This window comes from Salvia hispanica, chromosome 3, assembly GCF_023119035.1.
Source record: "Salvia hispanica cultivar TCC Black 2014 chromosome 3, UniMelb_Shisp_WGS_1.0, whole genome shotgun sequence".
Taxonomy (NCBI): Eukaryota; Viridiplantae; Streptophyta; class Magnoliopsida; order Lamiales; family Lamiaceae; genus Salvia; species Salvia hispanica.
This window is the reverse complement of record NC_062967.1, coordinates 50,133,075-50,195,248: the sequence shown is the minus strand read 5'-3', so window position 1 is coordinate 50,195,248 and position 62,174 is coordinate 50,133,075. Positions and strand designations below refer to the sequence as shown.

Below are 62,174 nucleotides of genomic sequence, written 5' to 3'. Positions count from 1 at the left end.
GATATACACAGAATGAAAGGGTAAGATTATACCTTTGTTGGAATGAATAAAACTCGTTAGCAACCAAGAGGAATTGAGATCACAGCTCTCTCGATTTCAAGCTGTAATATCATGGAATTGGCTACAAAATCAATATGATTATGCTAAGGTTTAATATTCATGAAATTGCGGAGAAAGATTACCTTATGGTGGAGGAAACAAAAAACAACGGCAGATAAAATGAAGCTGCATTGCGGAGGAATTTATAAAGAGAAGAATGGATTTTGGTTGGAGATTTTCAAGGGAGGTGGAGATATGGAAGAAACCGTTGGTTGATGGAATTGGAAGAATTATTTTGACCAAAAATTTTGACTGCAGAGTAGAATAATTAATTAATATTCTACTACTACGGAGTAGATAAAAGGCTAGAATAAGCAAGATAAAAGTGATATGCCCAAATATTTGATTTAGAGTATTAATTAAATCATGGTGTTTTCTTTAAAGTACTATGGTGTTATTCCAAGTACTTAGACGAACGCCTAATTTTCTCATCGCTGATTCTCACGTCAAACTCGCCGACTACTTTTACCACACGATTGCCCAACAACGATTCAAATCATTTAATATTTCCAAAAGCAACTAAATAAAACGATGACGATATTTTATTCAAAGATCTCATGCTCGATTCTCAACATAAAACTCCTCGTGAAAAGGTACCAAAAAGACGGGTGTTACAATGGATAAAATAAAATAAGACATACAAATAAAGAAAAATGTAATAGTACTATATACAAAAAAATAAAAAAAAAGCAATCTATTTGAAGGAATACATAGTTCACCAGTTTCAATTAAGTAAATCAACTCCAACATATTTAATTAAACTAATATATTATATATGAAATTATATATTACTATACATAACAATAATTAATGTTATGCAATATTGTTCTTTGTTTGATAATGATATTAATTTAGTCTCACTTTATATTATTATTTATTGGTGTTTCATAATTACTTGGTTTAGCCACATTTGAATTCAATATAAACATATTTCAAAATTTTGAGATGTAAAAAGAACAGATATGAGTAAATAAAAAACAACTCAATCTATAAAACACTTAAATATAATTACTTAATTCAAAAGATTAATTCAAAAAATGTAAAGTCCAATAAATTAAAATTTCAAATTAAAACTTAGCAGGAATATAATAATAGAGTACAACACTTAAACTAAAACTATAGTCAATTAATAAAAATGTACCCCTACTATAAATTGCATAATTTTATAGCATTATTTGAAATCAAAAGTATACTCCAAAAAGCCAACTAAATATATTAGATCAATAAGATAAGATAATATAATATATTCAAATACTTATGAACGGAGTACCATTTGAGGCGAGGTTTTTGCGATTTTTTTTAATGTTCATCAATCTTTCAATTCCGCTCCATAATTGGTAGTATACATTTTATCTTTCCTCTTGAGTTGGAGTAACACCAAAATATTTTTAAAAATGTATATTGTTCTTGGTTTGATATTGATATTAATTTAATTTTGTTTTTTATACTTATTATTTTGTAGTAGTATTTTATAATTATTATTTGGTTTAGCCAAATTTAATTTCAATACTTGATACCACAACTAAAATTCAACACGAATAAAGCTCAAATATCACACTTCCATAAACTAAAATACCAACACAAATAAAGCCCAAATAATACATTCTTAGACTAAAATCCCAACACAAATAAACCCAAATTATAGTACTCCATAAAGTAAAATTTCCTACAAACCCTAAATGAAGAAGCGGCGCCTCCCTCTCCCTCTCACCTAAATCGGCTCCCTCTCCCTCTCCCTCTCCCTCTCTCTCTTTCTCTCTCAATCGGCGGAATTGACTCGTGCATCGCCGCCACGCCGGCAAGCCCATCAGCCTGCATCGTCGTCGCGCCTTCCACTCTGCCTCACCGCTCCTCCGTCGCCCTTCCTCTGCCGGTCTCCTTGTCCGTACTCAGGCAGAAAATGACGTCCGGCGATGAGGGAATGGAGGGAGTTGTGCCTTAGGGTGTATTGTAGAACGGCAGCTGCTACTCGCCAATCGCCATCATCAAATGCCGTCGTCTCCTGATCAATACGTATCGAATTATCGATACATATCGTTTATACCGATGATGATGATGATGATAATGATGATGATGATGATGATGATGATGATGATGATAATAATAATAATAATAATAATAATAATAGTAATAATAATAATAATATAATTTATTTTTTTAAGATTAAAAGTTTAAATCATAAATATATCCATATAACTTATTTATATATATTTTTTATTATAAAGATGTAGACAATGTTTATTTTATTATGTTAAAATTATATTAATTTTGGTTTTATTTTTCAGTTTTGAAATTATATTTTTCGGTATACAAGTATTCGAAATGGTATAAAATTTCGGTATATCGTACGAAATATCGATATACCGTTCAGAACGGTATACCAAAGTTCGGTACGATGTACCGAAATTTTGAAACGTTAACGGTATAGTTTTTATCCATACCGAAATTTCGGTTTACCGAAATTCAGTATACCGAAACTTTTGAAACAATAACGATATGAAATTCTTTCATATCGATATTTTCGGTATGATAACGAAACAAAATTTTTGATACAGTATATCGTATCGACCCAGCCCTAACAACGCTAGTAGCATAATCTTGAATGAAAATCCAGTAATTCAGTGAATCAACTAATTGCCCCTCTAATTAAGCAATAACGGAAAATTTCTCTTTGAAAAGTAAAGTAATTGCATTCGAAGCTCAGATTGACTGTACACTAACCACACTAATTAAGGAAAAAAATTCGGTTATACTATGTTTTTGAAATAACTAGTATTAACACATGTGCATAGCACATGACAATTTTTTTTAAAATAATAATGATATATTAATTTAAAATAAAGAATATAGAGTAAATAAGTATAAACATATATTTACAAATAAGAACTAATTAAAATAAGTATTTGTAATATTATAAATAACAACAAAAAAAATATTTGTACGATTGTACTTCTCTCAGCTCACTCTCAATGAAACATTTCATAATTGTATACTATTTTAATATTTGATACTAGTGTAGTATAAAATAAAAGAAATAACAAAAGAGGAGATGTGTGGATGAAATAAAATAAGACATACAAATAAAGAAAAATGTAATAGTACTATATACAAAAGAATAAAAAAAAAAGCAATCTATTTGAAGGAATACATAGTTCACCAGTTTCAATTAAGTAAATCAACTCCAACATATTTAATTAAACTAATATATTATATATGAAATTATATATTACTATACATAACAATAATTAATGTTATGCAATATTGTTCTTTGTTTGATAATGATATTAATTTAGTCTCACTTTATATTATTATTTATTGGTGTTTCATAATTACTTGGTTTAGCCACATTTAAATTCAATATAAATATATTTCAAAATTTTGAGATGTAAAAAGAACAGAAATATGAGTAAATAAAAAACAACTCAATCTATACAGCACTTAAATATAATTACTTAATTCAAAAGATTAATTCAAAAAATGTAAAGTCCAATAAATTAAAATTTCAAATTAAAACTTAGCAGGAATATAATAATAGAGTACAACACTTAAACTAAAAATATAGTCAATTAATAAAAATGTACCCCTACTATAAATTGCATAATTTTATAGCATTATTTGAAATCAAAAGTATACACCAAAAAGCCAACTAAATATATTAGATCAATAAGATAAGATAATATAATATATTCAAATACTTATGAATGGAGTACCATTTGAGGCGAGGTTTTTGCGATTTTTTTTAATGTTCATCAATCTTTCAATTCCGCTTCATAATTGGTAGTATACATTTTATCTTTCCTCTTGAGTTGGAGTAACACCAAAATATTTTTAAAAATGTATATTGTTCTTGGTTTGATATTGATATTAATTTAATTTTGTTTTTTATAATTATTATTTTGTAGTAGTATTTTATAATTATTATTTGGTTTAGCTAAATTTAATTTCAATACTTGATACCACAACTGAAATTCAACACGAATAAAGCTCAAATATCACACTTCCATAAACTAAAATACCAACACAAATAAAGCCCAAATAATACATTCTTAGACTAAAATCCCAACACAAATAAACCCAAATTATAGTACTCCATAAAGTAAAATTTCCTACAAACCCTAAATGAAGAAGCGGCGCCTCCCTCTCCCTCTCCCTCTCCATCTCTCTCTTTCTCTCTCAATCGGCGGAATTGACTCGTGCATCGCCGCCACGCCGGCAAGCCCATCAGCCTGCATCGTCGTCGCGCCTTCCACTCTGCCTCACCGCTCCTCCGTCGCCCTTCCTCTGCCGGTCTCCTTGTCCGTACTCAGGCAGAAAATGACGTCCGGCGATGAGGGAATGGAGGGAGTTGTGCCTTAGGGTGTATTGTAGAACGGCAGCTGCTACTCGCCAATCGCCATCATCAAATGCCGTCGTCTCCTGTAGCAGGTCGTTGGTCCAGATTCGTGGGCAGTGTCGCACAGCCGCTTACTCGCAACCTTGCCGCTGATCAGATCTTTTCACCTTCTTCTTTTTCTTCTTCTCATCTTTCTCTCTAATTGCATTGAAGTTTATTGTTATATGTTTTTGTGTTTGGTATATATAGGGATTTTATTGTGTTGGTTTAGATAGAAATTTTGTTTTTGTTTAAAGATTGACTCGTACGCTTTGCAAGACTATAGCTTTTTATTTTTTGAAAATCGTCGCATAGCTGTTATTCACTCAATTTCTCTCTCTCTCTCTCTTGAAGACTTCTTGGAAACCGCTGAAAATAGTCTGCAGTCTCGATACATACAAAAAAAAATCAAAAAATAAATTCCAAATTAAATTCTAAATTGGGCTAACTGGATTTACCAAAACAGCCATCTCACATGCATATATTTTTCCCGCCAAAAAGGATATTACAGTAATTTCACCCAACTGTCACTTTAGATTAGTAAGATTAGTTTTATAATAAAATGTGGATGAGAATGAGTTAGTGGATGATAAAGCTCGTTTCATGCATTGGTTTAGGGTTAAAATTCTGTGCATTTGGGGCGCTAACGTGCGTTTATGAGTTCAGGTGCGTAGTAAATCTGCCGGACCCAGGAGTTGCTATTACCTGACCTGGCAGATGCAAAAGAGATGAAATTGAAGCAAAAATCAGAAGTCGTCGTTCGGACTTGGGAGAATCAAAAGTTGGCGACAAGAACATAATGGAGCGAGAGCAGATTATTTTAAAGAGTCTTACTCAAGGGTAAGAGCATCAAATCACCAGGGGATACCCTAGGGATCAGAACCTCGCATATATAAGGAGCTCATCCTTGAAGAACAGGACAGACCATGAACATCCACTTCTACGCTTTCCTAGCTCTAGTTCTAGTTCCATACTTCAAATTTTCATTTCGTGTTGCTGCGCACTTGGACATGGAGGATTCTGGCCACCGTGGTTCTCATTGTCATCGTTATTTTGCTGTGTAACACCGCCTTGTGAAGGCGAAGAAACAATTTTATTTGCTTTCGTTTAGTACTTTGTGGTTTTTAAGTTCGCAACTCTAGTTTCCGACTTTGATCTGCTGGATTCAGACTTATTTCTAGTTATTATGGAAGTTTATGTTTGCTTTTGGTTGGATGTCTCTGAGTTTATGTTTATCTCTTGTTTTTAGCTTTTGTTCTTGTTTGTTATTGGATGTTTGGAGCTGAAATACGTTGGTTTGTTGATGGAGGCTGGGGATTTGCATATGGAGATGTTTGGATTTGTTGAATCTTGGTGTTTTAGAGTTGAAGTTTCGCGTATTTGGTGCTTGATGTTTACGTTGTGCATGATTATGGCTATTTACTTTCTGTTTCTGCATCCTTTAGGTCCAGTAGCGTAGATCTGTTAGTTTAGGCTTTAATTTCTCGTTTTAAGTCTAGATCTAAAGTTTGCTCTGTTTTCATGGTGTTTAAAACTCTGTTTTACCTGCTATTCTCGTTTGATTCCCGAAGAAGATGAAGTTGTTTTCAGCATGTATGTCAGTACTTTTCAGCATGTACTTTGCTTTTTCTGCATGTTCCTAGACCACTGTCAGTACGATCTGCTTTGTCTCTTTTTCTTTTCTGCATGCTTTGCCAGACCCTGATAGTTTAAGGAAATTTGTCTTTGTTTTTCGCTTTATGTTTGTCTGTCCAAATTAGGAAAGTCTGTCTAGTTAAGTTTACTCCAATTGTCTTAGAACTTTAAAATATCTCAGTTTCTCTAAGTCATATATGTTCCGTACGCTCTCAGTTCTTAGACCCAGTAGGTAGAGTAAAGTTCTTCTGATCTATTAGATCCAATAGGTAGAGTAAAGTTTTGCTTATCTCTCAGACCCAGTAGTTTTAAGTTCTCGACCCACAAAATTGCGTGGCAGCAGCCAACCCCCTTTTCCCAAAACATCCTCAAATGCAGTTTCGTAGCACCTTCTTCCTCGTGGGATCGATCCTTTACTTCCCTGTGCTAAGTTGTAGTATAGTGGGTTGAGGTTTTTGAAGGAATAGAGTGCACCCAACGACCCCTTTCTGATAGTTTCATGATCTTCTAGCCTCTGAAGTCTAGTCGAATCCTCTGGACCTATTAGATCGAGTGACACATCACACAGCACCTGCACTGCACTCTAGAGGGCTGTCAGTGGAATATATGGTCCACTACTAAAAATGGTAAAAGTGAAAGGTGATAATTTTTTAGGGACGGACAAAAATAGAAATAAGTGACAGATTTTTAGGGACGGAGGGAGTAATAAATATATTTGCTTGAATAATCAAAGGATTTGACTTTGAATGCTAACATGTCTTATTTCAACTAGGTTGTGTTGTTATGTGATATTTTAATTTTTATCAGTATTTAATAAATATCTTCAAATTAATGTTTTAGATTGCATAATACTTCCCTCCATCCTTTGGAATGTCCGTGATTTAAATCCCCACTTGCTTTTTTTTTTCTATTTTAAATAAGGGATTCACTATTCACCTATTACACTTAAATTCTATTCTAAAACTAATATATAAAAATGTGATCCCATTTTTTTCACAAAATCAAACAATTTCTTAAAATCCATGTCGAGTAAAAAATGAGATTATAAATAGCAGACGGAGGGACTATAAAATAAATCTCTATAATGCGTTTAAAAAATATAAAAAGTAGTGTAAAAATAAGCCACGCATACATTGCATAAAGAAGCCATGGAAACACCATAAATCATACACTTATTTGAGTGTTACACATTTAGAAAAAGATGTAGATGCAAATCGAGTAATAATGTATCCACTACACAGATCTAGTAGTCTTTGTGTGGCCACGAACTCTATCAACAAATCTATCCTTATCAGGGAGATGTTGTTTAACATGTTTGTTATCACATAATTCATCTGCCCATTTGCACAAACTGGGCAATTCTTCATATGTGAAGAGATGGAGTCCAGCCACTTCATCAAAAAGTCGCATCCAATACGCTAAGAAAGAGCCAATTATATCGACATAGTCAATTTGGTCGCCTCCGAAAAATTTCGTGTCCTTTACTTCGCATTCAAGAATTTTAAGAGCTTCCCTTGCTTCTTTGATGGCCTTCTCTTGCTCTTCTCCTCGACACCATAAAGCTTTCCTCGTTGCCGGAACACACTACACATTTACAAAACGAACAATCACTTAACTACCATGTTTCTTGATTTTAAGTTTTATTAAGTGTGTGTGAGTTGGCCAAACGGCATAAAGGTTAATATCTTAAATTTAAATTCATTTGTTTGTCAAAAAAAAGTTTTATTGAAAACTAAAACTGCTCAAAACATGTCCCACAACCCTGTTAGGCAATTAATTATTAATTTTACTATTTTATTGTAAAATAAAAGAAACATGGAAATCTAGTTACTTTATTAGTCCACTATTAAATGTTCTATTTTTCCTTTTCATAAGTTCGCCAATAATATCTCATTTTATTTTTATTTTATTTAATAAGTGGACCATACATTATATTAACTTTTTCACTCACATTTTATCATAAAATAAATATATAAAAATAGACCTCATATTCTACTAATTTTTTCTACCCACTTTTTACTTCATAAAGTTAAACAATTCATTAAAATTCATACCAGTTAGATATGAGACATTACATGGACAGAAGGAGTACTAACAATCACTTAAAATTCTATATTAAAAAAAAAAAAAAATATTCCATAGTTGACCTCAATACTATACTAAGTATTCATATAATAAATGGAATTAAAATGAAAAAACGAAAAAATGAAAAAAAAAAGTGGGAGCTAATATAACCTTTTGATCGATGAAGTTGGCCCAAAATCGAGCTCGAGCTCTTTGGCAAGGATCTTTGGGAAGAATGTTTGGACCTTTCCAAACGTCATCTATGTACTCAAGAATCACAGCAGATTCAAGGATGGTTTTGCCGTCGTGTATAAGTATAGGCACTTTTTGATGAATTGGATTGTGGTGTAGAACAAGAGGCGGTTTGTTTATCAAATCTACTTCAATATATTCATACTCAACACCTTTAATTTTGAGGCTAATTTCAACTCTCTTCACAAATGGACTGAACCATGCCCCTATCAACTGCACTTTCGCCATCTCTCTTGCTCTCTCTCTCTCTCTCTGTCTATGGAATATATATGGATCATTCAAGAATATGATGCCAACTACGTAAATAATTGGGTTTCTCAAGTTTGACCAAATGGTTGGTCTAATTTGTTTTTGATATTGCAGAAAAAAAAATGTTTTTTTAAACCAATATAGTTGGTGTGGTGGCATTGTACGTCATAAGTATGAGGTCAAGGGTTGCCCATTTATACAAACTGAAACTAAGAAATAGTTACTCTGTTTTATGCTAATAGTGAAGGTATTTCTTTTTTGACACAAAATTTTAAAAAGTGTATAATATATCAAAATAAGAAAACATTAATAAAGTAGGAGATAGAAAAAGTAAAAAAATAAATGACTTTAGTACTCTTTCCGTCCCAAAGTAGATATCACACTTTTCTTATTAATTTGTCCCACAAAAGATGTCACATTTCCTTTTTTGGAAAAAATTTCCTCACACATTAATTATAAAATTATATTTTCTCTCACCACTTAACACATAAAACAACATCTCCTAAAATCTCATATCGTTTCCCAAGTGTGTCATCTTCTTTGGGATGGAGGGAGTGCTATATATATAACACCCAAAAAGAAAATGACTTTACTACTACTATGGAGAACTTAAGAAGTATTAATCCACCTCGAGACAATAATATTAAAAGAGAAAATGAGTGTATAAATTAGTACTCCCTCTGTCCCACAAAAGATGTCACACTTGTGGGACGGTACGAAAGTTTAGGAGGTTTTGTTTTGTGTGTTAGGTGGAAAAAGAAAATAGTAATATTTATATTAATGTGAGAGAGAATTTTTTCCATAAAAGGAAATGTGACATTTTTTGTAGGACAAACTAAAAAGAAAAGTGTGACATCTTTTAGAGCATCTCCAATGGTAGGCTAGCAACCGGCTAGCCGATTGACGTGGCTAGCCGGTCGGCTAGCCGAACCATTGGAGCAGGCTAGCCGAATTTCGGCGAAAAAACCGGCCAAGGCTAGCCGATCGCGTGTGGCTGGCCGATGCGCTGGCCGCCATTGTGGCGGTCCGATCGGCCAGCGACGATTTTTAATTTTTTTTTTTTAAAAAAAACCTATATAAACGCGATTTTAGTTTCATTTTCATTTGCACCGCTTGTTTTAACGAGTTTTTCTCTCTCTCTCTATCTTTCTGTACAAGAGCATCATCGAGCGATGAGTAACGCGGGTGGTAAGAGTGGTGGTAGTGGTGGGGATGCTTGAGGAGTACGAACGGAGGATGAACGAGGCTATGAATGCCTACATGAACCGCGAGATGGAGCGGGACATGCGTAGGGTGGAGCAGCAGGCGATACCTCGCCCTCCACGGGTTATCCACCGCCGAGCAGTGATTGATCGGGATCACGCCGCTGCACATCGGCGGCTGTACGACGACTACTTTTCGGAGAACCCGCGGTTTCCCGTACACATGTTCCGGCGGCGTTTTAGAATACGCAGGGGAGTTGTTTATGCGTATCGTTGGCGCATTAGAGCGTCGATATCTGTGTTTCCGCTTCAGGCACGATGCGGTTGGCAGACCCGGCCACACCCCTATTCAAAAGTGCACGACGGCAATCGGGCAGTTGGCCTACGGAGGCGCGGCAGACATGTGGGATGAGTACCTCCACATCGGTGAGTCGACAGCCCTGGAATGTCCGAAGTATTTCTGTGAGGGCGTGATGAACGTTTTCGGTGAGCAGTACCTTCGAAGCCCTACTCCGAAGATTGTCGAATTTGATGCGAGATGCACGAAGGGAGAAGTATGGGTTCCTCGGGATGTTAGGCAAAGCATAGATCGATATGCATTGGGAGTGGAAGAAGCTGTCCGATTTGCCTGGAAGGGGGCCTACACGACCGGCTACAAGTCAAAGAATCCCACGATGATCCTCGAGGCCGTAGCTGAATACCAGCTGTGGATCTGACACGCGTATTTTGGGGTAGCCGGGTCGAACAACGACCTCAACGTCCTGGAACTCGTCTCCCCTCTTCAACAAGAAGTGCCAGGGCGTCGGTCCAGCCGTCTCGTTTGTGGCCAACGGCAACCGGCATGATATGGGCTACTACTTGGCGGATAGGATATACCCTAGGTGGCATGTCTTTGTGAAGACGATCAGGCACGCAAGTGATGAAAGGAAGGCCTACTTTGCGGAACGACAAGAGTCGGCGCGCAAGGACGTGGTGCGCGCATTTGGTGTGCTCCAGTCTCGATGGGCGGCAATTAAGGGTCCAACGCGTTTGTGAGATGTCACATGCGTATCCCAAATAATGTACGCCTGCATTATCCTGCACAACATGATCGTCGAAGACGAAGGCGTACAACCGACTAGTTGGGCCAATGACGATGAAGCCGGTACAAGCCACGGAACGGCCACCCCTAGCGTACGACGTGGGGTACCTCTCGATGAAGCCGGCCGCCTCAAGGAATTTGCCGACATGCGCCAAGTGGATGCTCATATTCAACTCCAAAAGGATATAATTGAAGAGTTGTGGGCACGGAGGACTGCACGGCGATAGTTTTTTTCTTTATTATGTACCTTTTTTAATGTAATTTTTTTTATCTATGTACCTTTTTAAATGCAATTAATTAATTTTCCCGTATATGTCTCGTAAATTTAATTCCGTAATTTAATCGTAATTTTGATTCAATAAATGTAGTATATTTTGAATTATTTTTTTTGCGGCTGGCCTATGGCTGGCCTAAATCTGATGTGGCAGGTGGATTTTTAGTGCTGCTGACGTGGCAGGGAGAGAGAATTGCTGGCCTATGGCTAGCCTAATAGCATTGGAGATGCTCCTGTGGGACAAACTAAGAAGAAAATTATGTGACATTTTTTTGAAATGGAGGGAGTACTACTAATTTACTTTTTCAGAGAAACATTTTAGTCAGTTTATTTTTCTAGTCTATATGTATTCTATGTAGACGTTCTCATAGTGATTTACTTTTTCAGAGAAACATTTTAGTCAGTTTATTTTTCTAGTCTATATGTATTCTATGTAGACGTTCTCATAGTGTTAAATCATCTTAATTCTTACTCCGTTCCTTCTTAATTCGTTTGATAACTTACATAAGTATGGCGGCATTGTACGTCTAAATTATTTTATTATTGCTTGTAAGCACTAGCTCTGATAAATAAAAGAACAGTTGGGCGGAATCCGTTGACATTTAATTTTAGTAGATTGATAACTTACGTTTCATAATAATTCAAGTACGTTTGCATATTGAATAATCCGAGAGATTTGTTAGGCAATGTCAAGATATATTAAATAGTTGGACGGCCATTTATACTTTTGTGCGTTTTATTTAAATTCAAGTTATATATATACGCCTCAGGAATAGGATCAAATTCAAGTTATATATATACGCCTCAGGAATAGGATCAAATGAAAACTCTAAATATTATATAAATGTAAAACTATGATTTGGACCATTAAAAAATATCAACAGATCACAAAAAAACATCAACAGGAAAATGTCAACAGAATTTCAACGGTAGTCAATGATTGATGTTGTGTTGATATTGTGTTGATACTGTGTTGACATTAAAATCTTGAAATTTTACACTGTTTGATATTGTATTGAAACAGTGTTGAAGCTGTGTTGAAGAATTTTAAGTTTGTACAATATATAAGTTTACATTTTATTACTAATCATACGCCTCGTATATTTATAATCAAATATATTTTGAGGAAAATTTCCAACACCCTCACTTTCGCTATTTATCTCTATTTATATGGCTCTTCTAGAAAACTGGTTTCATTTAAGAATATGATGGTAACTATATAAATAACTTGGTTTATCGAGTTTGGCCAAATGGGTGATCTAAAATAGTTTTTGATCTTGGAGAATGCTACTTTCTAAATTTAGAAATAACTTTATTTTATCCCTTTCATATAATTATAATTTGTGGACGGTTATTTCATCAAAGCATAATCACCAGTACTGAAAGTCTGAAACTAACCACAGACTTGTTTATTTTGCTAATTTATTTCAAGAGAAAAAAAAATTAATTGCATGTGTTTAGTTCGCAAGTTACTACAATTTAATATGATGGATTCTCAAAACAACCTCAAGCCCGAGCATTTGTTCCTTAAAGAACGTGCACTTTAAGTTTGACACGGATTTTAATGCAATATTTATAAAGTAAGAAAGATAGAGAAAAATTAATTAAAGTATTATTAATAGGGAAGAGGTCTAATTTAATTAGAAAGAAAAAAAAATTTAAAATTGGAAAATGCATATTTTTATAGGATGGACTAAAAAGGAAAGAATGCATGTTCTTATGGGACGGGTTGAGCAGTAACACTGGAAATTCAACAACCTGTCAAAATATTATATATGCATCAAACATAATTGTATCCGATAAAAAAGTATTAATAAGACTATTTCACTCGCCTACATTTGGATAAATTATAGTGCATGAAAGAATTAATGAACCTACAAATGAGACGAGGATGGATCGGAAAGCACCCAATAAAATGCGAGATAATTCATCTTAATTGATATTATTAAGTATATGTCAGAAATAATGATATGATTTTTTACTTTCCATCTCTTATATATGTAAATAATTTATTGATGTATATTAAACTATTAATGGATAAACACTCTTCTCATACGACAATTAGTAATGATCGGGTTTTTCAACAGTCAAGAAATAGACTGATCATTTTTTAATGCTTATAAGTACTGTCATGAAATAGTAGAGGGAATCACCTTGTTTTTAAAATGTAGTGGTTAGATAGCTTACATTTTCATTATTACGCATTTAATTTAATATTTAATTGTCATTTAGACTATATAAAAGCGTGTATTGAATCAAGATGTATTTTTAAATGAGATAAATAGTATAAAGAAATATATATACTGCTCTAGTTAATTGACATATTGAATGTATTGCTATAAAAGTAAAGGCTGCAAGAACTGAAAAAAGTGCGAGCATTCATGTAACAAATAAATTGCCCAATACAATTTAATATTTGTATCAGTATTGCATAAATGATCAATAATAGTTTCAATAAACAATAAATAATAAAATAATAATTGCCCGTATAATTAGTACTTCCTCCGGCTAAAAAATAGAGCATAATTACCATTTTTTGTTGTCCACAAAATATAGAGCACAATCATTTATGGAAAGTTTCAACAAATAATAACCCTACACATCATTCCACTAACACTACTTCTCACTTATTTTCTCCTTCTCTCTTATTTTTTTCTTTTTTCTCTTACTTTACCAATTCTACATTAAAACTCGTGTCATACACAAATTGCTCTATTTTTTGTAGACGGATGGAGTATTAAGTACAGTTGCTCCATGCACTTCAAAACTTGAATCAATATTACAAAATGATACTTTAATAGTAGTAATTTGAATCGATATAAATAACATTCAACTGGTACGATTCTCATCTTCGATATTCAAGGGATTTGCTTTGAATTGTAACATGTCTCAGTTCAATTCCATTGTGCACAAAGTGAAGACAGCAAAAGAAAATAATAACTATTGGGTCTAAGGACTTCAATAATTGAATAGATGGATTGTTCAAGTAATGGTGAGATCTTTAAATTTCTTCAAATTACATATCATATAAAATATATACTTCCTTTGTCCTACTCTTAGTGGTGTATTTCTATTTCGGCACGGGATTATATATAGTGCTGTTTTATGAGAAAAGTAAAAAGAATAAAGTAAGATAAAAGGAAAAAGTAGAGAGAGTGATATTTCTATTTTCAATATGTGTCATTTAGAGTTGGACATTTCAAAAAGAAAAATAATTTATTTAGAGTGGCACGGAGAAGGTATTAAAAAAAACAGTAAAAAATAAGCCAAAAAAACATACATATTTCAGACATGTTGACATCGCAAAAGAGAGCCTTGGGCCGATAATAAAAATTTGTATGCAATTTTTTATTTAAAGTGAAAACATCTTAAATCAAACATTTATGCAACGATGTAGATTCACGTCGGTAAATATAACTCTATACAACATATCATGTAGTCTGTGTGGTCAAGAACTCTATAAACCAATCTTTTCTTACAAGGGAGATGCTCCTTAATATACTCCAAGTCTCCAACCATCTACTAAAATAATCTCATCAGTCTACGATGTAAGTTTTAATACATAAGTGGTAATGTTTGAAATAGAAATAAATAAAATGAGTAAATTAAGAAAGAAAAAGGTAAAATATATATAAAACCGGAAAGAGATATAAAAAAGTGAGTAAAAAATTGAGAGTAACTTTATATTTTAATATGAAACTAAATTTGATGAATTGACATAAACAAAAAGATAGTGACTATTTTATATTGACAAATAGAATATTTGTTATTCCCTCCGTCCCGTAATAGTGACTCCAATAAGAAGGTTGCGGAAGAGGCCGGGCGCGGCGGGGTGGGGATGAAAGGTGCGAGCCGTAGTTGCGGCGAGGATGGGGTGGTGGGGTCATGGGCGCGGTGACCGCCACGACGGTCTATTGCACGGAGCCGAGAGCCGCGGCGGCGCCTGAAGTATTTTTTATTTTTTATAATTTTCTCAATTTAATTCTATAAATACAATTTATTCTATAAGAAGTGAGTCCACATTCAGCTCTTAAACATGAAGAATTAAAGGATAAAGAGGGAAACATAAACTAGCCGTTAGAGTTAGTTATTCTGTTAGTGTATGAGCTGTCAATGCTCCAGTTGGCTCCAAATCTGTTAGGAGCAGTTACTACTTGTATGAGCTGCATATATAGCTCATTTTGCTTGTATTTAGTTAGTCAGTCAATCAATAAAGAGAATTCCTTTTCTCAAAGAAACAACTCTCTCTTCGTCAAGAGTAGTGTGTGTTCTCTGTGTGTGTGTTTTGTGTGAATTACAGAGAGATTACCAAAGGGTGTGTGAGCTTTGTGTGCTGAGTTAACAAGTGGCGCCATCCGGTGGGAAGTTATAGCTGGTTTGCAGAAGTTCAAACGGTTTCAGAGATGGCAGCAAGGCTAGATACCGAGAAATTCACAGGCAAAAATGATTACGGCCTGTGGAAGATGAAGATGAAGGCAGTTTTGATCTAGCAAGGTTTGGCAGCGGTTCTTGCTACTCTGAGTGAGAAAGGGAAATCTCCAGCACTTGATGAGAAATCCCAGGCCAAGCTTGATGAGATGCAGCTCAAGGACCACAGTGCAGTCATCTTGTGCTTGGGAGACAAAGTTCTGAGAGATGTGCAAGAAGATTCTAGAGAAATTGGATGAAGTCTATTTGGCTAAGTCTCTAGAAAATAGAATTTACCTGAAGAAGAGGCTCTACTTCTACATTTTTGCTACGACAGATCAATCACAGAGCAGATGGAGGAGTTCAACAAGATTATTGATGATCTTGGCTCTGTGGATGGAGACTATCTTGACACTCAATGCTCTGCCTAGTTCCTATGATCAATTGAGTGATGCCATCATCTATGGCAAAGACAAGCCTATCACTTACACACAGGTTTATTTAGTTCCTATGATGGCTAAAGAGCTTCAGATAAATACCAGCAAGGGGTCTGATCTACAAGCCCCAGAGGCTCTAAATGTTAAGAAATTCAAGAATCCTAAATTCAAGAAGAAGTATGAAGAAAATTCCAAGGCATCCATGTCCGATACCCCAAAGGAAACCAGATCATTCCACGGTTGCAAGAAGCCTGGGCATCTAAAGAAAGATTGCTTTGCATGGAAGAGGAAGCAAGCATCTGAGGGCAAAGAGCAAAACACCTTTGATTGTGTAGAGGGTGTAGATCCACCAGCCAGATTTTAAATGTGTTAGAAAATGGGGTAAGTCGGATATGGATCATGGATTCGGTGCAGTTTTCACATGTTCCCCAATAGGAGTTGGTTCCATGATCTCAAGGAGACAAATGGAATAGTTCTTCTTGGAAACAATCACATTTGCAAGATCAGAGGAGTTGGGAAGGTGAAGCTGAGGCTTCAAGATGGTTCCATCAAGATCTTGACAGAAGTGAGGTTCATTCCTTAAGTGAAGAAAGGATTTAATATCTTGATGAGTCAGTGAAAGATTCTGGTGCAATCAGGGAATCAATTAGTTATGGTGGCTAAAAGAAAGCATGCACTCTACTACCTAGCTGTTGAAGCTGTTGATGGAGAAAGGTACTCCATATCTACTGAAAATGTGAAGCTATGACACATGAGATTGGGCCATCCAGTTGAGGGAAGCATGAAGGTAAAAAAGGGTTTGATCCCTGGAGATGTCAGCAGCAAGTTAGATCCCTACGAGCAATGCATTCTTAGAAAGGCAAAGAAAGCACCCGACCCTACATGTATACATTCATCTACAACACCTCTTGACTACATACACAGTGATCTATGGGGTCCTTCTCCTATTAATTCTGTTGGTGGAGGAGGATTCTATTTGTCTATTACTGATGATTATACTAGAAAGTTGTGGGTCAATATTCAGAGATAAGTCAGAGACATTTTCAAAGTTTAAAATGTGGTGCAAAGAGGTGGAGATAGAGAAAGACAAGAGTGTGAAATGTTAGAGTTTGTATACTAGAAATCACGTTTCGAGTGATTGAATACTGTAAAACTCTTATTTTATTTTTCAAGGAATAAAACAAATTATTTTTGTCATAATGTTGTTATGTTTTACATTTAATGGATGTTAATTGCATGTTTAAATGTATAAGTTAACTTAACAAAGTCTAAGTCTTTGTTTTAGTAGACCGGTTGTGGGCGGCGTCCACTTTAAGGTAACATGGTCAGTCCTAAACAAAGAAAAAGAAGAATTTCACGATCTAGATGGGATTAGACTATCCATCGTGAAAGGTTGCAATGTCAGTCCGCATATTTCTAATCCTTACTGAAATAAGATGACATTGGTGTGGTAAAACACTGAACGGGTCTAACAGCAAGACTTGTCCTTGGGCTATCTACTGAAAGGCGAGGTCGTGATAAATATTTGTTTCTTAATCAATGTAGGTTAGCATTGAGCATACGGTATTGATTATGCATTACTTTGACTTATCAAATGTGCGGATTTTTCGTAACCCAATAATCCTGATATATTGGGTAGTGGTGATTAATATTTAGTGGTGCTAGGATTATGAAACGTGCGCGAGGTGAGTCTTGTTTGATAATGTCCTCAAGAGGAGCTCGAACAAGGTTTTATTATTCAGAAAACTGGCCAGTTGGAGTTTTATCGCTCTATGAATAATAATTAAGTATTTTTTGCTAAGTCCACTCTTGGAATTAATAAGATATTGATTAATTAAGTCCATAGCAGACATTAATTAATTAATGCACATTTTTATCTTAAGCGCGGGAAATGAAAGTTAAAAACGGAAACCCGGATTACTTATAATTACGGATTTGGATGGGGAGAGTTCAATATTACTTCTGTAGTGGCTGCTCGTAATATTCCAATTAAAGCTTATACTAAATTGTGGGTTCAATTTAATTAGTAAAAAGTAAATTGGATGAGTCCATACCCAAAACCTTCCATAGATCCGTGTCCTGGGCCCAAAAGGAACTTAATATAAATAGGAGAATAAAGGAGACAGAAAAATAACATAACTCATTATTACTTTTCTCAAGATTTTCGTCCCCCCCCCCCCACCCACCCCTATTGGAGTTGGGCGATTTTTTTCTTCTCCTCCGTGGAGTAGAATTTTGTCTTCTTTATTTAAGTCCTAGTATTCAGGTGAGATCAACCCACACGCGATATTGGAGTACGGTTCGGGAACCAGAGAGAAGATCCATGGTTTAGTATTCAAAGCGTCACGTGGAGAAGCTGCTAGCCATCATCAATTGTTTGGAGAATTAATTAGGTATTATTTCTGCTCCATAGAAAAGCATGTTTTAGGTTTCAATATTCTTAAAACATGATTAATTCAAGTTATGAGCATGATACATGAGAGAATTACGCGAATAGATTTTGTCTAAATAATCTGCTAATTAGATCTGATTATAATGTGATTTATTTGTTCGATTAATAATTATTAAATTATGATAACTCGACGCACGCTTCCTCTGCCAGTTACTTCTCGGAGACACCCAAATCCAATGAAGTATGCAGAGGATATAGAGATTAACAATACTGAGAAACAAGAAGACAGATTATTTCAATTTTTGGTAGCCCTAAGCAGCAAATACGAAGGCATCAAAAAGGAGATCCTCAGAACCGAACCACTTCCCTCCGTGGATGTCGCATACTCCATCCTCCGGCGAGAAGATGCCAGATCTAATGTCCTGTAGTCGGCAGATTCCATCAGCACTCAAGGAATCGGCGCTGGGCTAGCTGTGACTCAGCCATGGCCGAATCCGACAGCGCACCGGAACCCCACTCAATGTAGCTGTGGTGGAAATGGTGGAAATTGGAGCAGACGATTAGAGGAGGACAAATCGAAGCTAGTGGCTCTCACTGTGGAAAGAAAAAACACACACGCGAGACATGCTTCGAACTCCATGGATACCCGGAGTGGTGGCAGGAGAAGAAAGCTAAGAACCATTCTTCGTCGGGGCCGTTCAGAGGGGGTCGTGCGGCTGCAGCTATAGCCGGAGGAGAAGGAGCGCCCATCACTACCATTGGGAGCAACCAAGAGGCTGCTAACAACCGAAGCAGCAACCCGGGAACAGAAGGGACGGTGGTCGGAGTGGCATCAATCGCTAGAAGAAGAGGCGGTGAGAATTCGGAGAACATGGGGGAAATGGAGGTGGAGGTGCAGAATTTGGTGGAAGTAAAAATGTTAGTTGGATTTTTTTTACTGCGGAGCCACTGATACTATTACTTATGATATTTCTGATAGATCTTATATGCATAGGGCCCCGAAAAGTCACATTCAAACGGCCAGTGGAGAGTTTACCCCTGTGGAGGGAGCAGGAACTGTCAGAATTTCATCTGCTCTGACTTTATCTAACTGCTTATATGTTCCCTCCATGTCGCATAAACTGTTATCAATTAGTCATGTGACAAAAGAATTAAATTGTACTCTCCTAATGCAACCAAATTTTTGTCTACTGCAGGATATCAGGACAGGGGGAATTATTGGACGTGGCACTGAGAGGGATGGGCTGTATTATGTGGACGAGATAGCGGAACAAGGAACTGCTTTGCTAACTCAAGGGAATGCTGATAGAGAAGCCTGGCTCTGGCATCGCCGTTTAGGACATCCGTCTACGGGTTATCTAAAAATTCTTTTTCCTAAATTTAGTCAAGATTTGAGTTGTGAAACTTGTGTGTTGGCCAAAAGCCATAGACATTCTTATCAATCCAATAACACCTGTGTTGATTCCTTGTTTTCTCTTGTTCATTCTGATGTGTGGGGTCCCTCTCCAGTGATAGGGGGACAAGGGTTCAAATATTTCCTTCTCTTTATAGATGATTGTACTCGTATGACTTGGGTCTACTTTATGAAACACAAGAACGAAGTTTTTGAACATTTTACCCACTTTCACGCCCTTGTTCAAACCCAATTCCAGAAAAATATAAAAATCCTTCGATCTGACAATGGGGGAATTCGTCAACTCAAAATTGAAAACTTTCTGCCATGTTAAGGGACTGGTCCACCAAACTACTTGCCCATATACCCCAGAGCAAAATGGTGTGTCTGAAAGAAAAAACCATATTCTCCTAGAAAAGGCTCGAGCCATGCTTATTGAATCCAACAACCCTAGGCATTTCTGGCCTGAAGCTATTGCTGCATCCGTCTATCTGGCAAATCGGTTACCCTCCATCACCCTAAACCTCCAAACACCACTAGAGGTCCTCTCAAAATTAGCCCAAGTTCCACAACCCTTGACCCTTAATCCTCGAGTATTCGGATGCTCAGTTTTTGTCCATATAGCAAAACATGAGCGAACCAAACTCTCACCTTGTGCCATAAAATGTGTCTTCGTGGGGTATGGACATTCTCAAAAGGGGTATCGCTGCTTTGATCCTAAGTCCAATCTCATGTTCACCACCCTGAACTGTGATTTTCTCGAAATAGAGTATTTTTTTCCACCACCTTAGTAGTCAGGGGGAGAGTAAAAGTGACCCACTAAGCCGGTTGCCAACATCAAGCCCTCTAGCAGCACCGACATCACCAGAACAAGGACCAGAAATACAGCCATCGCCAATCAGTGTCCCCATCCAAGAAGTTCACCTACTGGTATCTGCTTTAAGTACTCCCGATAACTCTCCTAAGCATATCAATACTAGCATTGGTGATGATGATCCTATATTTGGTGAGACTGGCCCTGAGACAGATATCGAGCCCGACACCAAGTCGCAAAATGAAGCTGAAATTGTGGTTTACTGGAGGAACAGGTGGGTGAGGGAGTTGGAGGATATAAATTGCCACCAAGGCCAAAAAGAGGAGTCCCACCAAAGAGACATAGCCCAGAGATCATCGGCAGGAAATCTTAGTACCGTGGTGAACTTGGCCAAAGGCCACCTTTCAGAAATGGCTCACGCATTTGAGGCCATGCTATATGAGGAAGAGGAGATTGCTTGTATAGTTGAAGAAGCTTGGAGACACAAACACTGGCGCGAGGCAATGTTGAAGGAGATGGAAGCTCTAGAAAGAAACGGCACCTGGGAAAAGTGCAAAATACCCGATGGGAAGAAGGCAGTTGGGTGCAAGTGGGTGTTCACTATCAAACGGTGACCAGACGGGTCGATAGAAAGATACAAGGCACGACTGGTTGCAAAAGGATATACACAAACCTACGGAGTTGACTACAATGAGACGTTCTCCCCTGTAGCAAAGATGAACACCATTCGAGTCTTACTCTCAGTTGCTACAAATAGGAACTGGCCACTCCACCAATTTGACGTGACGAACGCATCCCTACATGGGGAACTGAAACGAGAAGTTTACATGGAAGCACCCCTAGGGTTATCTGAGGGATTTAAGGGGGGAGAAGGATGTCGGCTGAAGAAGACTCTCTATGGACTAAAGCAGTCACCAAGAGTCTGGTTTGGGAGATTCAAAGAAGCCATGAGCAAGTATGGTTTCAAGCAGAGCAATTCGGATCATACCATGTTCTTGAAAAGGAGGGACAACAAAATCACATGCCTGATCACATGATATGATCATCACAGGAGACGATACGGAGGAAATAGAGAGGTTGAAAGGAAGCTTGTTTCAGGAGTTCGAGATGAAAGACTTGGGAAACCTCAAATATTTTTTGGGGATAGAAGTGCAGCGTTCTGAGGGAGGAATCTTTTTGAGACAAAAGAAATATACCTTGGATATTTTGGTTGAAACGGATCTGATAGACACCAATCCTAGTGAATCATGGGTTGCAGATCTCTGAAGAGGCAGAATTATAAAATCAAGGTCAATACCGTGACCAGCGACTAGTGGGGAAGCTCATCTACCTCTCCCACACTATGCCTGATATCGCTTATGTCGTGGCAATAGTGAGTCAGTTTATGCATCGACCACAAAGAGACCATTATGAAGCTACATTGAGGATTGTGAGGTATCTGAAGGGAATAGCTGGGCATGGAATAATGTTCAGAAAGAACGAAAATCGAGGAGTATATGGGTTCACTGACGCTGATTGGGCAAGTAATCCAGTTGATCGAAAATCAACGGTTGGGTACTTCACATTCGTTGAAGGTAATCTGGTGACTTGGAGGAGTAAGAAACAAAAGGTAGTGGCACTATCAAGTGCAGAAGCTGAGTTCAGAGGGATAAGAAGTGGAATGATGGAAATCCTATGGCTAAGGACGCTGATGAGTGAAATATGGCTCACTCAAGACAAGAGTCAACTATATTGTGATAACAAGGCGACAGTCTGCATCTCTGAGAATCCAGTGCAGCATGATAGAACAAAGCATGTCGAAGTTGACAGACACTTCATCAAAGAAAAGCTAGAAAGTGGAGTTGTGGAGCTACCATTCGTCCGGTCAGAGGATCAGCTAGCCGATATCCTCACCAAAGCAGTCAATTCAAGAAGCCTCACAAACGTGTTTGGCAAGTTGAGTTTCGGAGATCCCACTACTCAACTTGAGGGGGAGTGTTATAAAAAGAAAAAGATATTAGATCAAAGAAATGTACTCCCTCCGTCCCATTAAATATGCAACATTTGAGAATCGGCACGAGTTTTTATGTAGTGTTGTTTTGTGAGTTAATGAAGAGAGAGTAAAATAAGAGAGATGAAAAAGTAGAGATAGAGATATTTCTATTTTAGGAAACGTTTCATTTTTAATGGGACAAACTAAAAAGGAAAACATTTCATTTCTAATGAGACGGAGGGAGTATTAGCTTGGAGGATAAGAAATGCATTAGCTTGGAGGCTAAGAAAACATTAGCTTGGTGGCCAAGAATACTTGGAGCAGAAGCTTTGTAATGCCCTATATAAGGGTGTCATATTATTGAAAAAAATAATCAAGGAATTATCAATCATACTCTTCTCTCTACAACTTCTCCATCCTAAACTATAAACCATGCCTATACACAATTCAATACAAACACCAATACAAATTTTATGACTTTTGGAGGAAATCTAACCAAATTTATGTGTTGGTAATCCACATGAGCCCGACATATCTCATTTTTGGGTATTTGAATTCATCTTAGATATTTGTATACCAGGTGATGTTTGGTTTCTTAGATTAAATAATATCAAGATATAATCTAAGATTGAGTAGTTGTGAGATTATTTTAGTCATATGAGTTAGCTAAGACTAATTATCCTATGATTATTCTTCTAGGATTGAGTTATCTCATGAACCAAACGCACTATATATTTAATTCGGCATACGGTTTTTCAAACCCAACTAGGGCTGGCTAAATATACCGAAATACCGCACTTATCATACCGAAAATATACTGCAAATACCGAATTTTGCGATATACCGCAAGTTGCGGTACGGTATGATACCTTACCGATAGATTTCGGTACGGTAAAGATATAGATTTTCCTATATCGCGGTATACCGCAATATACCGCATTTACGATATTTGTCAAAAATTCAAAATATATGTTGTATTTAAAATTTATATAAAAAATAGTTAATATGTTAAAATTCCTAACCCTACTTCCATATTTTAGTTCAGTCGCCCCCAACCCCAAACACACTCACGCAGAGATGCAAATCAAGTCCATTGTATAGATTTGATTGTGGTGTAGTTTTAATCTTTTGGACATTATTTAAATTGGTGAAATTTTATTTTAAATATTTGGCTATAATAGAATTTTTTTGGTATGAAACACAGGTATAACGATATGTCATACCTTATTTTGGTATACCGTATTCGGTATGTCATATCTTATTTCGGTATAACGTAAAAGTACGGTATACTGCATAGACGGTATGGTAACGGTATCGGAAATAATCATACCGAATTTTCGGTATACCGCAATGCTGTATACCGAAAAATTCGATAAAGTATAGGTATGACATTTTCTCATACCGCAATTTGCGGTACAGTATGCGGTATGACATTCTCGGTGCGGTATACCGTACCGTGCCACCCCTAAACCCAATGCCCTCTTAATTAACTGAATCGTCGGCATTCGAAAAGTAAAAGAGTTTACCACATATGGCATAACAATTCACAAATTTGATTAATAAAAATAAGTTTTTAACTCAAGGAGTGTGGTCGAGTGGCATGCCAAATGGCCAAGGGATCAATCCTTGTCTTTGGGTGCCAGCTGTCCCTCCCAGTGGGGTGCCGAAATCAGCGCAGGGATAATTACTGAGCCCGCCGGTAGATACTATTGGTAATTACCGAAAAAATATAAATAAAAATATGAGTTTAAATTCAAAATTAAGTTGAGTTTAAATTCAAAATTAAGTCGTATAATATGATCTGAGTAATGTGGTGTTTGAATTCTTTATTTAAAGAAACTCTCCATGAATCCAACGGGAATTTGAAAACTTGGTCCCAATCCTAAATATTTTGACCGCTCTACTAATTCGCATAATCTTGAATGAAAATCTAATAATTCAGTGAATCAATTAATTGCCTTTTACAAAATACGACTAATTACATTATTTATGAGTGTACGTAACGTGAGGCAATAACGGCAAATTTATCTTTCAAAATTAACGTAATCGCATTCGAAGCCCAGATTGACTGTACACTAACTACCCTAAATTGTTCCTTTGCACCCAAATAAGGAACAAAATCATACTTCGGTCATATACTTTTTCTGAATAATTCATTCAAAATTTGAAAGATTTTCCCTAATTAACCATGCCTTTCAATTCTTAATGCAATTCATTACAATAATAATTACAGAATTTTTCAAAAAAATATATACAAATTTCAACCAAATATTTTCGTATAAATAGGGTTAATCATTCTTGCAATTCCATCATCACAAACTCTTTCAATTGCGCTTACACAACACAAAAAACATGCCTTCATACCTCAAGTCCATGTCTACATTTCTTTCCTCTCTCCTGTTTTATTCTCTCTGCTCGAAATTGACATACTCAGCTGAACTCTCCGGCAACAACGACGACCTCACCTTCGACTTCTTCCACCGCGACTCGCGCCATTCGCCTTCGTATGACCCCTCCACCACGCGTTTCCAACGCCTCAGACACGCGGTCGACCGCTCCTTGTCAAGAAAATCCTCGTTGACGGCCTTGCATTCAGCTCATCGGGAGAGGCCATAGTCGCTCCGATCAGCCTCTCCGGCTACGAGTACCTGATGAAGATAAAAATCGGGAAGCCCCCCGTCGAGCTGCTAGCCATCGCCGACACGGGAAGCGACCTAACATGGACCCAATGCAAACCGTGCAAACAGTGCTACAACCAAACTCTCCCACTCTTCGATCCATCACACTCATCGTCTTACCGGCCGGTCTCGTGCCGGTCCCACCAATGCACCGCCTCCGGATCATCACCGTCATGCGGCCGCAAAAACACCTGCCAATACAAGGTCTTTTACGGAGACAATTCATACAGCTTCGGCAAGCTTGCAACGGAAACCCTAACCTTCGACGGAGGCGTCTCCTTCCGTAACTTCGCCTTCGGCTGCGGCAGCGAGAACGGCGGCACATTCAGCGAAACTAGTAAAGAAATCACCGGGTCCGGGATCATCGGCCTTGGCGGCGGCTCGATTTCCCTCATAAACCAGCTGAAAAAATCCATAGGCGGGAAGTTCTCTTACTGCTTGACATCGCAAGACTCCAACGCCACCAGCAAGATCAGCTTCGGCCGCAGCGCCGTCGTGGTTGGGCCTAAAGTCGTCTCCACGCCACTAGTAAAGAAATCACCAGACACATTCTACTACCTCACATTGGAAGGACTCAGCGTTGGGACTGAGAAGATGGCCAATGCTGAGTTGCTGCCCTCGTTGGAGTCCGAGTCCAGCGAGGGCAACATCATCATTGACTCAGGGACGACACTGTCGTTCGTCTCTGAGGAGATGTACAACTGGGTGGAGGCAACGCTCAAGAATGCAGTCAAGGGTGAGCGCGTGGAGGATCCACAACAGATTTTCGGGTTGTGCTATAAAAATGTGAGAGGGTTCAGTTCACCGGCAATCACAGTACATTTCAAGAATGCAGATGTGGTTTTGGCGCAAGACAGCATTTTTGTGGAGACAGAGAAAGGGATTGTTTGTTTGACGCTGTTTCCGTCGGAGGGTTTGGCTATTTTTGGGAATTTGCATCAGATGAATTATCGGGTTGGGTATGATCTTCAAAAGAGACAAGTCAACTTTCTGCCTACAGATTGCTCCAAGCAACAATGAAATGATTACTATGGTTTATCATTCTAAATCAAGAGATTTTTTTTGGGTTTTAATTTGTATTTATTTGTTTCATGGCTGTGGTTTTGTAATGTTCAGGCTAGAATATTATTGTGCATGTCCTGAAAGCTCCTTTAGTAATGAAAAAATGGGTATTTTTTTAATCAAGAAAAGTGACTTTTATTAGCCTAATTGGGCTATATAGTTTATATAGCAGTCATATACGTCTATTCTACAATAGATATCACACTTTGGTGATGCTAGGCTCGAATGCCTCTCCCTCCGTATTGGATACGAGTTCTATCTAAGCAGGGCTCTTAGGCCGTTTACCCGGGTTGACTCATGATCAAAAGTTTGATGTCGGAGAAATCATACTTGAGAAGGTGGAGCAACTTGACTCTTTTGTTGGTATGCAGAATGAGGGTCGTTGGGCCTATGCGTTCCGTGTGCTCGCCAAATATGGTTAACATTGTTATTCAGATGAGGCAGGGGAAATTGGTTTACAGTAGGCCTCTTATTTTAAATCGTACTCTGCTCTTTTGTGTAATTGCTTATTACTATGTGCTTAAGTTGTTTTGTTGGACAACATATAGTGTGCTGTGGATGTAAGATGCAAAAAATAGAAATAGAAATATAAAACTGAAAAAAGAGGCATAATTTTCACTACATAAGTCAAGTAGAATATATAATTCGTTCACATAATATAATTTATAAGATAAAATATTGTACCAAATAATACTATAAAAGAATATTTTTCAATAAATAGAGCATATAAAACAAAAAAAAAGTAATAACATTGAATAAAATAGAAAAAAATAGAATGTTCTATAGGCATATTTTGTATTAAAATAGAAAATGTAAAAATGAAGAAATAGAACATAAACTGAAAAACAAAAAAGAGAAAAGCAAAAATCATTGGATACAATATTAAGAAAGGGCGGCGGCAAATGAGTTCTGGACAACGTTTAAACAAACTGAGCTGAGACTATTAGTTTACTTGAAAAGAATACCATTGATAGTAATATTCCCTCCATCCCAAAAATAATAAGGATATTTGGAACGACACGAAAATTAATGTATAATTAGTAAAACAAAAGAGATGAGGAGAAGAGTAGTTAAAATAATATTAGTGGATATTAGGACCTATATTATTATTAGTATTTAATGGTGGGTTTTATTATATTGGTATAAGTTGCAAATAAATTAATATGCATAAGTAATGAGTTCGTGAGAACTTTATGAAAATGAGATATTTTTATGGGAGGGACGAAAAAGGAAAGCGTCTTATTTTTATGGGACGAGGGAATGTTAAGAATTGTTGAGGGTCCAGTTGAATATATTCTCTATGATATTTAAAATATTAGAATAACAAATCATGCAACCCTACTTATCTATACAAGCTCTTTCTATGTAATATTATAAGAATTGGAATTACAGATTTTTGACAAGCTGGCCCTTCTTCAATTGTTGATCGACTGTGTATGACTTAATTTCACTAATTTGTTGCTTTTATGTGGAAATGAAAATACGTTTGGATAAATAATTTTCTGCTATAACTGTGTAGTATTCGAAATATGATCATATGATTAATTGTTCTCTTACATCCCATTCTACATAATAACTGATTTCCTTTATCGTGATGATACAAAGTTGTTATCAGCTTGGACTAAAATGTAAGCTTTTTGCCAATTCCACAAGAACGTCATAGCTCTTGTCCAATGTTATTTATCAATTTCTAGATGTCCTTATTTGGGTTTTGAAAGTGTTTTACTTAATTTTCTCACAATTAAAAAGAAAAGAGAGAAACCTATGTTGTTTTCTTTGTCATATCTGTCACATGCCCAAAAACCCCAACTCAATCTTTTTCAAATGTTTAAAAGTAATTTTACTTATAATATAATTTATACTTCATCCAACAAAAATAGTCACAGATTTTAATGAAAATTTGATAAAGTAAAAATAGAAGGACAACAAATAGGTAAAGTAAGAGAGAAATGGAGAAAAAGTATTGTATAGTCTAAAAAGAGGAGAAGAAATGGATAAAGTACGAGAGATAAATTTTTCATTTGTAGAAATGAGACTATTTTTTGTGGATATCCAAAAATGGAAAAATGAGATTAATATTCGTGGGCAGAGGGATATATTTCGTATTATACACATAAATTTAATTATGACATTAATCATACAAATTGAATTATCACGTTATAGCATCCAGGTACTAAATTACTACCACTTGAAACACCAATACAAACTTTATGATTTTTGGAGGAAATCTAAACAAATTTGTGTTATTAAAAAAATTTATATGTTCATATTTGATATCTGTCTTATTAATTCACTGAATCGCTGGCAATCGAAAAGAAAAAGAGTTTACCATATGGCATAACCGCATAACAATTCACAAATTTAAATATTAAAAATGTGAATTTAAATTTAATTAAAATAAAGTTGTATAATATGATCATCTGAGCAATGTGGGGTTTTCAGTTCATTTTTAAAATGGGACAGTAATTATTTAATTAGATTAATAAACTCTCCATGAATACACCTGGAATTTGAAAAGTTGGCCCCCCACTGGTCCTGAATATTTATGAGTGTACGTAACATGAAGGCAATAACGACAAATTTCTCATTCAAACTTATTAACGTAATTGCATTCGAAGCTCAGTTAGCATGTATACTATTATACTAACCTCAGTACCTCACTAACCCAAATAAGGAACAACAACATACTTTCTCCATATTTTTTCAATAATTCATTCAAAATTTGGAAGATTTTCCATAATAGCCATGCATTTCATTTCTTCATGCAACGAACTAATGAATTCATTGCAATAATAATTATTTTTCAGAAAAATATATGAATATTTCAACCAAATATTTTCCTATAAATAATGTTAATCGTTCTAGCAATTCCATCATCACAAATTCTTTCAATTGCACTTACACAAGACATAAAAATATGCCTTCTTACCACAAATACATGTCTACATTTCTTTGCTCTATTCTGCTTTATTCCCTCTGCTTGACATACTCAGTTGAATCCACTGGCGACCTCACCTTCGATTTCATCCACCGTGACTCGCGCCACTCGCCTTCTTACGACCCCTCCATCACCCGTTTCCAACGCCTAAGACAAGCGGTCGACCGCTCCTTGTCAAGAAAATCCTTGCTGACGGCCTTGCGTTCAAAATCATCCGGAGAGTCCATAACCGCTCCGATCATCCCTTCGGACTACGAGTACCTGATGAAGATCAAAATCGGGACTCCCCCGGCCGAGCAGGTAGCCATCGCCGACACGGGAAGCGACCTAACATGGACCCAATGCAAACCATGCACAGAGTGCTTCAACCAATCCCTCCCACTCTTCGACCCATCCCAGTCCTCGTCTTACCGCCCGGTCCCGTGCGATTCCCCCCAATGCACCGAGTCCGGATCATCACCGTCGTGCGGCGACGCCTGCCAATACCACGTCTTATACGGCGACGGCTCATACAGCGTCGGCGAGCTTGCAACGGAAATCCTAACCTTCGACGGAGACGTCTCCTTCCCCAACTTCTCCTTCGGCTGCGGCTTCAACAACGTCGGCTCTTTCAGCGACGGGTCCGGGATCGTCGGCCTCGGCGGCGGATCGATCTCCATCGTAAACCAGCTAAACGACTCCGTAGGCGGGAAATTCTCTTACTGCTTGCCATTGCAAGACTCCAACGCCACCAGCAAGATCAGCTTCGGCAGCAGCGCCGTCGTGGCCGGGCCCGGAGTCGTCTCCACGCCACTAGTAAAGAAATCACCACCAGAAGACACATTCTACTACCTCACATTGGAAGGGCTCAGCGTTGGGCTAGACAGGATCGCCAACGCTGAGCCTGAGTTGCTGCCCTCGTTGGAGACCAACGAGGGCAACATCATCATTGACTCAGGGACGACACTGTCGATCCTCCCTGATGAGATATACAACAGGGTGGAGGCGATGCTCGAGGGTGCGGTCGAGGGCGAGCGCGTGGAGGCTCCAGGAGACCCGTTCCGGATGTGCTATAAGAAGGAGGATGGGTTCAGTTCACCGCCTGTCACAGCTCATTTCAAGAATGCAAGTGTGGTTTTGGCAGAAGAGGGTGTTTTTTTGGAGGTGGAGGAAGGGATTGTTTGTTTGACGCTGGTACCTTCAGAAGGGGATGTGTGTATCTTTGGGAATTTGCATCAGATGAATTATCAGATTGGGTTTGATCTTGTCGAGGAACAACTCAACTTTCTGCCTACAGATTGCTCCAACCCACAATGAAATATTAAGTCATGTAATCTCCTTTAATAATGAAGAAAATGTGTTATATTTCTTCTAACAAAAGTGACTTTCATTAGCCTTATTAGGCTCTATATATAAATACAAAGAATTTCAGTTTGGAATGGAAATGAAGTTAATATGATAAGTAACTCTTTATGTCAAAAGTTTCAATCTTGGACCCTAGGCAATCCAAGTTGGTATATATAATGAAACAACCTCGATATTTTCGGTTGCTTCTGCTGAAAATGTTAATCAATTTGAGGAAGAGTGTAACCAATTTACCATGTAACTTTAGACAGATCTACATCGATTTGGGTAAGCAACTACAAACACTACACATTTTGGAATCAAATTTTGATAATAAACCAAACAAAAATCATTTGATATTGATCTTAAATATCATAAATTTTTGGACGAATTTTGGAGTAGTATTTATTTTACTCATTTTGGGGATGGATTTAAAAATCATAAATTTTTGAAAATGTTCAATTTTCTTAACCCGGCCCGAAAAGAAAAAATTCAATATATAGTCTGAAGAATTATAAATGAAACGACCTCGGTTCGATGTTCTAGTTCTTGAATTTGACATTGAATAATACTCCCTTTGTACCAATAGTACTTTTCCATACAAAATTTGTCCACTTCCATTTTGATAAGTTTTAAATAGATGTGCTTCATTTTCCACTTACAATAATCAATAACTTTTTCTTCTATTCTATTTTACTTTATAATTTCGAATAAAAACTTGTGTTTTCCTCAAATTCTTATTTTTAGGGAACAAATTACATATGTACCTAATAAGATAAAATACTATTAGTAGATATGTCGAATTTGGAGAATGACTTGTTGTACAATAATAATCTTAATATGATACCCCGTCTCGAAAAAACAGTTTCATTTTGCCATTTTGGGATAACCACAAAAATTATTCTCATTTCTAAAAATGGAAAGTTTCCGATCTCTCGTACTTTTTCCACTTTTTCTCCTCCTCTCTGTTACTTTACCAATTTCTCATTGAAATCTCTGTCGTCCACAAATGGGACTATTTTTTGTGGACGGATGGAGTATTTAATACTCCGCACTTTGTACTATTTTCCCGGTCCCCATTAAATATCTCATATTTTCTTATTTAAACCCGTGTCGTCTACAAATTAGACTATTTTTTGTGAAATGATAGAGTATTTTATACTCCCCACTTATTTCATAGAATGTTACCTGAATTTGCTCAAATTTTAAAATATTATACGGTCCTATAAATGTCCCATATTTTCTTATTTGAACAATCACCAATAAATATCTCATTTTATTTTTATTATTTTTAGTGGTGCATTCCAGAGGGTTGGTCAGATCTGTGGCGTCCTGAACTAGCTGGCAAGATTTTCAATGGTTGATTCACCTTGGGAAATTGTTGGAGCAGTGTTGAAGTATACGGGATTGTCATATGACAATTCACAAATTTGTTTAGTAAAAATATGAGTTTAAATGTAAAATTTCATCGTATAATATGAACATATGGGCAGTGTGACGTTTGAATTCTTTTATTAATAAATTAAAACGGGTAACTACTTAATTAATAATTAGATAAAGAAACTCTCCATGAATCCATGCACCTGGAATTTGAATACCTGATCCCAATCCTGAATATTTTTACCCCGCTATCAATTAGCATAATCTTGAATGAAAATATAATCTAATAATTCAGTGATAACTAATCGCCGCTCTACAAAAAATGGCAAATTACATTATTTATGTGTACGTAACGTGAAGGAAATTAATAACACCAAATTTCTCTTTCAAAATTACCGTAATTGCATTCGAAGCTCAGTTTGCATGTATAGTTAGTACTAACCTCACTAATTGTTCTTTGCATCCAAATAAGGAACAAAATCATACTTCGGTCATATTTTTTCGTTAATTCATTCAAAATTTGAAAGATTTTCCATAATTAACCATGCATTTCATTTCTTCATGCAACGAACTAATGAACTCATTGCAATAATAATTATTTTAATTTTCAGAAAAATATATGCACATTTCAACCAAATAATTTCCTATTAATACTAGTGTTATTCACTCTTGCAATTCCATCATCACAAAATCTTTCAATTGCACATGCACAACACAAAAAAACATGCCTTCTTACATCAAGTCCATGTCTACATTTCTTTGCTCTCTTTTGCTTTATTCCCTCTGCTTGACATACTCTGTTATATCCTCTGGCAGCATCACCCTCGACTTCTTCCACCACGACTCACGCCATTCGCCTTCGTACGACCCCTCCATGACGCGGTCAACCGCTCCTTTTCAAGAAAATCCTCATTGATGGCCGTGCATTCAACATCATGCACAGAGTGCATAGTCGCTCCGATCAGCCCTTCGGGCTATGAGTACCTGATGAAGATAAAAAGCGGGACGCCCCCGGTCGAGCAGCTAGCCATCGCCGACACGGGAAGCGACCTAACATGGACCCAATGCAAACCGTGCCTACTGTGCTACAACCAAACTCTCCCACTCTTCGATGAGTCGATCCATCTCAGTCATCGTCCTACCAGCCGGTCCCGTGCGGGTTCCAACAATGCCCCACATACGAAACAATACCGGTACCGTGCAACAAAAACAACTGCGGACACCTAGTCTCTTACGGAGACGGTTCAGTCAGCTCAGTCGAGCTTGCAACGGAAACCTTAGCCATCGACGAAGGCATCTCCTTCCCTAACTTCGCCTTCGGCTGTGGCCGCGAGAACGGTGGCACTTTCATCAACACCGGGTCCGGGATCGTCGGCCTTGGTGGTGGCTCGGTATCCATCATAAACTAGCTAAACACCTCTATAGGTGGCAAGTTCTCTTACTGCTTGACATTGCAAGACTCCAACGCCACCAGCAAGATCAGCTTCGGCAGCAGCGCCGTCGTGGTTGGGCCTAAAGTCGTCTCCACGCCACTAGTAAAGAAATCACCAGACACATTCTACTACCTCACATTGAAAGGACTCAGCGTTGGGACAGAGAGGATCGCCAACGCTGAGTTGCTGCCCTCGTTGGACTCCAACGAGTGCAACATCATCATCGACTCAGGGACGACACTATCGTTCGTCCCTGAGGAGATGTACAACAAGGTAGAGGCGGCCCTGAAGGGTGCAGTCATGGGTGAACGCATGGAGGATCCACAACAGATTTTCGGGTTGTGCTATAAAAAGGAGGATGGGTTCAGTTCACCTGCAATCACAGCACATTTCAAGAATGCAGATGTGGTTTTGGCACAAGAGAACGTTTTTATGGAGATGGAGAAAGGGATTGTTTGTTTCACAATGATGTCGTCGCTTCGCATGATGAGGATTTGCCTATCTTTGGGAATCTGCATCAGATGAATTATCGAATTGGGTATGATCTTGTCAAGAGACAAGTCAGCTTTCTGCCTACAGATTGCTCCAAGCCACAATAAAACACTACTGTGGTTATATTATGAAGCTAAATCAAGTGCTTTTAATTTGTATATGTTTCATTGTTGTGGTTGTAAGCTCCTTTAGTAATGAAAAATATGTTACTCCATATTTATCAAGAAAAGTGACTTTTATTAGCTAAATTGGGTTCTATGCATAAACACACAGAAAAAAATTTGGGAATGCAAACACAGTTAATATGTTAGTAGCTCTTTATGTAAAAAGTTCGAATCATGGATCCGTGATTTCAAGGCAATTCAATTTGGTAGTACAATTTCGATTGCTTTTGCTGAAAATCTTAATCAATTTGAGGAAGAAAGCAACCACTACACATCTTGGAATCAAAATGATTGATTATAAACAAAACAAAAAAAAAAAACTCATTCGATATTGATCACAAAAACCATAAACACACATCTTGGAATCAAATTGATTGGTTATTAACCAAACAAAAACTATAATTTGTTATTGATCTTAAATTCCATAAATGTGGCCGAGTTCTTGTATATTTTCTCATTAATTTTGAAAGTAAACTTAAAAATCACAAAAATTTGGAAGTGTGCAATTTTTCCAACACGACCGAATAGAAAGTTTTCAGTAACTTTGTTCTTATTAATAAAGAAGTGTATATTATTGTGAGACATATATAGTATTTGAGAAAAATTAGTTAATTCAAGAGTAAACGTTAAAATTGGTCCTAAACATATAACCAGAATATCAATTTGGTCCAAAACATTCACTTTTTAAAAATCGAGTCCAAAATATTTGTAATCGTTATCGAAGTGGTCCTAAACATTTGACATCGTTGTCAAAGTGGTCTTTTTCCGTCAAAAGCTAACGGTCAACGCCTAATTAATGATTTTTTAAACTTAATTAATATAGTAATGCATAATTAATTAAACAAAATTAAACATAAAATTAATAAAATGCTAAGAAATTCCAAAATCGACTATTTATCCCTCTTTTTCCTTCTCTTCCATCTCTCCTTCGTTCTTCCTAAATCGGAATCTCTCTCTTCCTCTCTCCGGCGCTCAACGTCGTCGCGTCTTTCTCTCTCTGCTCGCTCTTCCACAAATCGTCGTCATCGTGTGTTTCTCCGCATTGCTGCTGTCCGAGATCAAAATTGTCATCGTCCACCATTGTTGTCGCCGTCCATTGCTGGAAGAGAAGGAAAAAGAGGGAGAAATAGTCGATTTTGGAATTTTTTAGCATTTTATTAATTTTATGTTTAATTAATTATGCATTAGTATATTACTCCCTCTGTCCCTGAAAATTTGTCACCTATTTCCTTTTCCGTTCATCCCTAAAAATTTGTCACCTTTCACTTTTATCATTTTTGGTAGTGGACCCTACATTCCGTCAATTCATTCTCACTCACATTTTATTTTAAAACTAATATATAAAAATAGGACTCACGTGCCACTAATTTTTTCAACCCACTTTCTACTACATTTCTTAAAACCCGTGCCGGATCAAATGGTGACAAAATTTAGGGGACGGAGGGAGTAATTAAGTTAAAAAACCATTAATTAGGCGTTGACCGTTAGTTTTTTACGGAAAATGACCACTTCGACAACAATGTCAAATTATTAGGATCACTTCGTTAACAGTTTCAAATATTTTGAACCCGATTTTTAAAAAATGAATATTTTAGACCAAATTGATATTCTGACATGATTAGGACCAATTTTGACTTTAGTCTTAATTCAACTACTACTATTACTTTAAATTAGTGTTTCTCTTCCATTTTTGTAATTCGTCTCTCTCAAAATGGCAGTATTGTCTCTGCCTTCTATTCATGGGCTGACATATCCAGACCCGAATCCGACCCACCGCCACAGGATCCGCTGCAATAGTAATCGACCCACAAACCACTTGGTCAAGCTCTCCACCGCGTCTAGCGGCAAGGGATGCTCGCCGGCGGAAGACTTTCTCCGGCAGCTCTCTATTTCCTCTGTTTTCTTAATTGGCGTCGGAATCACCAGCCTTTGGGCCTTTCCTCACCCAGCTGCAGCTCGCATTCCTCCCTCCTCCTCCACTGCCCACGAAATTCTCGGTATAATCAATTAGGTTTTCAATTATTGTATTCACATTTTCGGTTTTGTTATTTGAATTTTGCTTTGAGGTCTGATTTGGGAGAAAATGCGCTTCTTTATACTTTGCTCTTGCTTGTAACTTAGCTACTGCAGTTTTGGAAAAATATTGTGGATTTTTGGTGATTTTTGGATGATGAAAGTGATGCATTTCACTGGATATATAATAGGGCGTATTATTGCCTCATTGTTTTGGGGCTTTCTTCCTTGAAATAAATGCAATGTATGTATGTTCTGCATGGCTTTTCTATGCCTTGTGCTTTTTCTGATGTTGTTTTCCGTTTACAGATGAGGATAATGTGGGCAAGGTTGAGAGTTCGGGGGATTTTGAAGATAAGGATATGAATGCTGCGTTTGAACGCTGGAAGTCTAAATCATACGCATTGACTGTACCTTTGAGAATAGTTGCTCTGGAAGGTTCAATTCCTCCTGTCTGGATTAGGGTGAGTTTTGTATCTTCCAGTCATCAAATTTGGTTGAACACAAAGCCCCTTCTCAGAGAATGTGTTTGAATGCTTGTTAATGGCATGGTTATAACATTGGTCTGAAATTTAAATAGAGAAATAAGAAAATAAAACTTTAAGCTTTCTTTCTTTTCCTTTTTTCCCTGTAAAATGATAAACAGCTTAGTGATATAGCTGATATTTTGAGGCGATTGGTGATATAAACAGCCTGTTAGTAAGTTAGGTTGAGAAGTGAAGTAAAAAATTTAGATTTTTTATCTGGGGGTGTGCATCTTGCTATGACATGCAGGAGTTTTTGAAATCCCAAGGGAAGAGGGTCCAGTTCCGCACAGAGTTCCGCCGAAGTGTTGGGGACATATTTCATGAACTCTCTAATCCAATGTCCAAAGGAAAAATCAGTCCTAAATCTGCTGTGTCGGCTGATCTTGTTACACTTGGTGATTCCTGGTTAAATTTTTCCATTGGAAAGGGGTTGATTGAGCCTATGAAAGGAATAGAAGAACAAGACTGGTTTCAAGATTTAAGTGACAAATGGAAGGTAAAAATGCAGTCTACCTTTTCTTTTGTGCTGTGTTATTAAAGGAGAAAATAAAGTGTAAAAAGTGAGAATTAAAGCGAACCATTATTGCTGACCTGGAAGGAAATTTGTCAATTCTAAAGCTAGTGATCATCTGAACTTGAATGTATGTGTTTAAGCAAGTGCGCATGGTTGATTGAAGCATTATGTTATCATTGCTCTTTAATTATTCTGGTACCCTTGGAAAAGTATGGACATCAGAATTGAAATAATCTCAGGTATATTTACGCAGGAGTGCTGACGGGGTTTTGGATTCTCAAGGCAAGATATGGGCTGTGCCATATCGTTGGGGCAGCATCGTGATAGCTTATAATAACAAAGAATTTAAAAGGCATAAATTAGCTCCAGTAAAGGTGATTGCTTGTCAACCCTGAATATTTGTTTCTTGAGGTTTGGTCTTAGTTTGTGCTTATCTCATATGACCTGCACTTGTACATTCAAAAATTTAATCAATAATGCTACAATAATTTTTAAAAAATTTCCTGCCTTTTATTTAATCTACATCCAGGATTGGTCAGATCTCTGGCGTCCGGAACTAGCTGGCAAGATTTCAATGGTTGATTCACCTAGGGAAATAATTGGAGCAGTGTTGAAGTATATGGGATCGTCATATAATACTACTAATATTGATTCTCAAGTAGTTGGTGGGAAGAATGCCGTGCTGCAGCAACTTAATCTGCTTGTGAAACAGGTAAGATAAAGGATAGATATCTAAGAATAAGGTATCAAGATAGATGTAGTTCTCTTGATAGCTTTCTGCAACGATGAAAAGAATGCAGTTAGTAGCAGAAATGACATAGGTTAACACAGTTTTTCCGTGGAGGTTATGGACATTCCTTTCTTAATTAGTAGTCTAGAGTCGCAATATACCAATGTGCACAAATGGCTTTATACAGGTTCGTCTATTTGATAGTCAGCATTATCTTAAAGCCTTCAGAGCAGGAGATGTGTGGGTAGCTGTTGGATGGAGCAGTGACGTACTTCCTGTTGCCAAAACTATGTCAAATGTTTCAGTGATGGTTCCCAAGTCCGGTGCAAGCTTGTGGGCAGATTTTTGGGTACATCTCGGAATCCTGCCTCCATCATTTCAATATTTTTCAGTCCTCATAATTTGGTGTTGCAGGCGATACCAAGTACCTCACGACTTGCTACAGACCAAATCGGAGGAAGAATTAGGGGAGCGTCACCATTGGTGCAGCAATGGGTGGAGTTCTGTCTGCAGCCAGAGAGAGCCTTGCCTTTCAAAGAAGAGGTTGTAGCTGGTGCATCACCAGTTTCTCTGAAAGCCCCAGTCGAACAGCCAGTTGAGCGTAAAAAGGGCAGGCCGAAGCTGGAAACGAATCTGGTAGGTAGCGTACCGCCTGCTGACATTCTGTCCAAGTGTGAACTGTTGGAGCCATTATCAGAAGATGCATTATCTGATTATGAGTGGCTAATAAATAGTTTGCCAAAACCTAGTCACAGTGTAGTGACCAGACTGAAGCATGTTGTGTCTTCTTTGGTTCCAACATTCTGGTCCAAAATGCAATCTATCCTTGCATGATTCGAATGCCATTGGATTGAAATGAAAACGACAACAATTTGTTAATTTTCCTAGTGATATGGTCACCGTTGCTCTCTCTCTGTGTGTCATGCCAGAAAAAAACGCATTTTATCACGCTTGGCTATGAATATTACAACAATAATCAGGCACATAAATATTCCAAAGACGGCAGCATTACAGCTAGATTTTACGTCTCACTCACTATGTAGTGACCAAAGTTTAGTTGGCCAACTAAAAGTTGAATAATTTGAGATAAATGTATTTATTCAAACACTCAAACAAAATAGTGGAGCTATAGCGAAATTTTCAAAGATGTACTAATAACTAAATTACTCGTCATTAATTGAGAAATCAATACCTGATATTGAAAGATAGGAAGGATACGTAATAAATGAAAGTTATTAATTATTATTCTAATAAAAGTAGGATTTGTTTCATGAATTAGTCATAATACATGCATTTTATTAAATTAATTAACTCAACTTCAACCCCTCTGAAATAAATTCAGAAATTCTCTTATTTTTACACTACAAACACAAATTTTCAATGAATTATAATCCGATTGTCCCGGCCCGGCTCGGCCCGATAAATTGACCCCTCTTCTCTACACGCGTTTTTTGCTTTTTCCCTTGTTTGCTCTGGCAGCAATCCAAATTGAAAAGCCATCATCATAATTCAAAGCTATACGCACACAACGCTGAAGGTGTTTGGCAAAAGATAAGGGGAAAAGGAGATGACTAGAGGGAAACAGAAGCTCGAAGCTCAGAAGAAGAATGCCGAGAAGAACCAGAAGTCCAAAGGCTCGCAGATCGAAGCCCGCGCCCACGGCCTGCAAGTCGTTTGCCCCATTTGTCGAGTAATTTCTTCATCTCACACCGATTTTTGTATTATTTGTATGTTTTGATTCAGTTAATTCATCGAATTACTATTGTATTTGGTTGATTTAGGTTTTTTATTATGTGTCGAGATTAAGATTGAAATATGATTTCTCAATTTCTCTTATTCCTTTTTTCTTTTTCTTTTTTTGTTATTGATTGTGTTTGATAACTTTGTCAATGATTTGGACTATGTTGTACTACATGAATGTGTTGGATCTAAGTTAGGGCAAATGTGGGTGAATTGTGGTCTGGAGCTGGTGATATGGATAACCAAGTTCTTGTTTATGTACCAGTGTGTCTAGCTTCAGATAGGATGAGGTGCTGTTTGATAGTATCGTATTAGTGATTTGGAATCAGTACCACAAGATATCCTAACAGACTAACACTGCATCTGTTGAAGGAGTTGATGCCTGATCTTGGATGATCCTGAATTAGTTATGCTATTAGTTATTCATTTGCAGCTCCCTTTTTTGGAAAGGTCTTGGATTACTAGGTTGGAATTGTTAGGGCTACTACATAAATTGCAAAATTCAAGTCGCAGCCCCGTTCTACTTTCTCAGTATCTGGTTCCCTGTTTCGGAGAAATTCACTGATAGTGCCCTTTCACATTTAGGAATGCCCCTCGAAAGATATTGCTCTTGTAGTTCCATTACGATCATCAAATTTGTGACCCTGCCTTTCTGGCTGACTTTGCACTTCTGTATTATTTCCCATCCTTATATAAGCATGATGAAGGAATAAATGGTGTAGGCATCCTACATTCCTTATTATGATATGATTGCCTTTCCTATTCATATCTTCTAAGACAGCATTTTCTTAGTCTTTTTTACATGAGTATAGTTTTTTATATGCAAATTAAGTTCTAATTATCTGTATCCCCTACAGCTACAAGAACCTCTACAACTTCTATCTCAAGATTCTCAACCAACTTTTTTACTGCCTTTTACTTCAATGTCATACACTTAGGAATCCTCTAGATATGCGTTTTCAACTTATCTCAAGGATTTGATTGAGAAAGAGGTAAAAGGGGAACCTGTAAGATGCTAAAAGCATGTCTTGTGTTGAGCAGATCTTTAATCTCTTGCAAGTGGATGTTTCAGCAGTACTGTAATTGAATTAGTGGTGGCCTTTATTCTTAATACGCTATATCTTGTGTTGTGCATATCCTACAACATTAATGCACTGCTTATCTTAATATAGAAACAAAGAACTCACTATGAAACATACCTGGAATAGTTCAATGTGCTTTAAGCTGTTTATTTTGAAGAAATTACTTTATTTTTTGTAGGAATTTTTCAGTTGGCTTTGCAATAATTACTTGTACTCTAAACTTAATCTCCCAGGTTGTGTAAAATGGCAGTATGAGACCTTTCGTTAGGTGTTTCTCTAGTCGTGATAATTTTACTTCACAAGCTGCTGTATCTGATTCTGACAAACCATTGACAGTTTTCCTTAACCATGGTTCGAAATTGTAGGCCCAGTTAGCAAATCAGAATCAGCTTGTTGATCATTACGGCTCCAAGCATCCAAAAGAAAAGCCTCCAAGCAACTCAGGATAACAGCTAAAAGCTTCCGGTTATTTCAGCTCTTGTTCCTTGAGAAAAACTGTAATTTAACTCTACAGCATGTGATGATGAGTTCCCTGTTCTGTTTATAACAATGTAATCTATTTATCACCTCCCCTTGTCATATTGGCCTGCAAGGAAATCTACACATGAATAAATTGTACTATCTTCTTTGTCTTGTTGGGCACTAGAAGTGATTTTTTGAATGAATCATGCTCCCAGAATGTAGTTGAACTTCAGCTCTTAAATCTTTCCAAAACGAGTAAGGGCTAGTTTGCTTTACCTGTTCGGAAATGAGATCACAGCTGCCCAGGTTTGCTGCACTATTCAACAAAGAAATCAAATCATTCTCATGCGCTTGATTTAGTTGTTTTCCAATCAATTTTTTTTGTAAAAGGTAAAAAATGACACTGATACGGTTCCGTACCTAGATGTTTGTTCTTGCTCACTATGGATTAGGTGTCAAAATCCTTACAAAATGCTAATGTAATTATATAAATGACATACTATTCAGCAGTTATGAACAATTCAATCTCCTTAACCTTGTTGTATAGTATAGTAGAAGTCACAAATGATAACTGAGCCAGTTCATTATGCAACAATTTAACCCAAATAAATATGCACAATGTATTGTGAAAAAATATTAATATCAGTTCAATACTATTACTTAATCACAACCCAAATAAATCTGCACCATTTATTGACAAACAAACGAAACGCTAAGGGTGCCTCCAACGGCGCCCTTCCCACTCGCCCGTCGGCGACGTCCGACCGGACGGGCGCCATAGTGGGCGGGAAGGGCGCCCACGCCCGTCCCGAGTGCCCCTGCGATGGCCTCGCCCCTCCCGTCGACGGGCGAGTGGGACGGGCGCCACTGTGGCGAAGGTCGCCCGTCCCACTCGGACGCCCGACATTTTAAATTTTTTTTTTTTTTTTTTAAAAACTCTATAAATAGGGCTCCTCCAACGTCATTTCATTCACACCACTTGTGTTGACAAGTTTCTCTCTCTAACCTCTTTTTTCAATTATCTATAATGGCGAGTAGTTGTGCGGGTGGCAAAGGCGGAGGCGCTAGTGATAGTGATGGCTTTAGCGATGATGAATTGGATCTCGCTGTGCAAGCGGCGATTGATCGACGGATCCGGCAGAGCAGCAGCAGGCGGCGGCGGCCGTGCCTCGGCCGATCCATCGCCGACGGCATGTACCCCGGGACCACATTGCTGCACATCAGCGGTTGTATGAGGACTACTTTGCTCCAGAGCCGCGTTTTGGGGATGCCTTATTCCGCCGACGTTTTAGGATGCATCGTCCTCTGTTTATGCATATCGTTGGTGCATTAGAGAGAAGGTACGAGTTTTCGAGAATCCCGAGAGAGGATGTGGCTGGCAAACCCGGACACACGCCAATACTGAGAAGTGTACGGCCGCAATCGAGGCAAGCTGGCGTACGGAGGCCCGGCCGACATGTTCGGCAGTACCTCCACATTGGGGAGTCTTCAGTCGTCGAGTGTCTGTTGGAGTTTTGCGCGGGCGTTAAGCGATATTCGGGGATCGGTATCTTCGGCGTCCGAGCCCCGAAGACTGCCGGCGGCTGATTAATATGCACGGGTCGGTGCACGGGTTCCACTGGGATGTTGGGCGGCATCGATTGTATGCATTGGGAGTGGACGAACTGCCCCGCCGCCTGGAAGGGGATACACACTTCCGGCTTCAAAGCCAAGCATCCCACGTTGATCCTTGAAGCTGTAGCGACTACCGGCTATGGATATGGCATGCTTATTTTGGAGTGGCCGGGTCGAACAACGACATCAACGTCCTCCGGTCGTCGCCCTTTGTTCAACGATCGGTGCAATGGCGTTGATCTCGCCATCGGTTTCGTCGCCAACGGCAACCCGGCACAATATGGGATACTATTTGGCGGATGGGATATACCCAAACTGGCCCGTCTTTGTGAAGACGATCAAGCATGCGATCGGGCCAAAGAAGTCCTACTTTGCGACCCGGCAGGAGGCAGCGGCACGGCAGTGGTATATTCCCAACATCGGCGACATCATGTACGCGTGTATCATTTTGCACAACATGATTGTCGAAAGTGAAGAGGACGAACTGACTCAGTGGACCAGCGAAGATGACACGGGTGCCGGTCCAAGCCACGGCGTGGCCACCGCGAATGTGAACATGGGGGTACCTCATGGAGAGGTTGAGCGGTTGCGTGCATTTGCCGACATGCGGCAAAAAAATGCCCATATTCGACTTCAGGAGGATATCATCGAAGAGGTTTGGACGCGGAGGGGTGGACACTGATGTGGTTGTTTTTTTTTTCTATCTACTATGTAATTTTTTTTTTCGAATGATGTATGTTTTTTTTTATTGAAATATTCGTATTTTCCGTTCGTATTTGTGTCGAATTTTAATTCCGTGAATTTTAATTTAATTGTGAATTAATTTAATTTTGGGAAGGGCTAGTGATGTGGCAGTGGAATGGGAGGGGCTAGTGCTGACGTGGCATGGGAAGGGCGAGTGGGAGGGGCGCCGCCGGAGACACCCTAACGCGTGATTTAAAATAGTACGAGATGTGATAAGATGTTTCAGATGCAATTCTTGCGGGTGACGCTGAAATTGTTGATTTTTTTTTTTTTGTCGGAAATACTTGGAATTTGCTCACGTCCAATATTGTTTAGAAGGCAAAAAGTTTTTTTTACTATTTCTCCGAATTTATTTTAAATTTTATTGTTTTTGTTTTATTTCTTTTAAAATTCAAGAGTTTCCGAACCACACATAAATAATGAGTTTTAATATTTTGAAGTCAGATTTTAATTATTTATAATATTTTCGTTTTAAAAAAACTATGGTTTGATTAATTACTTATCCATTTAATTTAAGTCATTCTGTACATGTTTTGCATCAATTTCCATCTATAGATTGCGATAAACGAAATTGAGTACACAAAAAGAAGTTTGTAAAATTCATGAAACTCATCATTCAAAAAAAAAAAAAAACTAGAAATTCATGATACTGAAAACAACCTATCTAAAATATTAAGAGAAATAGAAAGAAAAATAGTTGAAAATATTGATCCTAGAAAAAGAAACGAAAAAAAACAAAGCAAATTAGGGAAATTTGTGAGGTTGAACCGGAAACTCTTCTTCGTGTGCTAGACTTTTATCTTTTTGGTTTGTCATTATCGGTTTTTGATAATTTCTTGATGAATTTTTGTTGCTTCAGTTCTGTCTTAGGCAGAGTTAGAGGCAGAGTTAGAGGCCATGATTCTATCTCATTAGGCCGTGGAATCAGGCATCGGATCGCTCCAAAGAAAATATAATCTGAAGCAACATTCTCATCACTTGAACTACTTCCTCTCTCCTCCCATTCTTCCTCTTCCCATTCTTCCTCTGAACTTCCTCTCTCCTCCCATTCTTCATCTATCTTATTAGGCTGTGGAATCAGGCATCGGATCGCTCCAAAAAATTCTTCATCTTCTTCATCTATCTTATTAAGTTCTTCATCTTCTTCATCTATCTTATTAAGCCGTGGAAGCAGGCATTGGATGTCTCCAAAGAAGATATAATCTGAAGCAACATTCTCATCACTTGAAGTACTTCCTCTCTCCTCCCATTCTTCCTCTTCACATTCTTCCTCTAATCTTCCTCTCTCCTCCCATTCTTCATCTCTCTCCTCCCATTCTTCATCTGATCTTCCACTCTCCTCCCATTCTTCATCTATCTTATTAGGCCGTGGAATCTGGCATCGGATCGCTCCAAAGAATTCTTCATCTATCTTATTAGGCCGTGGAATTCCAAAGAAGATATAATCTGTAACAACATTCTCATCCCTTGAAGTGCTTCCTCTCTCCTCCCATTCTTCATCTGATTTGTGGTGCTCAACATCCTCCATTATCTCTCTCGCTGAGTGGTGTTGTAAAGGTGTAATTATGTTTAGGGTATAATTATGTGTTTATATAGAGAGTAGAGGAGACATACCAATTTAGATGGGGATTCGGAATCCTTATGCGTCCCGGACTTGGATTTTCATATCACAAACTCAAATTCAACTATATCTCTAATTTACTACTAATATTTTTAAACGTCTTTTGTTTGTGTGATATGTATAGGGAAGATTTATCTTTCTCTATTCTTATTCATAATATTGTAAATTTTAGTATCTCTTTATTTAATTGTACCCAATATCTCCATCGAATATTTTGTCTTTATTTAATTGTACCCAATATCTCCATCGAATATTTTGTGTTATTCAAAAAAGTTACCATCTAAATAAGATAAAGGGAGTATAAATTACTACATTCGTTCATAGTAAAAAATAATTTTGATAGTAGACAACACATGTTTTAATGTAAATTGGTAAAATAAGTTAAATGTAGAGAAAAATAATTAAAATATTATTAGTAGAAAATAAGACTCATCTTTTTATGGAGGTATATACAATTTTTTTATTAATTGTCATAGATCTTAAATGACAAAGAATTTTGAATTCAAAATTAATCCTATTAAACTAGACACCTATGGTTTATTATTTTCCACTGATTTCGTTGATATATATTCGGGCAATGAAATACTATATTTTCCACTGATTTCGTTGATATTTGGTTTCGAGTCAAATCAGAATGAATTTTCAAAGTTAGAGCACGATTCTGTTAAATCCTAAACCTAAAATATAAGTATGGGTTGTGTTATATCTGACTTATATTTGAATTGTTAATTATAATTAAATGATAGATATTAGATCCTCAAATCAAGGGCCAATATCTATCCTTTTTGAGTATCAATGTATCCAATAAAAAAATGTCATTTAAGGTATCTACGTCAATTAACAATAAAATAGTTATAATTAACTTTTTAAAAATATCAAAAAGTTTAAATGCATATAACTATCTCAATTTAAATTATTTTTTTCACACAATATATATCAAATTAATTAAAAATAATTTTATAAGTATTCTAATGAGATCTCACTTGCATATATTCCAATGTCAAAATTTGAAAAAAATTATTGAGTTTTCGTATTTTTGTATTGCCAGATTAATGTAAACATAGCTAATAAAATATGTCAACATAATACATATAAAATTTCAATTCAAAATTATGTTGACATATTCCAAGCATATCATTCATATGTTTAATACACTATATTAATATTTTGATCCAAAACCCTGAATTTAATAGTTCTTTTATTTTTTTAAAAATTTAAATAATAATAAAACGAAATTACACATTGAAATTTATACACCATTAGATTTCTAAAATCCTATAGTCTAAAATTAGTTGTAATTAGCAATTAAGGGGTGAGTTAGCAATTAATCACACCCCCTAATAAGTATTACATACATTCTTGAAAGTTTAGTGCTAATTTTATTTTGGCTAAGCTTGTAAAAGATGTGACTATAAATGTGTATTTTGAACGTGAAACAATAGTCTTTGATTGATCTGAGATGTATCATGAATTATATGCCTTTTATGTAGGTAAATAACGGTGAACATGTGTCTAGGTGTATGTCTGTAACTTCCATCTGTGACATGAATGAGCTGACCATTCAAATTTGTGACTTTGCAGCATTTGAATCTATATGAATGACAACATAGATTCAAGTTGGCTTCTCTTATTGCATAACACAACATACAAAAAGCTCTCAGTATTCTTTATTGTCCGAGCTTTGTCCGCTCCTCTTCCGATTCGTCGAAGATCGTTCTGTCAATGTTACTGCCACAAACAAAATGAAGTCATTTTCTCTTTAAAGTCGACTCGCCTGAACCAAGAGCACTACCAAATCGTATCTCGTCTTGCTGAGAGATGACGCATCGACTTGGCTATTATTATGATTTCTCTTTTACCCTATGTTTGATTTTTACATTTCTATTTCTATATGTTTCCATTCGTTTTATCTTGTATCCATTTTTCAAACATGTGACATTTTTTTATGAGAACAATAAGTACTTCTGTCAATCATATTATATTTCCATTTCCTTTGGCATATTGATGATGCCAGATACATGTTTAATTGCTTTACTCTCTCCTTTGATAAAGGAGTAAGGATTATTATATAAACACCATTTTAATATACCAAGGGGCAAGGCCGGCAAATTTCTTATGGAGAACAGGAGAGGTAAGGTCTAAGTCAAGGGAATTAACTTTAATTGTTTGGTGTATGGAGTTGGTTGCCTACTCCTCTATGGAATTTTCACTCCTTTTTCTTTAATATTTTACCTATGGATTCAGATAAACATAATGAAGATAAGTTAGTTTCCTAATTACTTTTTTGTTGAAAGAATTGGCTTCCTAATTATTAGTGATTAAGATGAGTATAAATGTATAGTGAAGATAAATTAGCTTCATATGTTTACAAAATTGCTTTCTAAATAATATTACCTCCATCCACATAAAATAGACAAAGTTGTAAATGACACGTATTTTAATAATGCACAGTTGATAAAGTAAGACAAGAAGAGAAGAGGTGATGGAAGGGTCTACATAAAAAATGATGTGTAGGGTTAGTATTCATTTAAAACTTTTTATATTTAGAATTTATCTACTTTCGGTAGACACTTGAAAATGATAAAATTAGTTTTTTTTTTTTTTGAGAGAGTTACTAGTGATTAAGATGATCAGTAGCAATTGTAGTTTTAAGGGGTGGGATCCTCTGCTATGCATATCAATACAGCAGCCCTTGCCGCTCCATATAAATTATTAAAATAATATATTTTTACTTAATGTATTTTATTTAATTTTCTTACTTATTTTATTTCTTTGTGTGGAATAGCCGGGGCTGTTGTGCTGAAATGCACAGTAGAGGATCCACGTCCTAGTTTTAATAAGAGGTTATTTTGTCATTGACTTATTAAATATGTGAGGCCGCCCTACTTTATAGGTTTGTACCGGAATTTAATTTAAATAAAATGAGATATGCGTGAAGAAAGTGACATATAACTGATTTAGTAAGTACCCCTAAACCTATTACAAAAGGTAGTGAAACAATTTTCATTTACTAATATGTCCTTTTTGGTTCATAACTATCACCATTCAGGCAAACACCATGGAGGTTCTTCAACGGTGAAGATTAGTTTATAGGTGTTGCCTAATTAACTCAGAATTATATATACCCCTCCATAAACATTAATGTATCTATATGGATAAGTTGCCTATATTTGATTTAATGACATATGAAATGAAATAAAATTTTATAGTATGTGATTCAAATTTGGATTTGTAAAGGGACAAAATTCGTCTAGAGCTACTGCAAGATTAGTAAGTTAGTTGAATCAAATAGTCTGACCTAATAAATAAAAAGTGCCTTTTCTAGGACATATAATGATATCCGTAGCCGGTAGGGTTATATCTATGTCGACATTTCCAACAAAACTAGTTAAATAAGCAAAATAGAGATAGGCCTGCAAATTCGAGTACTCACGGAAATTTGATTCAATAAAATTGGATACTTGAATCCGAAAAATGTTAAAATATTATGTTTAATATCCAACCTACATGTAACTTTGGGCAACCAGCCTGATACACGACGTGGATACCCAAACCCGAGTAAGTATCCGCAAACCTTTTTTTTCATTTTCTTCTATTAATATAAATTATATTGTGATTAGTATAAGAGTTACGAAAATTAGCAAAATCCTTATGGTTCAAATATCAATTGTAGTGCATTAATTTTCCCAATTGAACGATAATATTGACCACACATACATACCAACATACACTATAATTTTCAAATACATAAGTTGAGTTTTTAATATTATTTATTATGATTATATATTTTTTAATTAGATTTGGTCATCTCTAAACTTCTGCAATGGGATTAGCTTATTCTTCACACATAAAAGCACATTGACATGCAACCTCTCATAGTTGTGCTATTATGCGTAAAGAATGAGTCGATCTCATTGAACAAGTTTGGAGACGTCATGTCGATGTCCTTCTCTGTCTGCATTCAAGCTGATCGCTTCGAATAAGTTTGGAAAACACACCAACAGATTACAACATTGAAGTTCATCTTTTCAATTAATAAATTTTTAAAGAAATTCAATGTAGTCATTTAATAATTTATTGTGTTATTTATTTTAATTTTACAAAATAATTGATAACTAAAAAAAGTTAAAAATTAATATAGTTGGATTAGACGTATGGGATTGTAGAAGATGTGGTCAGATGCAAAAATTAGAGGGAATGATAATTTGACAAAGAAATATATACATTAATGTATAAATTGTGTAGTACATGATAAAATATGGATTACCGATGCTCTAAGAGCATCTCCAATGTGAGAGGTAAATGGAAAGGTAAATTAATATAACTATCATATTTACCTTTTTTTTATATGAAAAATCATACTCCAATGAGAGAGGTATTTGAGAAGGTATTATACCTTTTTCCCATTTTGAAGAGGTATTTTTACCTCCCATCAATGGATAGGTAAAATCTTATAACTACCATATTTACCTTCTTTTCATAAAAAACCTTCTCCAAGGAAAAAGGTACACTTTATATTTTTTAATACATTTTATAATATTATTTTATTTTTAAAAATTATTTATCTATATACCTTTTTTGAAATGTATATTTTACCTTTTAAAAAAGTAAATAGATGATATACATTTTTCTATATACATTCTATCGTTGAGATGCTCTAAGAGAGCATTGGTAACAAAACAAAATGGGAGGTGTTGCACCGCTCAGAGGGGTTTGGTATGGGACCCATTGCAGGTGGAGGGAGGGGCAGGATTCCAAGGGATAGGGATTGCGCCATGTATGGGTAAGGGTGCAACACGGAAAGGGGCTTATGGTATATTGCTCAATAAATATTAGTAGGATTATTATCCATTTAGATATTTTTGTAATTTAAATAATTTATTTTAGGGATATGAGCCCCTAATATCATGAAACTTTTAAAAAATTGAGTTTTTCCCACAAACTTTAAAATTGACAAATAAGATTACGAAGTTTATCCGAGTTTGTTATTTCTCATCGTTGAAAAAGTTATGGCAAATACTCGAAAGCAATTTCGAGAGCTTCAAGTTCTTCAATATTTGAGGATAGGTTTTCTTGAAATACACCCTTCAAAATTGTTCATCAATCCATTAATATAGCCGGAAGTTTTTTGTTGGTGGAAAATAACAAACTCGGGCAAATTTCGTGATATTATTTGTCAATTTTGAAGTTCGTGAGAAAAACCTAACTTTTTAAAATTTCCGTGATATTAGGGGCCAATATCCCTTTATTTTAATTCATTTGTAATTTTAAAGATATCTAATTTTTGGTATTTGTAATTTTCAAACTCTATAAATACTACTCCAGTATAATTCATTTAGATATTTTATGATTTTTAGTGAAGTAATTTTGTTATTTATAACGTTGTTTACTTTTTGTAAAATGGATGATGATTAAAAATAATGAAAATTTAAGATTAAAATTGTTCGAAAACCAGTATAAGGAGTAGTGTGAATAAGGTTACTAACTTAGTAAATTATTGCTACTGACTACTAATGCCTCAAATGAAAATATCCATGTACAAAATAAAATATGAATCGCTGGCTGACGGCAAAAATTGATGATACTATAATATACTACTATTAAATTCACGACCATACGGCACATGATCTGTACTTTTGCAGAAGATAAAGTCGACGATTTAGAATCCTTTTAAAATGCATCCTGAAAAGTTGTCTTTTGTCTTTTAGCTGAAATCACATGTATTCACATATTAATATATTTATTCATATTATTCATTTTTTTTTTCTCGTTTAGTATATTGACCACAAAAAAAAGAGATATTTTCCAGAAAGAAAGGAATAATACTATAACAAATTGACAACCACAATTTTAAAAAGTTACTAATATAAATAAAAAGAACGAACCAAGTAAATTTGTAAATTTGACCCTCGTTCACTCAGTGTAGTTTAGGTATTTCGTTCTTTCTTATATTTTGTTGTTTAATTAATCTGCACAATATAACCACGACATATAGTGAAACCCCAAGTAGTAAATGATAAACTCATATGTAGAAATAAAAATCAAAATAAACGTTCCAAGCGTATAACTTTAATCACATGTAAAAAAATGGTCGATGCACACACACAGAGATATAGAAATAAATTTAAAATCAGAACTTAATTTATTAATTTTTTTATAATTTCAGATAAATAAATAAAATTTTAATTGGAAATTAATTTATTCGGAAATTTTCTTTACAGAGTAACGTGGCGTACTCCAATTACATAACGATGCCCTAAATTCCAAATCCTTTTAAAATGCCTTTCACAAAACAAAAATCTCACAACCAATATTCACCTTTCTACCTAAACAATAATCCATTTTTTTAACATTAATCCAAAATTAAACTAAAAAAAATCAAATAAATGAATCAAAAAATTTTAGGTAGCATTGTTGCTCAATCGAGGCAATATATGGAGCGCCGAGACTTGGAATCCAGGCGGCGCATCCACCTCCCACAGCCGGGCAGGAGGCGGCGCCGCCACATCCACCACCACAATGGTGCTGCCGTCGGCGGCGGATCCGCAGACCTTGCCGCCGGCTGCGGCGAGGTGGTGCACGCCTTTAAGCCTGTCATCCACCACCAGGTGGGCCCACGCGTCTTTGGCGTGATCGTATTTTTTGAGGAGGCCTTTTGATTCGTCGACGACGTAGATCGTTTCCTCATCCATCGCCGCCGCCGGCCCCCTCCACCCCGCCAGCATCCCCTCCGGCATCTCCGCCCACGAATCCTTCTCGATGTCGTAAATTATCCCATCCTTCGCCGCGACGCCGCTCACGTTCACCATGCACAATTTCCCCCTCCATCCCACGCCGTCGATCGCGTCGCGGCTGAATTTCCCTGCTCCATTCAATTCAATTCAATTCGATTCGATTCGATTATGATTTCTGTAATTTCACCTAATTAATTGGATAAATCCTAGTGATTACGAATCGATGATTGAAAATTAGCAGATTCAAATTTGGCGTTACCGTCTTTGAGATTTCGCAGCTTCTGCCAAGTCCAGCGGCGGCGGAGCGGCGGTTGGTGGTGGTTTAGCGAGCCTACATCCCACTTCTCGACGGATCTGGCGACGTCGGTGTTGTATTGAGATCCGACGCCGCTGGAGACGTAGACGGCGCCGCGAGAAGCGCCGGCGGCGCACCACCGGCGGGGGGCGGCGAGCGGCGGTCCGAGCGTCCAATTTCCGGAGATCGGATCGAAAATCATCGGCTGCGATAGGGCGGGGAGGAAGTCGTCGTTGGAGGCGGCGAGGACGACGAGCTTGCCGGCGACGGCGACGGATTGGACGGGGATCCTCCGCGAGATGAAGGAGGGGTGGCGGAAGAGGAATCTGAGCTGCCAATCCGGCGGCGGCGGGGGGAGCGGCTGCCATTTGGCGGAGATCGGATCGAAGGAGGCGAATTGCAGGGAATTCGACGAGAGGTGGTGGTGGAGGTTATCGGCGGGGAGAAGTAGGGCGTAGAGAGAGAGAAAAGGGGGAAAAGAGGGAGACCAAATTAGGCGGCGCCATGAGCTGCAGACGGAGTAGAGTGTGGAAGGGGGGACGAGAGAGAGGCAGATTTGGCTCAGGTGATCGGGGATTCCGGTGAGTAGCGGCTGGTGGCGGTGGTCGGCGGCATCTTCGTGGTGGTGCTTTGGCCTTTTTGTGGAGGAGATGGGATTGCTCATCGGAGAGGTAATGGAAGGAGGAAAGAAGAGGGGAATTCAAGTTTGATTGATGCACTATTTGATAATGAACCCATTTTTCTTTCTCTTTCTTCAAAAAATAATACGGTTATGATAAATTAAATTACTATTTATTAAATTAGTTATTTGAATGAGGTATTTAAGTCAAGAATAAAAGGCAAAAGTTGGATAGTAGCACACACCCACTTGTATATGCGCTTATTTACAGTTTTGCCATTGTCTTTTCACTACAATGAAAGTCTTCAATTCATTAATCAAACATTACGTCACATCTTTTTCCATGGGAATCTAAAATCGCTACTTTTGGTATTCCGGAGTAAAGTGGTTTTATTTCTATAAATAATTGGGTTGACAATTTTTACCATCGATATGAACTTATTTGAACAAATTAAATTGGAAAATTTTTAATTATTCGAGATCCATTCTCTCATAGTTGAGTTATTTTCGCACTTCTTATGTCTCATAAAAACATGTACTTTTTCCTTTTTAGTTCGTCCCACAAGAATATGTATTTTCTAATTTTGTAAACTCTCTTCCAACTAATGAGGTGAGACTCATTTTCCACTTATAAGTAACAATACTTTAATTACTTTTTCTCTCAACCTCTCTTTTACTTTACCAATTTTTGCATTAAAATTCGTGTCGAATCCAAAGTACGTATTTTTTTGGGACGGAGGAAGTATATAGTACTCTCTCCGTTCCCCATTAATTAACATCAGTTGACTTGGCACAGGATTTGAAAAATATAGTGGAAAATGAATTTAAAAAGTTAGTCAAATGTGAGTCCTACTTTTATATGGAGTATTAATTTTATAATAAAATGTTAGTGAAATGAGTTAGTGGAATGTGAGATTCATTATAAAAAATAGTAAAAGGTAAGGATGTCAATTAATGGGGAAAGGATGGAGTATTAATTAACTTTTTTTCACTTTTACTTTGTTCTATTTTATTTTATTATCTATACTTTATTTTCTTTATTTTTACATGTTTATTTATCAACTTAACACAATAAACATTTCTTTTATGAATTTCGTGACGAAAAATTTCCGCCTCAACTTAATGGGAACAGAGGGGTATATTCCATCCAAAAAAATGACAGTTCACGTTCTATTGCTTATATCTGTCCAATAGAAACGTGACGCCTGGTTAGGATTGTAAAATAATTATATTATTAAAAGAAAGCTAGTGTATAAGTAGGATTTAGAAGGTTGTACAGGTTATTAAAGTTAATATCGAGCTAGCTAAATGTAGGATATTGATTTAGTGTGAACTTGTAAAAAAATCACCTTAATTATTGTATATTTCAGTTGAGAAATTCAGCAAATTAATAGTATAATATTTCGAAAATCACCTTAATTGTCAGTTTCAGTTGAGAAATTTGGCATATTAATTCAATATTTCTACCTAAAAGATATAAATACCATTTAGAAAAATGTTTAGTTTGTGAAGACTTGTTCGCTACCCCTATTGTCTTAGGAGTTAGGACCATTTTACCTTTAATAAAAGATTAATATATTATCTTTCAAACAAAACTTAATCTGAATGACCTAACTTCCACAAACTAGTTTATCATTGTCGCTTTCAAAGGGTTTGATTTAACCTTACATGAAGAATAATGCAACGACAGTAACTTGCATTAAGAAAATTTTGTAAATTTTGATTAGAAAATAAATTAATAATTTTATTAAATATTCAAATCTCTTTACATTATTACTCTTTTATTTTTATTTTTATCGTAGATCATGTTTACGAATTAAATCCAATTGAGGATATAATGGTTACAAAATAAATTATAGTACTAGTACTTACGAAATGAATGAAATATTTTATTAATTTGAAGTATATACGAAAGCCAGGTGAGGGTAACCTCGTAACTTCAACTGCATATTCTTAGAATAATGAAAGAAATGTGTTACTAATATTTTATGAATGCAATAAATACAGAGAGAGATATAACGACAAAAGTTTGGGTAAAAGAAACATAAATGCAAAAAGCGCAAGAAGCTCAAATTCGAATCTAAAAAATTTAAAGAAATTGTAATATTGAGGATAAAAGTGAATTCGAGAGTTTTATAATTATTTGGTCTTAAAATTATAAAATGAGAGGCAGAGTTAGTATCACTTTCGAATCTTTATTTCACTCTTTTCCTAACCATGCACGTTACACAATTTCGATAATAGTGGTAGTAGTTAATTAGCTTGGTTTAAAATTTAGACTGATTCAATTCCTTGATATTAAAAAATTGTATTGACAATCTTTTTAGAGAAAGATATTGATTTTTATCATATTTAAATTCTCATGGAGATTTTCAGTTACCCCACATGATCTTTTGGTATGAATAAACACGAAACAACAATAATGTAATGTAACACTATCGGCATGATATGGTACTACTTGAGTTGCTACTTCAGATTACTATAATTTTAGTTTGTACTTCAATTGTATATTTCACGATCAGTTAATATTTTACTTTTACTAACAATAACAACTTCACATGGGAACTTATTTAATTGAAGACTATACAAAGGTCTAATCATTATAATACGGAGTAATATTTTTGCACTATTTTGCAGCTAGCTCGACCTAAAATAAACATTTCTCTAATCACCCATTTGCATATAGTATTGTATTTGGGTTTATGATAATAGGCCGTTCTTTCTTTAAAGCGAACTACTATTTAGGAAAAAAACTTGACTTTTAATTAACATGCTTTACATTAATGATCCCATGTTTTCTAAAAGTTACTACTATAAAATTAGAATTATATAGTATTTAAGTTTGTCAAGTATGACACATAAATTAATTTTTATGGTTGGGCCCTTGAAAATTCTAAAACACTTCAACAGAGCTGCATAGATAAATCTCAAACTGAAAATCAAGAAATGCAATCTACTTATTAATTTAGAAATGGAGCACTATTATTAGGGCAAATTGCATATAAAGTTATGAACTTTCAACATAATTTATTTTTTTCGTGAATTTTAAATGTTGTATGAAAAGTCATGAACTTTACTAAACTATGTAAATTTCTCATTCGACCCGACCTGATAGATTTCCGACACAATTACTTATCCTACGTGGTGCGTCGATGGCGTGACTTGTCAAAACTCCACTAATTTCTGAGTATTTATTTCTCTTCTATCTTTCCAACCTCTGACATTGGACTATCACAGACATACAAGTAGAACAAATGAAAACGTACAAATCGACATAAACATACAAATTGAATTTCATAGTACGAATTGAACCCTAAATTTGTCATTTGCCAAGTCACGCTTCTGGAGGTCACGTAGGATAAGTTTGTGTCGGAAATCTATCGGGTCAGGTCGGATGAGAAATTTACACAGTTTGGTAAAGTTCATGATTTTTCATGCAACATTTAAAATTTACGGAAAAAACCAAACTATGTTGAAAGTTCATGACTTTAAAGACAATTTGACATATTATTTATTACTACCTCCATCCCCCAAAATTTGTCCCACTTTGACCCGACACTGGTTTTAAAAAATGTAATGGAAAGTGATTTAAAAAAGTTAGTGGATTGTGGGTCCTACTTTTATATATTAGTTTTATAATAAAATTTAACTAGGAATGCGTTAGTGGAATATGAAGTACACTATCAAAAATGGTAAAAGTGAAATAAGAATAATTTTGGGAGACAGACGGAAATGAAAAAGTAGGATAAATTTTCAGGAACGGAGGTAGCAGTATATAAATACACTAATACTATTAACTACTCCAACTTTTATGCATCTGTTGCTCCTAGAAACAATCGTTAATGGGAAAAGAAAAGTGAAGAAATATGTAGCCATAAACACAAATAGCAATAATTTGTTTTCTGATTCAAAATTAATGGCTATAGCACATCAAACTCTAATAAAAGTAGAAACAGGCCGTTTTCCAATTCAAAATAAATGGCCATAAACACATCATACCGTCCAATAAATGTTGACAAGTGACATCTATCAACACGCCATGGACTTTCATAATAGACACTACCTACACATAATCTATGGCTCACGCTATCTTTTTTCCATCGTCACTTGATGTCCACAATTATAATTCAACAAATTTATGTGACCAAATTTTGTACAATCAAAAACTAGTTTATTTGACAAATAATAGGTTTATTTATATATTTAATTAAATATTTGGATACATATATAGTACATGGAAAGTGCGTAATGTTGTGGTCATATATTTATGATTTTTGTATTAAATTTTTATTTTTTTGGAACCATAAATATAGTTAGTGCATACTTTAATTCAAATTATAAAAACAATAGAAAGAAAATTCAAATATAAATATAAAAAATAAGGGTAAATGCTAATAAGTCTTTTTAACTTGTCCATATACTATATTTATAATTTTAATATATAATTAATACATCAAATTATTAATACAACCTTATTTTGGTTGTACAAAATTTGGTTGTTTATCATTACTCATTATAATTTCATTTGGATTATTCATCGTATCCCCCATCTCTAATTTACATTTTTTTGTATTTTATACAAATTTTATATATAGATCATAATTAAATGAATTAATGTGGATAATAGAAAGCACGAATTTGTGGGTAAACATAAAAAATTAAACTATATCATTTATGCTCAAACACATATTTGTGGGTAAAATATAAAAAAAAAAAATCCACATTAAAGCCCCTAAAGGTGAAGCGCAAAAGTTGTTGGAGAGAGGTGACAAATGTCTATAAATTTGGGTGATAATAAAGTAAAATAATATTCTCTTCGTCGTAAATAAGTTTGAATATTTGGTGTAACACTGAATTTAATGTATAGTTGGCAAAATAAAAGAGAAAAAAATAAAATGTAGTGTAAATAATATTAGTGGAGAGTAAGCTCCACATCATTAGTAGTGCAATGTAATGATATAAGTTGTAAATAAAATGATGTGTATGAGTAATGTATTGTTTAACTATTCCAAAATTAGAAAGTTCATATTTTTTAGGAACGAACTAATAAGAAAATAATTCATACTTTTCAAAGACAGAGGAAATATAATAAATAAAACATAGGATAGAGATTAAGTAAGAGATAATAAAATTTGAGAGAGAAGAAAATAACAGTAGACTAAGTGTATTGAATTTTGTCAAAAGAATAGAAATAACCCAATTATAACAGGCAATCCCAAAAATGTATATAATCTTATACCAATAGGATGGAGGGAGTATATGAAATTAAACATATCCTAAATTGAGGTCAAATTGATTCAAACTTCAGTCTATTATCGATCAAATCGAGCTCAAGTTTAGTGAATAACAACTGAGCTATAGCCCAATAATAATAGCAAGGCACTTGTCACAAAGAATGATAGTAGTAATTTAAAATGTTTTATTATCCATATTACTATCTTTTTGGCCCATTTAGCCGGCTCCTATTATTAAACTTATTTCTCATTGGGAAGTTATGAAGCAGAATTAACATAGGAACGGCCCATAAACCAATCAATAATCAAAATAGAGACATAAATATATTTTCATGGGACTTCGGGCGTGTTGGCTTTTAAATATTTTTATCAACATCGTTTCTTTTTTATCAGGAATGATAGATTAAGCTGGTAAAATATCAAATTAGCTATTGGAAAGATGTAATATAGTTTGATCACTAAAACATAAAATTAACTACTACTATTATTAAAAAGAAGATGATAAATTAACGTATCAAAATTTTATTTTGAATGAATTAATCATTCCTATTCCAGTATTCCATAAACAGTATTCCTATTCCAGTAGTCCGTGTACACTGTAGAGTCCACGGAAACACGACTTTAAGTAAAATATATAACGTTTTTAGGCTGAGTAGAATTAGAAATTGGGGGCAAGTCGCAAATTGAAAAACTAGGGCAAAATCACATTCTCTTCGGCTCAACCAATTCGAAGACGTTTTCTCTTTCCGACAACACTGATTGAAGCAATATGTCGGCTGCGGTGGCTCAAAGAGGCGGCGGCGGCGGGGGGCGGCGTGCGATGGAGGAAGACGATGCGAAGCTCGTGTTCGAGACCTCCAAAGGTGTGGAGCCAATCATGAGCTTCGACGAGATGGGAATAAAGGAGGAGCTCCTCCGCGGAATCTACAATTACGGCTTCGAGAAGCCCTCCGCTATCCAACAGCGCGCGGTCCTTCCGATTATCTCCCACCGTGACGTCATTGCTCAGGCGCAATCCGGTACTGGAAAGACTTCAATGATTGCTCTAACTGTTTGCCAGATTGTCGATACCAAATCATCGGAGTATGCATATTATCCCCTTTCTACTTTTTTGCTATAATAGTTTATGGTTTCATGGAAGAATTGGTTTAATTTTGTGCTCAGTTGATTACAATTGTTTTTATGCCACTTGAGGTTTCAGTATTGGTGTATTTTTGTTGTTTCTATGGTTAATTCACATTTTTCCCGATTGTGCTTATCCTATTTTGTATATCCTTAAAAATTAGGGTGCAAGCATTGATTTTATCTCCCACTAGAGAGTTGGCTTCTCAAACAGAGAAAGTGATACTGGCAATTGGGGACTATATAAATGTGCAAGCTCATGCTTGTGTTGGAGGCAAAAGTGTGGGTGAGGATATAAGAAAACTAGAGCATGGGGTTCAGGTGGTGTCAGGTACTCCTGGCAGAGTTTGTGACATGATCAAAAGAAGAACTTTGCGAACTAGAGCAATTAAAATATTGATTCTGGTGAGTTTCATTTACTTTTAGAGATTGGCCTATTGTATAACTAGGTTATCTTGATTCTTATTTTATTTTCTCAACTTTATCAGGACGAGTCTGATGAAATGTTGAGCAGAGGATTTAAGGATCAGATTTATGATGTCTACAGATATCTTCCTCCTGACCTGCAGGTACCTAGCCCTCTATCGTTGTGGTATTTTGTCTCATCTTTATGCAGAAATGGCATTGCACTAGAAGTGATCATATTCATTATCTGTCTAGTTCAAACATGTGGCTAGGTGTTTAACCATTGAAATGCTGAGGTGTTGGGAATGCTATCTTTTATTGTACTACGTAAAAAGACAAGTTAACTTTTAGCTGAACCTCACTGGTAGATTTGGAGGATGCATTTTCTTTTAGTGCTATAATTACTGAATATACCAAAACCTTAGAGCTTTTACATCCCTTCAAATTATTAACTTGGTGTGTGCCAATATAGGTTGTCTTAATCTCTGCCACCCTCCCAAATGAAATATTGGAGATTACAAGTAAATTTATGACTGATCCAGTCCGCATCCTAGTAAAGCGTGATGAATTGACTCTGGAGGTGAGCTATCTTCTATTCTATTACTGCTTTTATACTAGTAAAAATATTTCAACACGATCGAGGGAAGGATATGAGTCTCTAGTTTCTCAGTCCAGCTCATGTTATGAACCACTAAACAATATTTTATTTAAGATGTTGATGTAAATCATGTAACAACATTAGAAAAGAAAGAAGCTAGTTTCATGCCTATATATGTTGTGTTTGGGCACGGTAATGTCCAAATACAAAACAGAAGTGTTCACTTTTGTCCATGTCGTGCTCAATGGTGCTTTGTATTTCTGGTCTTATGCAGCTAGAAAGTACTAGAAATGCTATAGCTTTCTAGATGAAATCATGAAATATTGGAAGGAAGCCATGTTCTCATTTTTGTTTATGGATTTTTATGTTTAGGGTATCAAGCAATTCTTCGTTGCAGTTGAAAGAGAAGAATGGAAATTTGATACGCTATGTGATTTATATGATACACTTACCATAACCCAGGCAGTTATATTTTGCAACACAAAGCGCAAGGTATTTTTTCCCTCCACTTGGTTTCACATTATTTCTCTGTTAAAACTTATATTACCATTCTTAATAAGGAAGGTAGTTATGTGTACTGTCTCTCCCTTCATTTGGTGTATGTTCCTGTGAATTTTATTGAGTAAATCTAAACCATAATAACATATTGAGAATTCACAAAAAAAATTTCAAAGAAAAACTGCAATATGAATCCCTGACCCTTCAGATTCCTTGCATAAGCTTATTTGTTTCCTTAGAAATAATTTTATTAGTCTCTGGAGTTTATGCTAAATATTACTTTAAGATTTATCTAGATGGCTCTTAATTACATTTTTCGTTTTTTTCTCTCTGAATGGCAGGTTGATTGGCTGACAGCGAAAATGCGTGAGAATAACTTTACGGTCTCATCCATGCATGGAGATATGCCTCAAAAGGAGCGCGATGCGATTATGGGTGAATTCCGATCTGGCCAGACTCGTGTACTTATCACAACAGATGTTTGGGCTAGGGGATTGGATGTTCAACAGGTACTGCTATTTCTTGTTGTTGTATAGTTTATTTCCCATTCAGTTTGATAGTTCTGAGGGGCTGTAGTGTATTACCCTTTCTCTATCGTTCCAAGTTAAATATAAAAATATTGAACAATAACTTATTTGGTGTCTTTGCATTGAGTTTCCGTAGGTTTCCCTGGTGATAAATTATGATCTTCCAAACAATCGAGAGCTCTACATCCATAGGATTGGACGATCCGGTCGTTTTGGGCGAAAGGTATGCTGCAAGCTTATGTAACATGTCTTCTCTTCCAAATTTTTTTTGTTGTGCGGCAGGGAATAAAAGGTGTTACCATGGTAAATGAATGCAGGGTGTTGCCATAAACTTCGTTAAAAGCGATGACATCAAGATCCTTAGAGATATTGAGCAATATTACAGTACACAGATCGATGAAATGCCTATGAACGTCGCTGATTTGATTTAACATCAGTTTTGTGGTGCAAGAAGACAGTTTGAAAGCAGACTGATGATTATTATGGTGAGAAACAATTCGTTCAATGCTGGGAGTAATGTGGATTATGTATGTCTATATTTACACAAACAAACGGTTGGAGTCCAAAATTTTCTCTTGAGATCGTTTTCTCTTAGTAAAAGCTGCATCTTATTTAATCTCCATGTAATATGCAGTTCTCTGAAATTATGGAATTCTTGTTTCTCCCTTTTTATTCATTTATACATCTATAAATACTCTCGCCTTCATCTCATTTACAAATCATAATTTTAATTCTTAATCCGATTATTCTTGAATTTATTTTTACAAATCAACTATTCGTCTACTTTAAGCATATTTTTTATTTCGATTATATAGTTTGTAATCAATTCGTAAAGTACAATATTTCTAATTCAAAGAATATGTGAATCACATACTTTTAAAATTTTTAATTGGACAAAGTGTACGGTCAAATTCTATCGAGAACACAAATTCGAACAAAAAAGTTGGGTCATACACATGATACACATCTAACGTTGTTTAAT

The 62,174-nt window shown here is 36.2% G+C and overlaps 6 protein-coding genes, 1 long non-coding RNA gene and 2 pseudogenes across 7 annotated transcripts; 6 read left to right on the top strand and 3 right to left on the bottom strand.

Annotated features, from left to right (window-relative positions):
* Positions 1-7,171: 7,171 nt before the first annotated feature.
* On the bottom strand, positions 7,172-8,655 carry LOC125216596 (probable glutathione S-transferase). Its single transcript, XM_048118350.1, has 2 exons — positions 8,342-8,655; positions 7,172-7,690 (listed from the first exon to the last, which is right to left on the bottom strand). The coding sequence occupies exons 1-2, from the start codon at positions 8,648-8,650 to the stop codon at positions 7,340-7,342; spliced, it is 660 nt and encodes a 219-aa protein (XP_047974307.1). The 5' UTR covers positions 8,651-8,655; the 3' UTR covers positions 7,172-7,339.
* Positions 8,656-22,013: 13,358 nt separating this feature from the next.
* Positions 22,014-26,341, top strand: LOC125210420 (annotated as a pseudogene).
* Positions 26,342-29,271: 2,930 nt separating this feature from the next.
* On the top strand, positions 29,272-30,759 carry LOC125209026 (aspartic proteinase CDR1-like). The gene has a single exon (XM_048108606.1). It carries the CDS (start codon positions 29,301-29,303, stop codon positions 30,615-30,617), a length of 1,317 nt encoding a protein of 438 aa, XP_047964563.1. The 5' UTR covers positions 29,272-29,300; the 3' UTR covers positions 30,618-30,759.
* A 2,180-nt stretch (positions 30,760-32,939) lies between these two features.
* On the top strand, positions 32,940-34,095 carry LOC125210419 (annotated as a pseudogene).
* Positions 34,096-35,824: 1,729 nt separating this feature from the next.
* Positions 35,825-38,807, top strand: LOC125211726 (putrescine-binding periplasmic protein PotF). The gene is made up of 7 exons (XM_048111633.1): positions 35,825-36,110; positions 36,436-36,590; positions 36,901-37,149; positions 37,407-37,541; positions 37,697-37,879; positions 38,085-38,246; positions 38,312-38,807. Exons 1-7 carry the CDS (start codon positions 35,825-35,827, stop codon positions 38,729-38,731), a joined length of 1,590 nt encoding a protein of 529 aa, XP_047967590.1. The 3' UTR covers positions 38,732-38,807.
* Positions 38,808-39,216: 409 nt separating this feature from the next.
* Positions 39,217-41,408, top strand: LOC125211411. The gene is made up of 2 exons (XR_007174518.1): positions 39,217-39,587; positions 41,085-41,408. It is a non-coding gene; the product is annotated as an uncharacterized LOC125211411 (long non-coding RNA).
* A 2,826-nt stretch (positions 41,409-44,234) lies between these two features.
* LOC125210695 lies at positions 44,235-45,254 on the bottom strand. The gene is made up of 2 exons (XM_048110264.1): positions 45,154-45,254; positions 44,235-45,078 (listed from the first exon to the last, which is right to left on the bottom strand). Exon 2 carries the CDS (start codon positions 45,065-45,067, stop codon positions 44,336-44,338), a length of 732 nt encoding a protein of 243 aa, XP_047966221.1. The 5' UTR covers positions 45,068-45,078; positions 45,154-45,254; the 3' UTR covers positions 44,235-44,335.
* A 6,167-nt stretch (positions 45,255-51,421) lies between these two features.
* LOC125211230 (F-box/kelch-repeat protein SKIP25) lies at positions 51,422-52,959 on the bottom strand. Its single transcript, XM_048110951.1, has 2 exons — positions 52,154-52,959; positions 51,422-52,022 (listed from the first exon to the last, which is right to left on the bottom strand). Exons 1-2 carry the CDS (start codon positions 52,851-52,853, stop codon positions 51,562-51,564), a joined length of 1,161 nt encoding a protein of 386 aa, XP_047966908.1. The 5' UTR covers positions 52,854-52,959; the 3' UTR covers positions 51,422-51,561.
* A 5,755-nt stretch (positions 52,960-58,714) lies between these two features.
* LOC125215413 (eukaryotic initiation factor 4A-3-like) lies at positions 58,715-61,868 on the top strand. Its single transcript, XM_048116821.1, has 8 exons — positions 58,715-59,125; positions 59,329-59,569; positions 59,653-59,733; positions 60,042-60,149; positions 60,540-60,659; positions 61,007-61,174; positions 61,329-61,415; positions 61,510-61,868. The coding sequence occupies exons 1-8, from the start codon at positions 58,812-58,814 to the stop codon at positions 61,621-61,623; spliced, it is 1,233 nt and encodes a 410-aa protein (XP_047972778.1). The 5' UTR covers positions 58,715-58,811; the 3' UTR covers positions 61,624-61,868.
* Positions 61,869-62,174: the final 306 nt, after the last annotated feature.

What these genes read in the sequence shown, in the direction of transcription:
- LOC125216596 (XM_048118350.1), bottom strand. Translation starts at nt 8,650, where the DNA reads ATGGCGAAAGTGCAGTTGATAGGGGCATGGTTCAGTCCATTTGTGAAG. An exon ending in CCAACTTCATCGATCAAAAG is followed by an intron (nt 7,691 to 8,341) that starts GTTATATTAGCT and finishes GTAAATGTGTAG; the next exon opens with TGTGTTCCGGCAACGAGGAA.
- LOC125209026 (XM_048108606.1), top strand. Translation starts at nt 29,301, where the DNA reads ATGCCTTCTTACCACAAATACATGTCTACATTTCTTTGCTCTATTCTG.
- LOC125211726 (XM_048111633.1), top strand. Translation starts at nt 35,825, where the DNA reads ATGGCAGTATTGTCTCTGCCTTCTATTCATGGGCTGACATATCCAGAC. An exon ending in ATTTAAGTGACAAATGGAAG is followed by an intron (nt 37,150 to 37,406) that starts GTAAAAATGCAG and finishes AAATAATCTCAG; the next exon opens with GTATATTTACGCAGGAGTGC. An exon ending in TTAATCTGCTTGTGAAACAG is followed by an intron (nt 37,880 to 38,084) that starts GTAAGATAAAGG and finishes GGCTTTATACAG; the next exon opens with GTTCGTCTATTTGATAGTCA.
- LOC125210695 (XM_048110264.1), bottom strand. Translation starts at nt 45,067, where the DNA reads ATGGAGGATGTTGAGCACCACAAATCAGATGAAGAATGGGAGGAGAGA.
- LOC125211230 (XM_048110951.1), bottom strand. Translation starts at nt 52,853, where the DNA reads ATGAGCAATCCCATCTCCTCCACAAAAAGGCCAAAGCACCACCACGAA. An exon ending in GCTGCGAAATCTCAAAGACG is followed by an intron (nt 52,023 to 52,153) that starts GTAACGCCAAAT and finishes TGAATGGAGCAG; the next exon opens with GGAAATTCAGCCGCGACGCG.
- LOC125215413 (XM_048116821.1), top strand. Translation starts at nt 58,812, where the DNA reads ATGTCGGCTGCGGTGGCTCAAAGAGGCGGCGGCGGCGGGGGGCGGCGT. An exon ending in CAATTAAAATATTGATTCTG is followed by an intron (nt 59,570 to 59,652) that starts GTGAGTTTCATT and finishes CAACTTTATCAG; the next exon opens with GACGAGTCTGATGAAATGTT. An exon ending in TTTGCAACACAAAGCGCAAG is followed by an intron (nt 60,660 to 61,006) that starts GTATTTTTTCCC and finishes TCTGAATGGCAG; the next exon opens with GTTGATTGGCTGACAGCGAA.